This window comes from Coloeus monedula (genome assembly GCF_965178545.1).
Source record: "Coloeus monedula genome assembly, chromosome: 2".
Lineage (NCBI taxonomy): Eukaryota > Metazoa > Chordata > Aves > Passeriformes > Corvidae > Coloeus > Coloeus monedula.
Window position 1 is genome coordinate 67,898,450 of NC_138782.1, and position 72,089 is coordinate 67,970,538.

General features: G+C 40.0%; 1 protein-coding gene across 1 annotated transcript; it reads right to left on the reverse strand.

The window, feature by feature from the left end:
* Nucleotides 1-432: 432 nt before the first annotated feature.
* CLVS2 (clavesin 2) lies at nucleotides 433-47,817 on the reverse strand (the record flags this gene model as incomplete). The annotated part of the gene is made up of 5 exons (XM_082302451.1): nucleotides 433-520; nucleotides 5,212-5,432; nucleotides 7,940-8,050; nucleotides 38,693-38,867; nucleotides 47,429-47,817. The coding sequence occupies 5 exons, from the start codon at nucleotides 47,815-47,817 to the stop codon at nucleotides 433-435; spliced, it is 984 nt and encodes a 327-aa protein (XP_082158577.1).
* Between the last annotated feature and the right edge of the window lie 24,272 nt (nucleotides 47,818-72,089).

Genomic DNA, 72,089 nt, shown 5'->3' on the forward strand with positions numbered 1-72,089 from the left:
TTCTCTTTGTTCAGTACATGTTTCTGTGTATGTGTGTGTATGTGTGCATGTGAGAGCACACACGTTTTCTTCTCTTTTTTATGGTGCACTTCACTTCACTGACATGTTTAATAGTCACTCATTTCCATAGCACTTGTTTACCATAACTTACAAAGTAAAATTGGAGGATTATATTGTATTTACAAACAAGTTGGCACTTACAGAATAAATTATTGATTCCTTTTCTTTTTTTTTATTTCATTTTCTTTTTTTCTCCATTTCTTTTTCACCAAAGGGCATCCAGAATTCAGGCAGAATAGTAAAACCTGCTGCCATTATGCTACATTAACACGAGTAAATAGGATTCCAGCTGTTACACTCTTTCCCAACGATTTGCTTGTTGCTGAGAGGCAGTGCCTTCCACCTCAGTTCATGTCCAATGCTCAAAAACTGTTAGTCAAGTGAAAGCAAAGGCTGCATGTTTTCTTCCTCATTCTTATCCATGCGTTTCAGCACCCCAGGATCCACGACTGACTGAGACCTGCAGAGGGACAACATGTTTATCTGACATTTCTAGATCAAGACAAATGAGGGTAAACCTCAGCTTTCTTTTGTTTATTTTAATTTCTGTCAGGGCTTAAAAATAATGGTACAGCATTACCCAAGCATCTGATCATTGCAAATCATCAGGAAATACCCTCATGGAGGGATAACAGGGCTTTAAAGGGCTCAGTGCTGATTTGTAAATATAGGAGCAAAAGGTAGAATAATGTGGATCCTCTCTTCAGTGAAATCATGAAGCAGGGAGTATCCTCCGGACACAAGAGCAAACTAAGCTGTTCTCTGTAGTGACTTAAGCACTGACCGTCTCTCCAGAAGGTTATACAGCACTGGACAGGCAAAGAAGGTGCAATTCAGCCACCCAGCTGGCTAATCACACACTGCAATTAGCGGGATGTGTCAGCTGGAAGCACAAGTTGCTCCTTTTCTGAATAGCATCTTAATTCAACAGTGCGAGATCCTAAGCCAAACCAAGGGAACAGTGCCATGGTTAGCAGGATTTCTGGAGCAGCGAACAAATGTGTCAAACTCACTTTTCAGCTCAACTGAACAGGGCAAGGAAGGATGATGAGGGCAAATTCAGTGGTGATTGTAAAATTCCTCTGGATTCTCTGATTCAGCCCAGAAGCATAACATGGTACCAGTACCCTGCAACAGCCATATGTGACGGACAAAGAGGAAAACCCAGTCCTCAGCAAAATCAAAATACTCCGTAGAAAACAAAGCCTGAAGTGTTAATATGGGGTTCCCTATCAGCTATGGCTCAGCTGATCAAAAAGCAGCCAGTTCTGGGGTACAGCAAATGCAACCCCTGTTAGATGTTTCCTTTATTGAGATGAACCTCACGCAGGAAATGCCTATTTCTTTCTGTAAAGAAGATTTAAGATGACTAAAGAGCATGTATACATCTCTACAATGCAGGCATCTATTTTTGATCAGTGGAAGCACACTGTGCCTGCAGCATTGTTACAGATTTGCCCATTTAGAGGGCTACAGTGCAGAGAAAAACCTTTACAAATTCTAACCTTTCCTAAAATAAGCATATGGAGTCAATCCACCACTCTCATAAACTGGCATCATCCAGTGAAAACAATGAATGAGATTGATGGAAACTTTCTCAAAAAAATCTAAAGAAAACTTACAAAAACACAAGAAAAAACATCTGACTTAAAGCGTAGATGAAAACTTTAGATACAAGGATATTTTCTAATCATATTTATCACATTCTCATACTAATACTAAAATCAAGAAAATTAGCTTTAAAAATATGACCATCTCTCTTGTGATAAGCATAATTTAAACTTTTTTAATTAAGAGTGTACAATAATACTCATCCTGAACACTAGTCAGTTCCTCAGGCAGAAAACTAAACCGCTGAATTAAAAACGCTTTTTTAAAATCTTCACAAGGTACCATGCCAATGCAAAGCTGTTTGAAAATTTGCTGGTGGGAAGCTGCACTCATGGAAAATCCGGCTCATCATGATAAAAATTGCTGTGGAAGCAAATTAACTTCAAAGGTTTGCCAACTGGATGTAGTGCTAAAACTGAGCCTTTTCCCTCGGCTGCCAATGGCTGAGCAGACAGGGTTTCCAGTTCTCATCTGGGAAAAACTGAAGGGGAGCTGGAATGGCTGCAAACCTGGTCTCAAATTCCCAGGGCTTCCAAAATCCCCAATGCCCAGGCAGGTGTAAAAATTGAACTGCACAAATCCTGATCTATGGTTTGTAAGCTCAGATGCCAAAATGCCTTAAAGAAGAAGGAGAAATAGTTTGCACTCAGTTTTAAACAGAAATTTACTGTCATGCTTCATCCCCTTCAGCAGCAATTCACAAATGAAGGTATGTGAAAGGAAAAGCATTTGCTTAAATCTAAGCTCCTTCTCTTCTACCTACATCTCCCAAATAACTTTACAAACATTCTCAGAAAACACAGTGGGACAGAGTTATACTACAAAGACCCATTGCAGAGGTGAGGAACCAAACCACAGCTCCTCTGCAAAGCTTATCAACACAGACATCTGCCCTGCTGGGTTAGGTGAGAAGAGGATGCAGGTCTCCAGCTGGGTGCCTCAGGATGACAGCCACGGGTGAGCACAGCCACAGGCTAAACCTGACTGCTGAGACAGCTGCAATGATGCCAGATGACATAAACAAGCTCTCCTCAGAGGACTGTGCTACAGGTGGCATTAATTCCTCCTTATCTCCACCATCCTCTCTGCAATCAACCTTCCTTTCAAGGTGAGGTCATCCAATTAACCAAATTCAAGGAGATCTGGAGGAATGTCAGTGGTTCACATTGGGGGCAAAAAATGAGTAAGAAAGAAATGAAGTCTCAGTAGGATTGTGGTATTAAAAAGACATTCTTTCAGGACAGTAAACTAATTTTTAAATGGTAAGCCAAATAAAACAAGATAATTGTTGGAGGTCTGCTATCTGCTTGTGAAATTTGTTCTAAGCTAAGCACTTTTCATTGACTTAGTCATGGCTTTCTATGTATTAAAAATCTTCTGCACTAACGTATGATACTGACTGTGGGTTTAAACTGAGAGAAGCAACCCATCAATTTCTGAATCCAAGTTAAATTTAATTTTTAATGAAATAGAGTTTATTTGTTTTATCTTAACTTTTCTATTTGTGTTTTAACAGAGTCTGTGCACTGAACATGCTGGAGGTCTTGGGACTTTCTGCCAATCTTAGTACCAGCATATTAAGTCTACTTAGTACTCTTCATGTCCAGCAGATGCTCGGGGCATGCTAACTGAGAAAGAATGCATAGAAGGCAAAGAAATTTTAGTTTAATATTATACAGATATAAATTTCAACACGTTTCTTTTCTGCACCAGGTCTCCTACTGTGTCAGTTCACCCAGACTGAAAGAATGTCAATTTGAAGCTTACACTGAAGTGTAGTACTGTATGAAAGTTTTTAAGAAAAGTTAAATGAGAATAAAAATTATTTGACAAAGAATAAAGAACATGGTCAACTCATTGCTTTTCTACTTAGTAATATGCTTGCCCAGGACAATCTGGAAAAGTCTGCTCCGAAAGGACTTATCACAGGCCTTCTCATATTTTTTTTTGTTGCACCCTTGGATGAAGTTATTTATTCTCACGTCATCATTTTGCAGCAGAAAGATTTCTGCATTTCAGTTCCTTAATTCCATCCTTCTGTCTAAGACAGCTTCTCTATTGTCTCATAATTCTTGTATTACATGCAAATCATATATAAGTGTATTGCTCACCTTTCCCCTCCCCTGGCTCTTTTTCTCTGTCCCATTTTCTCCATTAATTGTATTAATTACATAATTCTGGTTTCATATATCTGGGCATTGGGGATTTTGGAGGCTCTGGGAACCTATGGCCAAAGCTCCCTCACTGGGAATTTGAGACCAGGTTTGCAGCCATTCCAGTACCATTCTATCATATAGTTTCAGAACCTTTTTTTAACTTTTTGTCCTAGAACATTCCTATACAGTTTCTTGCTATTTTCCACTTCCAATGCAGTGTAGGTTTTTTCAACACAAAATCCTTAAACTTTATTGCTTTTTTCTTTTTTTATTTCCTATAGCAATCTTGTGTTATCTCCTCTGTTTCCACAAAAATATCTCCCTATTACATGCCACTGTCCTTTCCAGTCTAGGCAATATTTTCCAGCCAAAATCATCTTCCTGGCTGAGAAATCTGAAATTATTTTATCCTGTTTGATCTGTTTCCAGAGTCTCTTTCCCTTTTGCATCACATTCTATCTCCTGAAACTGGGTTCCCAGCCTAGCACATCCTAACTTAATTTTAATGATTTTATATATTGGTTTCTGCCTTGTTTGTTCTTTTCTGATCCATTTCTAGGCCTCCCCCTTATGAGCTGCACTCTGACTTTTGCTGCCCTTTCTGCTGCCCTTTCTGCTACCTTTTATATCACAGTTGTAATCCTTACCATTTTCTCAGTTTAGACTACTGCCCTGTCAAGGTTGGATCAGATTCACCCCTCCCAAGTTAATGACTTCACTGCTTCCATAGTTACTGGAGAGGTAACTAAGCTCTTCCTATACTTTACTCTGAAAGGTAAAATGCAGCAAGCAATTACACTGTACCTTTTCAAAGAGAAGAGTATCAAATGCCAGGATGTTTACCAGGCTCGAGTATAGCAATTGGCACTGATTTTGGTCCTGGTTCTCCTCCTATTTTCTCAGGCATGCAGTCACTGTGACTGATGGTTCAAACACTGTAAATGCCCTGGCCCTTACAGGCTGGTGGATACCAGGCAGTGGGCTACGAGATGGAGGAAGAAAAGAGCTATCATCACCACCCAGAAAGAAAATTGGCCCCAATTTACCCTCTGCACGGAGGCTCATTCCAGCTAGCACTGTTTCTCTAATAAGTACTGTAGGCTGAGGTGGGATAGCAGCTTATTCCAAACACATTACTGTGTACACAACCTATATGGCACCACAGAAATAATCAGCTGCACTGCGTTCACAACTCACATGAGTAATGATCAAGGCCATGATCTCTCATCAACACTGATCTTTTTAAGAAAGGAAAAAAAAATAATGGTCCTCATATATAATAGACTGATAGAATTTATCTGACTACCTACAGCTTCATAAAAGAGGAGGAAGGCAAATGTTAACCTTGTGGCAATAGTAGAAGACAACAGTAACTTTAACTCACCTTTTCATGGATTTGGGAGAGAGGTCCTTTTCTATATCCTTTGCAGGAGTATTGTAGGAGTCCGCATTGCATTCACTGTCATCATCGTATTCATGGTCAAGCAGTGTTCTTGCCCATGTCCCCATGTCATAGGGGGGCAGCATTCCTCCAAACTCTGAAGGCAGGATCTCGGGGTGGATGAGCTGATGCAGGCTGTTGAGGTTGTTACCATGCAGGAATATCTATATGTATGCATGCAGGTAAAAACACAGGTGTATCACCAAAAATCATCAAAGCCCAAATGAGACCATCATCAGGAAAATTTTGTACAATTTAAATATTTTGGTTGTTTTGGGCTAACAGAGGTGCAGAGGAAGGCACACGTCACCTCTGCCTTAAGCATGGTCATACTACGTTCATAAATCTCCGAAGTGATTAAAGTATAAATAACTTAAAATGTTTGCAGGTAAAGGGACTTAAGGAGGGCAAGAACTGATTTCTGGTAGCTAGATGGACAGAATATTAGATAGACAGACAGCCTTGTTAATCTCTTGTTATTTGACCTCCCTAATTCTGTGAATTAAAGTAAGTGAATTAAATTAAGATTATAATTAATAAATAAAAAAAATATTCACCATATGCAACAAGGAATATATATTGACTGTCAGCATCCAGCCATGAGTTCTATAAATAAGATAAATTGTGCAGTGTAATGATAACAGTGCTGGAAATATTTTCTTCCTTAATCTAGTGATAGCAGTAACTGCCATTTATACTTGACAATACCTGAAGTAAGTAATAACAGTAAAATAATCCCTGTGACAACACTGAATAGTTGATGGGAATAGTTGATGGACTATTTGATATTTACCATCAATGTTTTGGTAGACTGACATTCATACACATTTACATATCTGTACATTAGTATGACGTATAGATGAATACTTGTATTTATGTTTATGTTTAACTTTATTGTTTCCCCTCAGAGATCCTTAACATTCCACTTCACCTTGCAGGGACCCCTCTGGGCAGCTATACCCTTAGCATGATTTATCAAGAGTTAAATTCAAAAGGCAGAAAGACAAAGACCAAATATATGCTTGTCTTTTATTGCTTTTATTAGACCATTTTCCCAGTCAGCTGTGGAGACAGAAAAGTTAATGTGACCATGAAAAACCAGTGATTTTCTTTCATCTCAGAAAGGAACTTGTCCTTTTGTGAAAGAACATTTATTAATGGTGAAAGTAATTTGCTTTATGGTGCCTTTATAGCTGAGTGTTTTACTTCTTAGCAGTTGTTTTTATATATGCCTAGTACTACATTTATCTGAATATAACTATCAGTTGCAAATCTACCTGACAAATTTAAAAAATACATAATAATTCAGGATAAAAAAACCCCAGATAAATAATAAGCCTAATGAAAAAAATCTAAAGAGAATTCTGTGGGGTTTAGGTTTTTTTTCCCCCAATTGTTTGTTCTGCAACCAATACTTTAAATCTGATTTAAATTTTATGTGCTGGCCATAACTTTCACATTTTGACACTAAGTTTAGAATTGTAAATCAGTATTTAACTACCTGACTACTTTTTATAGGTATTTGGTATTGACAAAAAACAGTTGTAAAAAGTCAGCATTTCTGAAAATTAATGCCATTGATTCAGGTGTCGAAATAAAAATTTAGATGGTTACTGATAAGCCTCCATGTTCAACTACCTTGTCACTCATTTTTAATGCTGTAACACTCCTATGAGCTGCACTTTACTCCCTCATTATGCATACCCAGCACTTGGGTTGAAAAGGCCTCAGACATATCTGGCACTACAATGTTCTTTGCAGAAGCTGCAGTCAACAGAGTGCAACTGAATCCTGCAAAATGGGGCTTCATTTGCATATTCATAACAGATATTGCATAAAAAGCTTTGTGATCTATAGTTCAAAATCTGTAAATACCAGAGGCCTCTCAAGCATAATCTGTCAGTGAAAAACAGCTACATGCCAAGGATCATTGTGGCCTTGCAGACTGTGCTAGAGGAGAGAAAATACAGAGCTGCTTAGAGAGCTGGTTCCACAAAAAAATGTAATCATGTTCTTTGTAGTGCCTTTGTACATGATGTTGATTGTGTTTTCCTGGATGACAAAGTTCCTGTTACAGAAATAATCATTCTATAAGCTATCACCACCAAGCTCTAATTTAATTGCACTGATGCAAGTGGTACAAATTCAGCAACATCTTGGAGGCTGCTCATGCTTATGCACAGATGCATGCACACAAATTCCCTTTTATTGGCTTTCATTCAAATTAGTATTTGCAAACTAATACTACTAGATGCCAGCTGGGTATTTTAGTTTGTGCTAATCTCAAGGAAATCACACTAGGAAAGGACTTTGTACTCACTAACTCTGTTTTTAAAATAAAGACATAAATCATTTTAACAGAAATTAAATAGAATGGAATTGAATACAACCTTAATAGAAACTGTAATGTGGCAATATTTTTTATATAACCCCCAGAAGCAAACATATGCTTACATTTTAAAATACATTTAAGCACACTGCTTGACTGTGTCCTTAAAGGATAATGTTGTATAAGTTTCTAAAACAGCTGAAGGTACCTTTTACCACACAGATATATTTAAACATTTTCCACCAATAGCAAGCTGATATCTCATGTTGATCTACTTTATTAGACTATGATGCATCTGCTGACGGCAACTGGCAGGAAATGGACAATTAAAAAGAAGAATACCCTTTTTCGTGTCTTCTCCTTTAGAAAGGGCCGGATGACTGTGTAGAGGGCATGGATATACCACGGCTGATTGACAAAATGTATTCCTCCAAACCGAGCTGGAAAGCTGTCCTGTGTGTCACAAAACAAATACATACAATTTGAGCTGACTCTTAACATATGCAGGACATGCACCAAATACCTTATTTTTTTCTCTGAACGCCTTTATCTTAATAATAAACCTTTAACAAGAAAAAAGATTATTCCAAACTGTGTTCTCTCAATTGGGTTCCAACCTTCCACACCAAGGAGTAACACAGCTTGGACAGAGTAAGTGTGGAGGAAGTGTGCTGAGATAGCTACGTTATTCAAATAAAGGCACGGCATTTCTAATCTCCAGAAATGCTTTAAACATTTATGATTTGCCCATAATCCATTTATGCAATGTATTTTTCTCTTTTCCACTTCTATGGATTTTATTCATTTTTAATAGTAAGGATCTCAACTCTTCCAGTGACATTGAAGAGCACTAAAAATGTCCCTTGTCTCCACCTTAAAAAGGAAGTGTAAATCTAAACTACTATTCAAAAATGTCTCCAATATTATCCATATTTCATAAAACTGAGACTGCATTTAACATTATGCATAAACTGTTATGCAATATCCATGACAGTAATTCTTGTCACATAGTCAGAGACCTTCTGGGAACTTAAATGTAAGGACAGCATATCTGTATTGAAGCAGTGGATTTTCTTTTTTACTTGCTGAAAATCACAAGGGGCAGATAACTCACTAGGAGAAGATTCTGATATGCATTTTCAATTTCTAAGTCGAGAGAATATGCCAGAGGGTTTGGCAGTTTGAGGAGGGCAGCCACTCTGTCCTGGAATACAATTGCCAAATTCCTTGTGTGTCCTCATTTTGTCTTTGCCTGGTTGATCATATGCACAAACAATGCAATAAGCCGTCTCCTACATTGCCCAGAGTTACACCACTGAGGAAGGAGGAAAGAAGTGTAAACAGGTACAGTATATGCATGCTCCCTTTTTTTAATGGCTTATGTCAGAACCTTCTCAGTGAATTTTCTCTTAATTATACACACTTATTAAATTATTGGCTTTCATTTGAAGCTTAATTCAACAGGTGACACAGCATAGGCAGCCACTCATATCAAAACCAGGTTCCTCACAGCAGCAGCAGCTCCCGTCTGACCATACAGGTAACAAACAAGGACATCCTTTCCAGCTATACCTCCTTCTCTTCCTCCTCTCTTTCTCCTCCTGTGTGGATGCAATAAAGGCAGCTTCAGGTCTGTGCCAGTGGGATCACAGGCTCAAAAGGAGGCAATCAAATGGTCTGACAGGGTGCATTGTGCAAATAGACCTATTTTGCCTCCTCTGGAGACAAGAGAGGAGGCCATAGAGAAACATACAGCAGCCTAGATGTAATCTGCAAAGCACCAATTGAAGCATAGGGTCATACAGCACACACCAACAAAATGCCCAAGAAAAAAATGATAAACTATTCAAGCCAAACAAGAACTGTCACAAAAGGAAGGCAGAAACTGCAGGAAGGAAATCTTTCATTAAATGTTTCCACATAGAGATATACTTTGCAAAAGTGAAACTGCATGCATATTCACAGAACCTCTTTAGTTCTGCAAATGTGTTCAGACCTGTGGGAATAATGAAGTACAAATCGCTTACTCCTCTCCAAGGATCCATTCACATCCTGTCAAGTATGCCTAACCCACAGGCTCTTTACAGCAAGGTACCTCTGACCTTCAAATTGTAACAACTTGCTGGATTTTCCATCAAGGAGGCAGTACCTTGACAATAGTTTACAGGAAGGATGACTACAACACACACTGCTCACATCTGGCTGGCCAGAGCACAACAGTCAATGCAATCAATGGTCTGTTTTGCAGCTTTTCTCCAGAAACTTTTGATTAACAGCAGCTTTGCAATAAAACAATCCTATTGAAAGATTGCTGCAGAAGCCTCATTTTGCTAAAGGCCCAACTCCTGTAAGCATTAACTAAATATTGAACAGGATGGTTGATAATTCGACGCATAATACACCCTGTTCAGTACTGTAAATCCCCAAACACCATTTCGAGGACACAACTATGAGTAAATTATGTTTGTATCACAGTGAACCAAAAAATCCATTAGGAAGGATAAATCACTGGATGACACCCTAACCTTTAGTTACAGAAGATACAATTTGTCTACAGAAGGTTGTGTTTATTTGGATTATTGTGGCTAGCTCTCCAGCAAAGGAATCCAGGGCTCCATGCTGCATACCATGCACAAAAGAGCACGCACTTAGAGCTCCAGAAATCTCAGCGGAGCTGAGAGTCACACAGGAACTGAGTACAATTTGTGAATAAGAATATCTCAATAGGCATGAATAGAATATCTCAAACTGACGTACAAACACAGATTCAGAGCAGAGTGCCATAGGCATTTGTATTCTAATGTGGCCTCAGAATGCTCTGTGTCTTTTTAAAGATATAAAATTTCCAGCAGACAAAAGGATTATCCTTAAAAAGTACCATTCTGACAAGTATACTCTCTTCTCCTGCATCTTGGAAACCATTTACATGGAGGATCATGAATATATTGGGAACAATCCTCAAATGGAAGATGCCACTTGATCTTAAAAGCCAGTTTGCCTCAGTGTTTTTCAGAAATTCTGAATACATTTTCTGGAACTAAAGAAGTTGGGTATTTCTCAGTTTCTGGAACTGAACTGCAGTGCCCAGATTCAGAAGCACTTCCTAAGGTGTAATTAGGACTCCTCAAAATTTGTGCCAAAAAAAAAAAAAAAGGTGATTTGGTCAGAATGATCCTGCATTCTACACAGTACTTAGACTAGTATTCAAAAGCTGCTGAAAGTAGATCCAAAAGCAAATCCCTAAAGCACCTGCTGAAGAAAATAAAAAAGCAGAATAAGCAACTACATCTGCTGGAGAGACAGGTGTCAGAAGGTTGTCTTGCTCTTCTCAGATGTATCTGACTTCCACGTGGGGATTTGCCAGACAGATGGTCATCCTACACAAACAGCAGGTAGGAATTTCTTTCAAATCACTGATTCTTCTGGGGTTTTATGCAGATTAGGTTACAAGCACAGTGGCAGTCACAACTGCCTCTGCAGATGTACTGTACTTCAACAGACGAGCCTGTAACCCATGAATCACATGAATTCTAAGTAAATGGAATCTCTTGCCAGAAAACAGTAAGAGATGGAGATCAGCTGTAAAGTGAGCTGTGCTTCTGACTGGAAAAGTAATAAATCTGATGGGGTATTACCAAACCACAAAAAAGAACTAATTATGTATACAGTGGGTGGATTTTTCATCCCATTCACTGTAACCTCTGTTTCAGCAGTGGAACACAACTTTTGCATGTTTCTGATGAGCACAGTTTGGGACACGGCCATGTCATAGACAAAGGGAAGCAGGTAGTTACTATCAGAGCCCACAGTTCCTGTGACATGAGGCTTGCAAGTGACAACAGTAGGCTGCCAAGGAAGAGGCATGCCCCCATGCTGCTGTCTGGAGGACTGGGGGACTACCAGTGCATGGCCAGCACCGCAGAACGATCCCAAGCAAACTCCCTCACTTAGTTTCCATCTCCTGTGATATATGGTTCTGTGGACTCACAGCACAGCAATTTTACCTCTCTGCCAAACATAATTTATACAAAAAACATAATTTATACAAACTATCTTTACAAGCTTTCTCTCCAAGGACCCAGCTGCTGTTGCCTGCTACCACCCTTGGCACATACTACGAAGCCAGGTTTCTACTTGCCAGACATAAAATTCCACCCAGTGCTGGGCTCAGCCATCACCTAAGCCAGCTCTCAGGGTTTCACAGAGGGTGCCCTGCTCCACTTTGGCCAGCAGGAGCTCTTACAGCACAGGTAGTAACAAGAAAAACTGTATATGACATTTTCAACAGTACCTAAGAAAGAAAAGTGCCAAATTCCTACTGAAAACCACTGTGAGTCTTCTTAGAGGTGTCAGGACTGTCATCATAGAAATAATAAAAATGACCCACCTTTTCATCTTTACCAAATGAAAAAATCAAAGAACTTCTTAAAGCCCATAGCATTTTCTTCTTCTTGAGTACCGTGTCTACATTTAAACCTCTGAAGATTACTTTTAATGAAGTAGCCCTCCTAGCTGAGCTCAGTACTGTCATCAAATTTGTTTGCACAGCTTTTAGAAGTGTAGTCTTAGAAACTGCTAAGACCACTGTGTGCCCAAAGGTGCCTTGGCAGCCCATTCTCATCAGAGCCTTACAAGTATGCTGCTCATCTCCTGCAAACAGACTGTCTGGACACACCTTGCCACACACTAACACCAAGAGAGTTCTTGGGCACATGTTGCTCTGGGGTTATTTTTGAGGGTTTGCTGTCCTTATGTGCAGTGAAACTGTTTTTGCAGACAGTCTAGAGCTTCAAAGGACAGTCTGGACAAACATAATGAATACACTCACACACTTCACTTAAGGCTGCCCTTGAGTGCTCTGATGAATTCAGGCTGTAGCATCTGCAGACAACAAGAGGTTACAAAGTCAAAACTGCAACAGCTGTATCTTCCTAACAAAAACTGCAAGTTCAAAGAAAGCATACAAAACTATTAATTTCTTAAATGTGACTTAAGACTTGTTCCTGAAGATAATACATTATTTCTCCTTTAGCTTTTCCAAAAAAGTCAAGCACTTTAGGGAGAAAAAAAAAAATATTATGATGAACAAAAATAGTATCTTTATAATGGAAAGCTCCACTAGAAAGAAACTGAAACATTCTGTCTGCTACAAAATGCAGCATGACTAAACAACTAAGCTTAATTTTTATCATTTTTAAGACAGTCTTCTTTAAAGAGAAGACTATAGAAAATCATGGAAAGAGAAGGCTCTGACTAGAAGGAATAGTTCACTTCCTTAGTACTCCAAGAGCTGAACTACCAGAGGAACCAAGAATCACTGCCATCCACATCAGGAAAGGACAGCCATCTTGCTACCAAACTGTTAACTTTCACTGAAGGTAGGAAAGAACAAGGCATTCCTAATACCAAACTTCCTGCCAGCATCCATCCGTGACACGAGTAATTGCAACGCCTCAAAACAAACTTGTGTGTCAAAACTGATCACCCATGCTCAAGACATGACTGGAACCAGTGGTGAGGATTGGATGATTAAAAGACTGGAAAGTGAATCTGTAGCATCTAAAAGAATTTGGGTTGTTTTTTTTACGAAAACAGATGCTAAACACACTAGGGAGAATAAATAACAGGTGAGGAAAGAACCTTTCAAAACAAAGGACAATGTCGACACCCAAACAAAGAAGAGAAACCAGACCAGGAGCACAACTAGATTGGAAGCTGGTAGACAGCTTTGAATCACCAAACATGCAGCAAGACTGGCAGGGAATAAGCACCCTAACTCATTATGAGAAAATTAGTAAATTCTGAAGAAACTAAGCTTCAGGTTGTCCAACAACAGGAGACTTTAAGGTTCAGATCCAAAAAAAGAAATCTCAGGTGGTGAAATTTTGCTTGATCCCTGGAACAGCTGCACAAGTGATTTCCGTCTGTAAGACTAAAGAAGAGAACTGTTGTTGTCTCCTAGTCTCAGCTTTTCATTTTTATTAGACAATGTTGAACCATTTCTAAGACAAACAAAAAGTGCCCAAATAAATTTTTGTTACTGTGTTCAACCAAAAGCACAGTACCTAAAGGCAAATTAACATCATTCAGTGACATTCCCACAAAATAAGATTTAATTATCTAGAACTGGATGTTGTCATTTTGCTAAGAAGCTTCCAGTGAAGCAATTTGACTTTTGGCAGTCCTTTTCATTTCTATTGGTCATTTTATCTTACAGCTCATATAGAAATATGTTAAGTTGAATGAAATGAGAAGAGAGATGGTATCCATCCAGTGACAATATTGCTTTTTTAATTGAAGTATCTGTTTTAATTTCAAATAGTCTTCCATCTTTCATTTCAATATGCTACTCATAAAAATTCTATATTGTTTAAATTAATTAGGTGGGATTTAAAAGTCATTTGACCATATGTGTCTGCATGTTTATATATAAATATAATAAAATTTAAAACCTACATAGATTTTGTGCTTTCACTATTTGGATAAAAGGATTATATCACTCTCAATTTTTAATTAGGTGGGCTTGATAAAGAAAGTATTTTGTCTAAAACCTCAATTTTAATTTGAAATTACTTTATGTCTTTGAAAATTAATTTCAATAGGTTTTGACCAGATTTTTTTTTTTTTTTAAGTTTTAATTAGAAATTGTGGAATTCTTTTAGCAATTCTTCATTTTGACAGGGACTTGGGGTTTTGGACATTGGTTCTTGGCCCATTGGTTTAGTTTAAACCTTGAAAATAAAGGCTTTAATTTTAAAGAAGAAATAAAAAACACTGTTTTCCAAGGACAATACTGTTTTCAACTATCAACACTGATTCTTTTCTAACTCTTAATTTGGAATGTAAGATATTAAAAAGGGGGAAAAGAACCCAAAACTTTTTGCAGCCTGATGCTATTTTCCAAATCAGCAAAGCCAGAAAAACAGTAAGAACAATGGTAGAAGTAGATTCTTCTATTCTGTTTTCTACCCTGTGATGAAAATCATTCTTTACAATATGCAATTATCAGATGGTGATTTCTTCTATGGAAATTCCCATAGGGAAAAAAAAAAAGTCTGTTTTCCAGGCAGCTTGTGAATGTCTTATTAGATTAAGATTACAGACAAAAAGAAAAAAACACTATACTGCTAACTGCTGTGCATAAATACAGTAACAATGCTTTCATAATACTGGTGGAATAAAAATAATGTGGAAAATTACTGTTCAAAAATGATTCCATACTCCAATTCCTGAAGGTAGATGTCTTTGGCCAGGGACTGCCTAGCAAGAGCTGAAATGCCACACCAGCACCTCAGCTGGTACCACCCTCATCCTGAAGTCATCCTCTTTTAGTCAGTGAGACTGTCCAAACAGCCCTTGGTCTCTGCCAAACTGTTGACCACAGGATTACTGTCAGGATGCTTTTCGTCACGCAGAAAGCTTCCCATGGGCCTGAGGTAGTTTCAAGGAGCATCAGTAGCTATCAGATACCACCCCCTTCCTTGTACCTGACGACTTCCAAATGTGAGTAGGCTAAACAGCACGTGGGAAGGAAGGGGAATTTTCAGATAATGTTAAGACAAGGATTGAAAGAAACGAGGCAAGGCAGAAACCATAGAAAGAAGGTAAAAGTGAGGAGCAGAAGAGATTAAATTAAAAAGTAATTCAGGGAGAGGCATCAAGAAATTACTATGTTGCACAAGAGAAAAACATACTCATCTTGTTCCCTCTCTAGCCCCTTTTCAAAATTTTCACAGGAAGGTAGAGAAAGAGAAATACAAAGTATTCCTGTGTGGAAGACCCCTGTTTTACAGTCACATGCCAAGACTCATTTTGCAGACCTAAACTCAAATAAAGTAAATAAATACCAAATCTTATGCCTTCCATACAATTTCGTATATCATCCCAGCTGACAATCTCCTAGAACCAGACCCAGCCTAAGGATTTTCAGTTCAGGATTGGCTTCTGCCAAAATCTGCAAGAAACTACTCTGAGCCTGTCCAGGCAATAGGGTGCACAGGTCTGCAGATGGATAAGGTGAACAAAGACCCTGCACAGAGGCAAAAATGCATGTTTTCAAATAGCATTGCATAGCTATGCAGTGCCAGTAAGTTACTGAGCTGAAAGATACCATTTCTCCTACCATAATATTCACTTTTTCTCCCCTGAAATTGGAGAACTTCTAAACTGGTGCCTACAATTTTATTATCCAAAGCTCCTCCAAAAACGCAACTCTCAGTTTCAGACAAGATGAATTAAAATTGGATTAGCCCTTTGTAAGTTTCAATTTACAACAATACAATAAACTGAAAGCCATAGTGTTTCAAGAGTTATTTCATGAGCCATATGTTTCCTCATACTATGAGGAATCAATCTCCATCACTGCAGTAAGCACTAAGAGTCGTAATCATTTGAGCTGTCCAATTTTAATCTGTCACTCCATGCAAATGACAGTCCTGAGAATTGAACTGAACTGTAAAATTGGAGGGATAGTGATTTAAGAAAAATCAGCTGAGGGCAGACACTGAGATCTAGAGTGCAGCACAATTAAGCTTTAAATTACTGTGGAAATTGAATAACTGACTTGAGATCCATTAATAAGTATTATATTTTATTAAGAGTAGAGGTATCATGAACTATGCAGTATACATAGTTTCAAGAAGTCAGTTCCCCACAGGACAAATCTATTTCCAGTTCCAAATAGTGTTCAAATGTCTTTCTCATAGTACAGAATGAAGATTTATTTCAGACTTTCAGCTTTAAAGAAAGCCTCAGTCTGAACTGCTCGGCTACACTTTATCTTTACAAAGGTACTTGAAAAGATATGATTGCCTACATGCTAACTCCACTTCAACTTCCCTCTTCTTCTGCACTCCTGAACGACTGCTGGTGGTACACACATGCAAAATGTGCCTGGAAGTCCAGGGAACTTGAATATTGTTTGAGGGAGAACTGTCATTCAAGTTATTACACTAGAGGACCACAAATCACTGTAGTTGAATTCTAACTTCAGACATCAGCCCCCTGTCTTTGTGAAGCCACATAAGCATGGGTGTCTCTGTGCTGGCTTCTATGGAGGAAAACTTCCAGTAAAAACAGAGATTAGCAACAGCTGGGAAAATAAATAGTTACATGTTTTATCATACATATCTAGGACAAGGCTAATGTGCTTGCTGTGCTATCAGGATATGCCAGTAATGAAAAAATGTGATGGTAGGATCTCTCCTAAAATCACACCTTGGAAACTCTTGAAAATTCATATGCAAGGAGTTGGGAGATCAAAATCAGAAATGCAGATGTCTTCTTGCTAAGATAAAAGTGGAACCCATGTGAATGTCTTCTCAGCAAAAGAAAACTACAGTAGCCTCAGTTCACATCACATGGATACCCACAGAGAAAAGAACTCAACTCTGAAACTGTCTGGAATGTGGGCTTCCCAGTACAAAGCAGACAAAGACACACTGGACACAGTCCAGCAAAGGGCCAGGAAGATGACTCAGGGATTGGAGCATCTCTCATAAGGACAGAGACTGAGAGAGCTGGGAATATCCAGCATGGAGGAGAGAAAACTCAGAGGAATATCAGCAATGTACATGAAGACCTGAAGGGAGGGTGTAAGACGCTGGAGCCATGCTCTTTTCAGTGACAGGACCAGAGGCCATGGGAACGAACTGAAACACAGAAGGGTCCACCTGAACATAAGGAAACAATGTAAGAGCACACAGTTCTAAACAAGTCAGACACTGATGAAAAATATAAAATCACTGAGGTTAAATAGTCTTTTTACCTAGTGTTTTTCAAATCACTTACCAAAGTTGTGCTATATTTGAAATTCATCACCAGCAAAAGTAACCAGTGTGATGATAGACTTCTCAAAGTCAATTAAAAACTGAATTGCAGATAAATGCTAATATTTACCCTATGTAAAGTACTCAAGCTTCTTGGCTTGCCTGAGGTCACTCATCTTCACAAGTGACTGTCGAAAATGTGCTCGGCTTACTCCACCTAAATGAAGGCTTACCTTACCTGCAAACCCTGACATTTCATGCATCACTCTCTCTGAACCAGGACTGCAAAACACAGCCACTGCCAAGCAGTCTGCACAACATTGAACAAGTTCAGTTTCCAAAGGCTGGGAATGAGCTGTCTCCCCAGTTCTGGCACCCACCAGTGAGTCCAGCTTTTCAGAAATGTCACAGGGCAACACAGAGAGCTCACAGACCAGGGAAAGCAACAGTCAAATTAACTCCATTCATTAATGAAACCTCTGGGAAAGAAGTTCAATTTCCATTTTGAAACTGACAATTTGCTGTTCTGCTCTTAGCTCTACCAACATAATAAAGGATGGTTGCATCTGAATGTTTGTCTTTTTGTAAATATAGCATTATTTACAAAGATATTGTTTTTGCATATGTAACATCTTCAGATGTTTGTAACTAGAGATTGCAAAATGTTTATTGCTCTGCTGCTAAAACCTTATTCAAATTGTAGCATCTTAACTCCAATGCAATATACTACAACAGTGTGGCCTATTTTTTACAGGAAGCATAAGAATATGTGCAAAAAGACCCTCCTTTCCTCTCCTTCCATTCTACTTTTCTGATTTGGCCACATTCCGATTTGCAATCCTCCTCTACAGCGTGGCTTAAATTTTCTGCTTTCCTCTACTACTGTCACTCTGGTGCTAGTGCTTCATGCTAATCAGGGAATTAAATCCCCAGAACAGGGATGATGGCTTATGGTAAGCATGAGTGGACTTAATGGAAAGCAGAGACACCCTGCTGGCTGACTCTTACTTCCCATCCATTAGTACCACACGAGCCATGCTATCCAGCACACCCATGCTACTAGTCCCACAACCACGGAGCCCTCACCCACTTGTCATTCATGCCACAGCTGTAAAGGCCCCTGCTGTGACCACCATGTGTACCTCAGAAGGAGGCTGGAAATACAAAACTCCTCATTTCAGTGAGAGTATCAATGAACATTAAACCTTAAACAAGCTTCTACCTCCTCTTAACTGAACAATCAAAGAGTCATTCCTTGACAACACAGGACAAGCTGAAATAAAATCACAGCCAATGCTAATATGAGCAGACATGGCCTCTTCCAACCTATCCATTCACAAACGGATGCTGTTGTTGAGACCATGTCACAAAGCTCTTGCACCTGTACAAAAAAATAGTTTATGCAAGCAAAATCTTCTGTTAGGTATTAACAGGTGTGGGGTCACATCAAGAGGCAGATACAGACTCAGAATGTACCACATTTTCTAGACGTAAGATATTTTCAATTGCCAACAAACAGAACTGCATTGAAATCTAAAAGGTACATGGCAAACAGAGTGCATGTGTGTCTGTGTCTGTGTATAAAAATCCTTATGCCTCAAACATCAAAATAATCTCTTAAAAATTATTAAAATGGATAATTTGTCCATTTCCAGTAGTCTATTCACTTTAAATTAACGTAGATTTAAGAGCTCAGGCTAACAGCATAGGACAAAAAAGGCATTTCCTATCTAGGAACCAGAATCAGTTCTTTGTGCCCTACTGGTAGATCAATTATGTATTAGAGCTGCAGCTGCTTGACTTTTAATCCACATTAGTGCACAGACCTTGAGCAAATTTGGTGTTACCATATTATAAAGGAAAAGCACTAGAATAAGTTATACATAAACAAAAAGGAAAACAGATCAAGCAAGAGACCAATTAATCAGTCAGATGCTGGCAATAAGGGGATGGGCTGCCTACTGCCAGCACATAGGGAAATAAGAAACACACAGATAAATCATCTAAATTTCCTTAAATGTAATTAAATCCAACCTGGAATAACCATAAGATCATTTTTAACATGTTTCTTTGTTAACCTAATTTTTGGCAATTCAGACAAAGAAATTTGCAGATGTGTATATATGTGTACAGTACAGTACTACAGACCTACAATACCTGTTCTCATCCTGAATAAACAACACTTCCAGCCACATTCTAGATATCAGACACCAGCAGTATGCTTAGCCATTTAAAGATCCTGGCTGTGTATTTACTGAAATAGATCATTTAAAGCAGTACTCCAGTCAGCTCTGCTCATTTTGGAGCCTGGCTGATAAATCTTCACACGTAGCCGAAGCATTAAAAGTCTTCCATTTTCTGAGCCCAAATTCCTGCATCATCGTATCCACTACAGTCTTTCAGCACTAAAATTAAAAGCAGAATGAATATTTAAGTGTTCTGTGACAAGAATGCAGCAGCTAAGTCTGTCAGCATACGAAAAAGCAAAGGCTACCTTAGAATTTGAGTTCAATGGATGGAGGGAGGGAAGGAAGGTAGATGTAAAAAAAAAAAAGCAGGGGGGTAATTATCACAGAATGCTTGCTAGCTATTGCTACTGCCCTAGGAGCTGTACTTTGAGTGCTCTAAGCTTCCATTTCCTTACAAAGACAATGTTATTTGGTTGAAATATTTTTTTCCTACAGTGCACAACAGTCTCTCCTGGAGACAGGAACAGATACAGCCTGGAGGTAAACGGGGATGTGAGGTGTCTGAATGCTCCACTCAACACTGGCAGCTTTCCCAAAATTAAATACTTCTGTTTTGACCCATTTGATACTTTTCAAATAAAAAAATCTCTAGAAGGGAGACATTTCACATAAACATTTTCTTTTTGTCTTTATGGAAAATTTGTGATTCTTCTTAGCAGGGATGTAGAGTCATAGGTTATAATGTTTCTGTTTAATTTTGTAAAAGAACTATATAGTTCCTTTGTTTTTGTGGATAAGAATGCAGCCTCTTGGAGCTATTCTAACAGATTTCATTCTGTTACTTGCTACGATCATACACAACACAAGCTCATATCAGGATAAGAAACTGAATTTCATGCAGATCTGATATGGAGAGTTATGTGGTGATATAAATCACAGACAAGCACAATCCTGTGTGTCCCAAGACACCCTCAGTATTGAAACAGATTGCTTTGTTATTTTAAGCTGTTACACTGCTGCAAATTTCATCACCCAGTCCTGTGACTGTGACAGATCTCACCTGCAAAGTGAGACCATGCAGAGTAACCTCCAGGTGGAACCCAAAGTGATGTCCAGTGGTTGTTGGCACTTCAGTAATTGGTTCCTCTCCTCTGGCTCAACTCTGCCCCAAAGTTCCAGCACAACTGAACAGTTGGTGTGCTCACAGAAGCTGCCAAGTTTCAGCAGGAAAAAAGCAACAAAGGGTCTTGACCACTTCTGGTCGTATAAAGTCCCATGGTGCCATTATGGATGGAGAAGCATTAACCTCAATGACTTGGTGAAATAACAACTTGAGGAATCTCATTCTGCCTATCTAAACCCTCTCTATACTTTCAGCTGACTCCAGCATTTTTACAGCAACATTCAACTGCCTCAAAGTGTCGTCAGGAACTGGAAAACACCAGACGTGACAACTTATCCGATGCAAGATGTGACCGTGTCATCACTACAAATATTGTAAGAGTTAATAGCAAGTGGGTCTGAGGAGCTCAACTAACTCTGTGACATTCCAGTCCTGCTACACCAGCCTGCAGGGGTGAGTGCAAAGCTCTCCAAAGCAATGCTCTTCACATACAGCTCACCCACTTGAACTCACTGTGGGCCTGCACTAATCTGATTCTATCGGGTGTACTCCATTTCTGACTGCAGAGACAGGCCTTTCCCTAACAAAATGTGCCATAAGAAATACCAAGATACACAAAATAACATTCTGCAAAATCCCAAGCAGCATCTACACTGCACAATTAACAGCATCCAGAAACATTCATGGAGGAGAAACTCAATTATCTATACGGTGAAAGGGTAAGTCATAGCCACCGTCCCTCTCCCAAACAATTTGGAAGGTAAACAGAAATCAAGCACCACTTCCAAAATGACCTTTGAATGCAGCAATCTGCTTAGGCTAACAAAAATAATAATAGTCAGGACATAGCCACTGCAGCAGAAGGGAGCAGCCCTGGGCACGTCTGTTTTATTAGTACACAGTTACACTCTCTTAGAGATGTTCTCCACTGACAGCTGCCCAGTATAAACCAGCAAGAAACTCAGGAAAACATGAAGCAATTTTAAATTATTGCACCTCATACAAAACAAATATATTCACTTTCAAATGTCAGCCATGGATTTTTAAAATTCTATTCATTACACAGATTAAACCTTTTAAATACCATTAATTAAACAGAGTGGCTACTCAAGCACTATGAGGGCTATTGTGTAAATACATGTTCAGGAGTCCTGAGAGATGTTTGTGCCCACTACAGTGACCTCTACTGAAAAGTTTTTTTTAAAAAAATTAGTATCACACAAATGGTTCTGTTCATACCACCTCCATTGAAATTTTTATTGTCCTTATTCTGTATAGTCTGAAATGGTGACTAGAAATGGCTGCTAGATATAAGTAATTCTCCATGCAAAATATGCATCATTCCTTCTTTCTTAGCCATCAGGTCATCAGCATCCCAGTTCCTTTTCAACAGCACTGAGCAATGTACTGCCATTTCTATTTAAGGTAAGTTATAATTAATTAATTAATTAAGTTCAGTCCGTATTCGCATTAACTCAGCAGGCAACTCAAAGGTTTCAACCAAGAACCATGGGATCAGTAACAACATTCAGTACATGGGGTAAGTGAGGGAAGAGAGCACAGATCTGAGTATCAGTCACAAGTGAAGGACACACCAGAGCTCACTGATCAGCAGATCTGGGGAGAGCATGCACGGGTTTTGGAGAACCAAAGCTACAGTAACATAACTGCCTCTGAGGAGCTGCACTCTGCATCAGGTGAGAATCAAGTCCAGTCTGAGTAAACAACTAATAAAGCCAAAGTAAATAAAATCCACATGCAGGGTTGTAAATGTTGATGATAACAACTATTTCTGATAGTCTTAAAGAGTAACTCATCTGGGCTATGTCATTCTCCTTTTTCAAAACAACGTACCTGTCTGAAAACAGTTCTCCACTAATGAGTATCTACTGAACGCTTTTTCTGTGTAAGAGGCTTCATAAGCATATAATAAAAACAACTTAGTCCTTATTATCAGCAGGGTGAACAGCACGACCCCAGTGGGAACAGGAGCTGGGCTAACAGACAAGCTGAATTCATAGTAAATAAAAAAATGTCATCAAGACTTTTGCATGGTTTCGCATTTCACAGAGAAAAAAAATTTATTTACAAGCATTTTATGCTTTTGAAATAAAACTCTCCTTCATTGTGTTGGTTTTCTCTGACACTAACATAAATACAGATGTAGATGTGTTTGCAAAAAAATTAATTATCTTTTCTACAACACTATTGTTAAACAAGTGCTGACAGATTAATATAACTCAGCATCAGTGCAAAGACCTTACTATGTGTATTCCAATAGAGCACAAAGTTTCTAAAACAGAAGTACTGTTGCATGATCAGCAGGTTGTATATAGTTTTGTATAGTCCACACAAGCTATGATTCTTCCCTGATCCATACCGATCAAACTGGCATGTGCTTTTCAGCACTACACAAAGCAATAACAAGTACAGATGCTATTTTCTATCAAAGCATGTGCACAAGTATGTGCATCACCTACAATTGCTGCAGATGAAAAGCATTCCCAGCAACGATCATACTGCATTGCCCTGGACATGGCTCCCAGCCAGGTAGGGAAGATATTTTCCCTTCAAATGAGAGATCTGAAATAATGCCTGAAGCAAGAATCAAACCAGAAGTCAAAATTTTGAAATTCAAGCAAGTAACTCTCTGTCCAACCTGGCAGGCCTAGCTTTGTTTAAATCCACATCAAATTGACACCAACTCTGATGATCTCCATGGACAGGCGACCGCTGCCAACTCTCCAAAGCTGCAGGGTTTTGGAAGCGTAGGAGGCTGCACCAGAGCTTGCAGGAGCATGAAGATGGGCACAGAGAAAAAAGAGAAAACATAAAGACACAGAAAGACACCAGCATCATGGATGGGAAAGTTTGGACCTCCTGCACTGAACATCTTGTCTAGCTCAAGAGGAAATAGGGTTTGGTGAAAGTCACCTGTACACTCACTGCAGGTAACCACCGAGCCTTTTCTGCAAGCATGGAGAGCAGCATTCATTACATTAAATGTGTTAACTGGAAATCTGATTGTTAAAACTAATTAAAGATATTTAAAAGCTGGGTTTGACTCACTGTTATGTAACACTAAGGGAAATTAGATCTATTTTAGGACTCCAAAAATGAGGGCAAAGGGAATGGCACACGCAAACATGAGCCTCTATCCCCAAGCCCCACTTCCCAGCCTGGACATCTCTCAGCCTCAACAAACTCACCTGTTACCTGGGAAACAGCGTGGAAATTTGACTTCCTATTTTCACCCCTCCTGCTCCTTCTCGTTAACATATAAATGCATTATAGTATATTTCATTCTAAAATAACTTGCTGTTCATCCCATTTCTATTTTACAGCCAATGCTCAAGAAACAGGATGCCCCCACTTGCAGCATTATCCGTCCTCTCTGCCTTCTCCCCAGTCTCCCTAGTCTATGCCAACTGTTCTCCCCAGGTTTCAATGCTGTGGGTCACCTTTCACTATCCCACAGACTTCAGTGCTTATTCCTTGCTCACTTCACACTGAACATCATCCCTAGAGAACTCTGTTTTCATAGGAGCATTTCAGTGTCATTCCTGTGCCAATATGCACATAACCTCAACTTGTGTCTTCCACTGCCAAGCCTCACCTGTCATTACTACTTGTCTGAAAGTTGACTAACAGCACTAAGCTCAAATTCATTCAGTTTTTATTTTCTGTAGTGGTGCAGCGATCCTCACGAAGCACTCAGCCAGCAAACTCACAGCCCTGGGTTTATCTGTAAAAGCCTGTTCTCCTCCAACACCACAGCTTCTTCTGCAAGACCAACACTTAACCACATCTTTCCACATACAATGCTGTGGGAAACCTGACCCAGTTATCTTTAATACCCTACTGCCACATTTTGTGCTGCCTGAAAGTTATTCTAAGGGCTGGGGTTTTTTTTTAATCAATATGGGTTTGATGAGCCCAGGGCTGTGAATTTCAGTCCATGTTGAAAGGATCAAACCCAAGACAGAAAAGACAGGAACACATCACCCACCTAATAAAAGCAAAAGGGAAACCAGGCTGACACTATTTCGCTGACCAGAATTGTGATCTATGTGAACCTGACTGAATTCCCTTCTACGTTTTTATCGTGTGTTGAAAAGAAAATCAAGGTTCTGAACACGGCAGGGTGAGAGAAGCTAGCAACACCTGGCCCAATATGATGCACTAATAGCAAAAACATTCATTTTGAAACCATCTGCTTTGAAGCAAAACATGTCTCCTGCAATACAGTATGTGAGTCAAAGCAGATTATGCCCGGGGTTCACTGCAGAACATGGAACAAAACAAGTTATCCCAAACCAACCCTGCCATCAGACCACAACTGATGCAAGGTCGGGAATGGCAAACAAAAAGCAGAACAGCATGCCAGGGCTCCACTCGCTCCATCCGGCCTTACCTCAGGAGAGGGACAGATGGTGCCAGTGACTCAGAAGAACGCCAAAAGGCTCTCATCTCACAGCAGTAACCTACATCCCCGCCCTGTGACAGTCTGTCATCCAAGCAAATGGCATTTTTCAAGGACATAAGTGTGAACTTGGTGCTGGTAGGAAAACATGACAGAGTGCTCTCGCAGACAACCTCTCTTTTTGTGACCTGGGCAAAGATAATTCTGTTCTGCAGTTTCATCTGTGTGGTCCTCTCTGTGAGAAGGCAGGGCCTTGGTTAATAATGCCTGGCAACGTAAATTACAGCTTAGTGTACTTCTTCTGACTAGTTTTAAATTGTCAAAACCTTTCCAGGAATAAAAAGCATCAGGGAAAGTATAAAAGATTTGTGAGCAAGACTTCATAACCTTAAAGGAAATCAATCCCAATTTTAAAATCTGTAAAAAAAACCACAAAAAACCAGATCCTCCAGATTCTGCTTTTCTATTTTCTGGTTTATTTTCAATTACTGTATTTGCAAAATAGAACAAAACAGTTGTAGGACTGTTCCCTGCCTCTCTAATTTTTTTTTTCTGTTTTCAAAGTGCAAAATTATGGCTTCCCATTTCTACTTTAGGAAAAAAATTGCTATTGGACTCCTTTACCCCAAAAGCAGGCAACTGAGAGAACAAACGCAGGGAAGCACTGACACAACATCTGGGCCCATACAGGAGGCAGGACTGATTTAGGACAAACAGAGAGGGGACAGATAGACCAAGACCTTGGCAGACAAAGACCTGGGCAGAAACAAACTCCTGTGCCAGTAACAGCTCCTGTGATGGCATTCTTAGAGACACAATGTTGTAATGACATAAGCACATTAAGCTTCATGGGGAAGAATAATTTTCTCCTATTAGACAAAATAACACAGAATGAGACAGTTATATATTGGCCCAAACTGCCACTCTGGGGAGCCGTTCCACAGCAAAAGCTTTATACTGCACCTTTATGTCCCTTACAACACAGGTACTTCTACTCTTCCCATCTCAGCTCAGTACACGTAACACTTGGGGGCTTGTCAGTAACAACTCAGTTTCTATTTGCCCTCCCAACTCAGAGGTGTTTCTCAAAAGACCCATCCTGATTTACATGGGCCCCAAAGTACTCTGCCCTCTGTCCCATTCCTTTTTCCCCATGAGTCAGTCTGAGTGTGAGTTCACACATCACCTCTGTGCTGCTAGCTCACACGGAGATCTCTCCAGTGCCCCTCTGTACAGCAACTTAAACTTGCAGATTGTTGCTCTAAGAAATGTCCAGCTAAAGCCCAGTGTAGCAAGAAAGAGATTCTAAACTTGCCAGCCTTACCTCCATTCTCAAACCTTGCACATGACAGAGCTGAGTCATTCATCATATTCAGGCCCTGTCATATTCCATTTCAGCTGCTCGCAAGCCCCACACATCTCACCCGTGTTTACATTCTGCAAATTCTCCTTGCATGGTGTTGCTTAGACAATAGAGGTGGCTGAGAGTGTGCTCACCAATGCAGCAAATTCTCTTTTTTTCCCAAAAACACAGAAGCGTGCCTTTCCTGTTTTTCAGGGAAGACATCAGTGCTGCAGATGCATGTTTTTTCATCTCAGTCCTCATGTCTGCTTTCCTAGCCTGTGATTTAATGAAAGATTAAAGACTAGCTTATGAACGTTCACCACGGCAACTGCTGATGTCATTGGGAACTGGATTCCCAGTCGGGGCTTAAAGAAAGATGAAGACCATATTGATAATTGACAATATTTCTGACATTATTCATCTAGCTAATTAAGCCACAACTCCACGCCACTACATAAGCTCAAAACTGAATGAACAGAAGATGTAGTACCATTAATATACTTAGCTATTGGTGTTAAAAAAATTTAGCCCACAGATATTAACTGTTCATGGAAGGTGTAGATTATTTACTCCTTTCTTATGAAGCAGCAGAAAAACAGAATTATTCATGCATCTACTTCATGATGCCATGCCTTTAATTATCCTACTGAAAAAAAAGTATGTGCATTTTTCCTCAGAAAGTGAATCTAAGTGTTGCATCCCACATGCTGCAAAATGAAACAAGATTTTTATTCATTTAATTGCAAGCACATTCAAGCATTGAAGCAAAGGAGACACATTGACAGCCTGGACAGCTTTGCCTGTAATCATTGCCATGTTTGCCATCAATCAGAGAAGAACTAAAACTTTTGTCTATGTAAAAACACAAGAGCAAAAAGCACATTCAAAGTAACCAAAGAGTACATCTGTTTCCCCTCTGACTCCTTCTGAAACAAGTCACTGCTGAAATGCCTTCATGGTAGTTTGTTGCTTGCTTCATCCTCCTACAGCAGCCCAAAAGCAATGTACTGATGGTCAGTCAGCCCATAGCATGGAAATACACCCAGTAAAGGAGAATATCTGCCACAAAACCATAATTTTCAGAGATGGCAAGTAGGGGGATGCTCAGGATTTAGCAGATTTCATGAGGAAAACATGAAATTAGAGGAGGAAGCTAAGGTCCATTACACAGATTTAAGAAACACTAGCAATGAGTACAAACAGTTATGCTTTACATATCTGCTGTGGTCACAAGTATTTTGATGACAGGAAGGAGAATGGAGGTAGACAGACCATCTTCTCCCTGCATTTAAGTGAAAGCCATGAGACCTGGAACTGTGCCCGAGTGCTGGACACACAGCCAAGAGGCTCTGCAGTTCTGCTACACAGTGTGGCTGCCATCCTCATTACAAAAAAAAGGGTAAGGTTGTCAAGGGGGAGATCTTAAAAGAAGACATTTACAGTCCACATATGAAACTAAATTCACCAAGAAGATTTAATGGGACAAGAGGATGAAGAAAAAAATACATAGTAAGGCTCACCTTCCATGAAAGATGCTGCTTTGACTTAATTCCTACATTTTAAAGCAAGAACACACATGGTCCAAGATGTTCCCCTGGATCTTCAAATAAATTCATTCTTAACTGGCTTTCACGCAGCTGCCTTTAAAGGCTTGTGTGCTACTTTCATTTGATACTGCATTGATTTTCTCTGAAGTTTCCTCCTACCATGGCTACCCTGATCAATTAGTGTGCTATAAATAGAGCAGTCAGATTCCTTTCACTGGTCTCATTAAATTGCACTCCTGCTGAATTTCTGTGGAGAGCAGAATTGGATCATACTGATAGCAATACTATGAAGATGTCCTAGGGTTTTTCAGAGAAAATCAATTGCTCAATATTCCTAACAAAATGCCTTGAAAAGCGTGACCCAATGGATCCCAGCTAATGCCCAAAACATATGTCAAACCTTGCTTGCAATTCTGCATCTCTAAACCCCTGAAAGATAAAGGATGAGAAAATAAGTGGTTAAGAGGCTCAGACAGCTTCTCACTGATACATAATCCCTCATCAATCACAACTATTTAACTGCATCCCCTCATAATGGAAACATGTTGCTGGAGGTATGCAGTTAACCCCTATAATTCTTCTGGAAAGTGAATTAAGAATTTGAGGAAGAACACAGTCTCAAGGCACACTTGGTGCCTGTCAAAGTCACCATGTAATGTGACTCACTGACTAAAACTGGAGGGGAATGATAATATCTGGTGTTATTATATAGGTTAGTTATTGCAGATGTGTGACAGCTATGATTTCAAAAATGTTAATCGTTATTTTCTAATGGTACATCAGTATAGCTTTAAAAATTTTTATTTTAGAGATGACATTTTACTCAATGAGATTGATAACAGCCATAAAATAGGAAATGGAATTGTTTACTTTGAAACATTTCAAAATCTACACTGAAGGGCAGCTTATATGTCTGTCTTCACCCTGCCCTTTCATAACTTATGCTTTCATAACTATCCCATCTTCTCCTAAAATCCTTAGTGTTCTCTTTTCTCCTCTGTTAAGCACTATCCTTCAAAATCTTTTTCATCTTCCTCTCAAAATGAATCTACATTTTCACCATATACTCTTCCACAGGTTGAAAATTGCTACTGCAAAGCCCGGGTTTATAACTGCACTTGAACTACTGAATGTATCCAGTGTTTCTACATGGACTCACTATGTCTGGAGCATAATCCATGGGGTTTCTGCATAAAGACCGGAAAGATCCATTGCAGATTTCAGAGGACTGACTGTACCTTGCAAAGACTTTCTGAGGAAAATGCTGGAGGACTACCAGTACTTGATGATTTGCACTGGCTTCTTTATACTTTGCACGGTGGCCGTCAGCCAGAAGACGCAGCGCTCTAAATTATACTTGCAGTCAAATAGTTTAGCAAGAGATGAAGGCACATCCCAACAAACTCAGAAGCTTTTCTAGGTAGTAAGGCACGTTCAGTGCAGTGTCAGGTAAGAATTAATGAAAACCACAGTTGAAACACACCTTTAGGGAGGCCCTCCCCTGAATCACAGTAGAATCACTTTCTCCTTCCAGAAAATGTTTTCAGTGGTGGAAGTCGCCAAGGGTTGACGACCAGTTCTTATCAGAAAGGAAGCCCTACCCCAAAAGATTCTAACAGTTATAACGATTCTTGAGAACCAACTAAAAAGATCAGGAAAATAACATACACATTTGAAAACACAACCTTTAATCACCAATTAAATATTGCATTTTCCAATGACACTGTGTGATTTTAGGGTCAGTCCTACAAAATAAGGGAGAGGAATACATATTTCATAGTCCAAACCTAAACTGTGAGGGGCAACATAAAATGCAACCCAAAAGAACAAGCAAGCACCTCGGCATAGCCGAGCTGGGGGAGATGCAGACACGAGGCTGGAGTGAAATTCTTTTTTTTTTTGATTGAATGTAAATTTATTTTCCTCAGAAAGGGTGGTATGTTCAGCCACCTCAGATTTCAGTTCATATCCATGTTTGGATACTCATTATGTGTAAACAAAATGTTACTACTCAATCCTTTTCATTACAGAAAACTCTGGAAAAGATTGCAAGCACTCTTGTCATATTCCACATAATAAGAGATGTTTTTCAAGAACTTATTCTGAGCTTTGCAAAATATGCAGCAAAAGACTGCAGAAATGCTTTTTGGGAGAGGGAGCTTTTTTTTAAAGTATATTATCCACACTGGAGTATGAGAGTTTAGAAACAATTAATACTTAAGTTTTTTCTTCAGAAATATAATTTTCTTCATTTGTTATATATCTAAACTTTCAGCTCCTGACCTACTTTAAATCACCAGCAAAGTATCACTTATTTAAACAGTTATGCCTATTAAAATGTACAAAAATTGAATTGTCTTAATTGTTTCATGATTAGGAAACCTGAGATGAAAGAAACCATCACCAGCCATATAATTTCACATTTTTATGGTGCTTCCCCCAGAGAAGTTTCCCACAGTTGTTTTTAAACATTAGCAAATTATGACAGCAGTGTTCTTCCTGCACAGCAATCACTCACAACCAAAGTTAAAATTTTGCTTATAACCAAAGGCAAATTGGATTCACAAAAATAATTGTCATAGGAGGTGAACACTTGCTAAGGAATATAAACCAAAATCACAAAAAAACCTACACTGTATTGTTTTGTGGATGGAGCCCTGTAAGACTTTGCTGGCAGAGGCACTACATGCAGGGGCAGTAGGTGCAGAAGAAAGTAGCATAAAGAAAAATGTGCACAGCCTAATGATATCACAGATGATTTATTAGCATCATGGAAAATAAAGGTTAGACTGGTTTCAGAAAATAATTACAAACAATCCAGTGTATACTTTTGAGGTAAACCTGAAAGATGCATATATAAAATAACACAAGGAAATTGAACACTATAAAAAATACCCACCTAGATTTAGGCTCTCCAAATAAAGAGGATCACACTGATTTTCACATCTCACCATCTCCAGTGCTAAACAAGGCCGGAGGAACATCTCCAGGTCCTGATTCCAAATCACTGCTGCTGCAGATAGATACTGCATCAAAGCAATTCCTTTCTATGAGTTACTGAGTGTCACATACTAATTCCTGCTCTTGGACCCAACAGCACACAGTGAAACAGCAAAGGGTTTTATAAGAGTTGACATTTTGAAATAGAAAAATTAGGACTAATGCCGAGAGGAAATCTGAAAAGCAAGAAGTCGTAGGGAGGTTTCCAAAGAATGTGCCAGACCTGCTTTTAAATTAAACTGTGAGAAGCACTAGAAAATATAATGCAAGGGATAATCTTGCCTTAGCAGGAAGGTGAACTATGATCTTAAAACATGTCTTCTGTCTCTAACATTACAATTTACAACAAATTAGTTTTATTTCTGAGTGACCTTACAAGGAAGGCTACTATTTATTCCCCTTATGGCCATAAGATCCTGAAAAAAAGAGAAATATTTAGACCTTGACTGAGAAAAATCACTTCCAAAAATAAATAGATATTTTGAAGCTGAGGAATGGTTATAACTATATAGTTGTTGAACTGTGGTCTGCCAGAGACAATAGAAAGTCATTCACAGTGGCAAGAATTAATTACCTATAATAAAAAATAAATTGCCTATACTGAGTTTGTGCTACAAACCCCTTCATGTTTGTGTCACCTTAGCATTGTATTAGTTTTTCAGCCTCATCAGAACAATTTAGTCACTACCTTTCGTTAATGCAGATAGATTCAGTTTTCTGATAAAGAAAAGCAGAAAAGTGGCTAGCATTTAGCAAAAGCTCAAGAAAGAAGCAGGCCGCCTGTACAAAGAGTCTCTTCTATTTTCTTTCTCTCAAGATCCAATAATTTTATTTGGGTGTTTTTCTCTGTTGACAGAATTGATGGAAAAATGTCAACTATGAGCATTTTCATTGGTTTCTATACTAACCACATCTACTTTGTTGAGTAGAAGAAAACACCAGATTCGAAAAAGAAAATTCTTCTTTTTCTAGATCATGCCATGTCATTCCACCAACATCCTAAGAAGCTCCCAATGTCTCCTGCCTGGCCCTGTGAGCACCTGGTCATGTGTACCAAGTAGACCAGCTCCAGTGTGAGGAACTAAAAGGAGAGTTTCCTTAACAGCCTGGTGTCTAGAGGACTCACTTGGTATGTGAACAGATCAGGACACACGCTCCAGTGCTGTTTTCATGACTGGTGTGAAGAGCAAGGGGAGCACTGGTTAAAAGGAGATTTGGAGATGGGAAGCTAAGATGATTAGAAGCCAGATGTGGAGAGCATCTGGCCAGAGAGACCACAAAAGGCTGAGATCTCCTAAGGGAGTCTAAGATTAACTTAATGTGCCATGCAGTCATCTATGGTGACTGAGGTTTTGGAGGATGCCATCAGAACACAGCAACAAAAAAACCCACATCAGTGAAGACTAGTACAAAGTAAGACAATGTCAGCAGGAGTGGGCTGAGGAGCTGGGGAAGCAGTAGGACTGTGGCAAAGCCTGGTCAAAGCAAAAAGGGCAGAAGGAACAAGTAAAAGAGTCTGTGCCAGTTAGATCAAAGTGTCTGAACAAAAGCCAACTCCCCACAACTAATCACGCCTTGCTTACAGCAAATATCTGCAAACCACTGGCAAAGTGCCCTCTGTCTTTCTTGTTCAGGTTCACATGGGAGGATGACAACCTACTGCAGGCAGATACTCTGCTAGTTCCAGTAGCAGTTGTTTGCAGGGTGGATATTTAACTCCATTAAGCTTCCTTGCAGTTTTCAGTAAGATGCCACAGAGCAGAGTTTCTGGGGGGGAAAGGGGAGTTTAGCTAGCTGCTTCTTCTCATTTGTTTCAGAGGTGGCAGCCCATGTGGCATTATGTGCATTCAAAGAGAATCTAATGAGAAGCTCTTAATTTAGCCATGCTAGAATTCAGACTCCTGGCTTGGGGGCTCAAGGCTGAAGTCTTGAATCCTCCTGATGAAAAATAAATGGCAGCTGGACTCCAAATACATAAAAAGTGACTGAAAATCAAGACCATAGCCTGTCACAGTAGGCACCCCAAATTAGAAAACACTTAACAGTAATCTTTCAGTGGAATTACTCTCAGCTGGGGATAGAAAAATAAAAAGAAAAAAGATCATGGTATCCCCTTGTCTTAAAAGTGTGTTTGCGAGAATACATAAATCAACATTCCGAAGGCATTCAGTAATTTTTTTTATGAGCATCACAGAAGAATCTAGCAAGAAAATTAATTACTCTGTCTTCAGATAACAGGGTAACAGCTGGGACCACACTGAATAATGGCTGTGTCTATACAGACATGCCTGTTTGTAGCTGAACTCGAGCTGTGGTCATAAAGTCTCTTCTCACCCAGCAGGTTCAGCCCATCCAGACAGCAGGTGAGGAGCTAGAAATAACAATCACTTCCAGTCCACCCTATTTACACAGTAAATTGCTAGTAAGACTTTTTATGGCCTTTTTTACAAGTAAGGAAGACCAAGTGTATGCGAACTCTTGAAAATAACAAGCTCTTAGGAAAAATATCCCATTTAACTGCTTTTGCTACAGAACATGAGTTGAACTGGTATGAAATTAAGCTGTTTACAAGCACATCCCTCTGTTCTCTGAGAAGTCATGGGCTCAGGGGACTCTAGCATTTACAAACAACTTAATTCTTTGATTAAAAAAAACCAAAACCTGAATGAAATTATTTACTAAATTTCCTGAAAACAGAAGATACTCCCATTAAAAGCTTGAGTCTGCTAATTTTTAATATTCTCTCAAGCAATACGCAAAGTGTCAGGACCCTGTTCTCAAAAACTGGTGGAAAATTTAAGCGCTGAATGAGAGGGGTTTATGCTTTTAAGTCCGGATGCAAAAACATTTAAAGCTCTATTTTGTGGTTTGCAGCTCACTGATGCTCACTGCCAGTGCTAACTGTTCCTTCAGCTCATTATTAACAATCTTATGCACTGCACAGAGCCTGTGACCACGTAATTATATGAAGTCAAAATACTGTTTTTAGAGGCATCCTTAGCTCTGGAAGTTGCTGTCTCAGGAATTCTTGGCACCGCAACATGCTGTTTGCATAGATGTAGTCCAGAACCAGGCAGCAAAATTTAAGCACTCTCTGTGCTTGTTGAACCAACTGTGATGTTCAGCAAGACTCCCTGCAAGATACCGATAGAGTTCACACTTAGAGAAAATGCAAGTAGGAAGTCCTGTCACTTCCATCACCAGACTGTACATGGTCTGTGTCTGGTACTTCCACCTTGCAGTGCTGCAGCACATCTGGTTGGGGATATTGTTCTTACAACTCACAAGAGCAGCTGTGTGAAAGACGTTTTTGAAAGTAATAGTAGCTGCAAGGATGCTGCCTTCATTTACTTTCTGGTTTGCTTTCATTTTTACAGGAGTGAGTGTGTTTTAGTGTATGAAGCCTTCCTCTGTTACAAAAAAAAAAAAGGACACGGTTAAAAGCCCTGCCTTGTCCCCCACAACACTATCACTGTTTCTTCCAGTAAACACCCTCATCCCAGAAGCAAGAGTCTTCTGTCTTCTGCAACAATGCTGACTGTCCACATATGTTCAGCTCCCCATTTAAATGTGTATCATCTCTTTTTCAGCAGATTTTTAACTAGAGGAGAAGCATTCACATTCAGCCACCAATAACAACACATTTTTGCAAAGCATTTGAATGTACAGCCTGCTTGAGTAAAAACACAAAAAAAAATCTGTCACACATGCAACTACTATTATGCACTAAATAGAAATCAATATTTAAGAAGGAATTAGTGGTCCAGGTTTTAGAATACTAAATATCCGCTGATCAGTTAAAGTGTCTCATGCATACCTACAGTGTTCCATTTTGCAAAACTCAGTTATAATTACCCCCAAAAATTATTAACTGTCAGAGTTTCAATATAATTTTTCAAATTGGATTTTCAGTCTTTGAAACTGTTTTCACCTGCGTTATGAAAACAACGCTGTCTCGATAATTAAAAAAAGTCCGTATAGGGGCTAGTGTAAAAAAGGACTATCACAAAGAAAATAATTATAACCAGAACCTCCTCCCCCTTTCTGTGTTCTCAGCTAGGTGTTTTGGTAGAAGGAGTCAGGGGAGTGCCAGGAGCAGTAAAATGAAAGGAAGGTTTTTAAAAGCAGGAAGAAGGGGTGGAATATACACTTAATTATGCCATACCTAAAGTCCATATTCATATCCTGTCCTTAACAGAGGCCAAAAGTGAGAGCCTAGAGCAGCCACAATTTAGACAGCATATGTGATTATTCCACTCAGCATCCACCTCATCTCCAACTTTGTACAGCCTAAGGAAGGTTTTTATGTACTTACTAATACTCAGTTCATCTCTCCATTTTCCCTAAACACAACTAAACTTTAAGCATCCAGAATTTCCCATAGCACAGAGTTCCACAAGTTACCCAGACATTGTACAACGGTTAAAAAGAGCCAGGTCTCCTCCTACTATCACCTGATGATGCCCATTTCTTAAAATGGAAATAACAAATAACATCTGCAGCTTGTCCACTCTCTCCAGCCACCCATGATCTTGTTTCTATCCTGGTCTAACCTCACCAGGGACCCTGCTTTAAGAAGGGGGTTGGATTTGCCAAGCTCCTGAGGTCCTTTCCAAACTGAATTATCCAATGATTCTATGGTTTTATAGATTCCTGTACCTTCCCTCTACAGTTTTTCTTCCTCCATCCAGATGAATTCCAGCCAACTTAATTGTTCCTTATATTGAAACCATCTGATAAATTTTGGGTTTTTTGCTCAGAGTTTATCACTGTCTATGGAAAGTTAGGACTGGTTTTCTTCAGAGCTCTCAAAAGTTCTCTCTTCTATGAGAAAAACAGCTGAAGCACACAGATTGCAACCCATTACTGGTGAAAGAAACAAAATTCTGTAAAGTTTTTGGAACAGACTTAATCGGGGCACTCAGGTATTGAAGCACACAACACTGTAACACTCCCTGCTCTCAGGAACACAGCTGCTGAGTAACATTAGCTTCTTCACGAGCCAAAAAGCAGTGTCTGGCTACAGAAATCAATGAACGGGGAAAAGTGGGCACCTAAAGACTGGAATTCACAAACATCCACTCATTGAATACACTAGGGAGAGTCAACACAAAGTGCTAAAGTCAAGGCATGTGTTTCAGCTCTCAAAAAGTTTTCCTTCTGACCTTGTTCTATATTAGGGAAGGTGTAGGAGCTCAAAGTGCAAATCCTCCTCACTGATGAGGAGCAACATTGAGTGCTGTAGCCATAAGCATCTGCAAGGAAGACTGTTGCTCCTTTTTTCAAAAAGCACACAGCCAGTGTATGAGCTAGGACTGGAGCACCAAGGGTCCCAGCCAAGTGCCGACACCTCCACATGAAGTTTTTCCCTCTTGTCTAGCAAAACCATTTGATCTAAAATTCAGCACTGACCTACACTGCATCAGTCGTTTGGTAGAGCACTGCTGCGATGGGTATGCTAGAATTTCACATCAGATTACAGATAATCAGTCCTCTAACATTAAAAATGCCATGACCAAAAGTCTCTTTTCCTGGAAACAACTACCTAGGAACTTTTTCAAATTTATCCAAGTAAGTTTGGGGTATGATTCTTTTCACACTCCCATTTAACACATATGCAGACAAAGTATATACCAGAACTCATCTTCTTCTATACAGTAGAAAACTATGTATTTACTTGCCTTGATTTCAAAAGCAATTTCCTAAACAGCAAGCCATTGTAAAAAGCCAAAAATGCAATAGCTTGTAAAGTCTTTGGTACGTACCATATTGAGTATTCTGCTCACCATGGAAACTAAGCAAATATAATGCAAAATCAGTAGATTTCATTCAGGAGGCAAAGGGATTTGGCTAACATCAAATTCAGTGGTCACTAATCCCACTGACACTGTCCCCTTCCACCTAAGCAACACAAATATTTAAATTCTCCAAATGGTAAAGTTCAGAATCTTGAGCCCTGTTAAATCTTATAAGCCAAAGTAAATTTCATTTCTCTGATTAAACAGAATGTGCTTACAAAGATCATAAATAAATAGTGTGTGTGAGTTGTTCTTGTTCTTTTTCATACTACCTGATTAAGCACTTTTTACTTTGACATCATTCAGAATGATGGTTTTGCTATACATTTTCCTCCAAAATAAAGGGCAGAAATGCCTCTTCCTTCTCTCTTTTGCAGCATTTCATGCCCACTTTTGCATCTCTGCAGTAAACAGCACTGAAGGCAGCGAGCACAAAACGATGCCATAGGTGTTGGCCACCATCAGACTCTGAATATTTGAAACTACAAAGCTGGCGGCATGGGTAAGTTAAGTAAGCCAAAGGATTTCTCCTCAATTCAGTCATGAACTAATCAATGGCAGGAGAATACAGAATTTCAGAGCCCACCTGAAGTTTGGTAGGCCACCCTTCACATTTTCAGATGCAACTATCCACTGCAGCTCTCCTCAAAATAACCATCTCTGAACAATGCCCAAGAAGAAACACCACCATTTGAAAACAAAGACTACTAAAGCATTTATTCATCTTCTAAAACAGAAAACAATGGCTAACTTTGAAAAAAGCACAAAAAAAAACCCCCAACTTTGAAAGCAATAAAAGGAAATGCAGCACTACTAGAGCACAGGTTTCACTGCTGCCTTCTAATGCAGCTCGAAAGAAAATAGAATCATACTGTTGCATAAGGAAACACAACAAAATGAGATTTGAGATCTTTATCTCACGTCACTACCCTTCTGTGTGCTACAGCAGGCTGAATATTAGTTGAGCCATTTCATCAATTCAATCAAAACTCCATACTGCTGCTATATAAGTTTTTTCAAAAATCACACAATCACAGTGAAGAAAGTTCAAAGGTAAGGCTGTTATTTTGCTTTATGAGTAATAAAAATGTATAAATGATAGAAACCTCACAGAATAGGAATACATGTCCTTCTAAAAGCAAAGCACACTGCCACAGTAGTGAATTACAGATATTCTTAACATGACAACTCAGACTTGTGCAGAAAACAACTACCTTAATAATTTGAGTTTTTCATTTTAACAAGAATAAAATACCATAGGAAACAGATGCAAATTATGCAGTATCCTTTCCACGAATGTGCCTATGCCATATAAAGTGAATTTACAATGAGCTGAAAGAAATTTAAATCACTGTATACTCAGTCCCAGAAGCTGCTGCTCAGATTAATCTTGACCCAGAAAAAGAGCCAAGCATATGCTGAACTTTGAGTAAATAAATAGTCCCAGCTAACTGTCTAATCACAGGGCCCCACACTTTATTACAAATGATGTAGAGACCGTCTCCAAAGGAATCAACGAAGAAAAACAAGCTGGCATGGCAGCAGCAACCCCTATTTCATTAGCCCTGTGCATAATTACAACATAAACTGATTACTTCTAACTTTCTGTTGCAGAAGCCACCATCTGAATTTACAGAAAGCCAGTCACTTTGGAATAAAGACAAAAAAGTTACCTCATATTTATAGCAAGGAAGGAGCCTACACATCAGGAGTTACTGCAGTTAGCTGACTGAGTTCACACTTTTGTCACAGTAGCTTGCCTGTACACCCACACCTTAAAGTGTTAATAGCCTTGCTATTCAGAAGTTGTTGGAATTTTGTTTTGTTTAGGTCTTTTTTATCGACCTAGATTTGTAATGAACTGCAAAACGAAAAAGGAAAAGAAAGAAAACAATAATGTTACCTGAAGGCCCTCTATGGCTAATCTAAGCATGCTTGGTGTGAGCTTGGAGGCCTGCTTGAAGGTGAAGTTGCTCCAGTCTATAATCAAAACAAATCCATTCACTTGCAGCTCGGGGTCTTCTATCATGGCTTCTAAAGAAAGAAGTATGGCACGCAAAATATCCACCAGTGTGTACCTGAGAATGGGAAGAGGAGATTTGGTTAGGGAAGGAGCAACAGCCACAGAGGTGGAGAAGTTCTGAGCATTCTCTCTTTGTCAGAAGTTTAAATCAAAGAGTGCGAGTGTGTCCTCAGAAGTCATGGGTACATAAAGCTGGGAAATCCTCAAAAGCTCAATTAGTTGAACTCATCTTCTGGAGCAGGATTATGTACCTATAGACCATCAGCCAGGCAGAAAAAACTACAAGAATGTAACACATCAAAAGCAAATTTGAACTTTTGTATAGTATCCTAAGCTGCTTTAGTATCTTTACATGTAATTACACGTCTATGTAAGAGCTTCTACACAAATTATATTTTTCTAAAATCATAATGATACCAAAAACCAAGACTAATACCAGAAGCGTAGATCCAAAGTTCCCTTCTATATTTTCCTAAGGGAATGAAACAATAGGACCTACAAAATTATCAACTAAAAAGGAGAATTTCCACATGCTCTCCTTATCCCCCCCCCCCATGTAATTTTTTCTCTTAAATCCACAATTATAGAAGGCTGATTAGTCAAGGATCTTAAAAGCAGAAAGTGACACACACTAGGGCTTTGAGGTGTTTCTGTCTAGTGAAGGTGCCCCTGCTCATGGCAGGGGGTTAGATCCAGATGATCTTTGAGGTCCCTTCCAACCCAAACCATTCTACAATTTTAGGATTTTATTAAGTTACCAAAACAGACATAAATTTGCCAGTCCACATCATGGTATCAAATGAGGCACTAGAAAGTTAAACCTGAAAAATATCAGATATACAAATATTCCAGAAATGGAAGAGTTAAATATTTGATGTACAGATATTTTTAAGCAAGACCCTTTAAATATCTCCCATGATGGCATCAAACAGAAGTTTTCAAAATTGTGAGTCCCTAGAGAATTCTTCACCATTCTGCATATGTAGCACAGAGCATGTGTGCCTACTTAGAAATTACATTAAATTATACTGAATTTTACTTGCTTTAATACAATGAGTAGACTGTTCTGTTGTGGACATAACTGTATTTTGAAAATATCTGCAAAAGGAAATAACATAAATGAAATTAATCTGTTGTGGCTGACTCCTTGAATCTTTCCATCTTTGTTTTTTTAGCCAACTAAAATTCAGTGAACTTCCCAGTTATGCATTCACAGAAAAGGGATTAAAAAAGGACTCTCCTAATGTCAGAACAAGAGAAAGTGTGTTTCCCCCAGAAAACACTAGGGGAAGCATTATTTTACAAAATTCTTCTCTTCATTTTGGAGATCCTTTTTTTTTAAATTTTTTTTTTATTGACTGGGATAATTTTTTTCATATTCACGCCTCTCCTTTGAACTTTTCTGAGATTTAACTCTTTTCTAATGCTTTACTTTTCTGAGATCTAAGGTTTACAGGAAGTTTGGAATGCCTTGGTCCAAGGACAATTTTAACCACAGTTCATACAAGGAACAGACATTAAAAATGTTCAGATTCTAAAATTAGCCTCAACCCTATTTGACATTTAGCTTGCCCCATTCAAAAGATCTCATTCTCCAGAAGGGCTCCACAAAGCAGAACCCTATATTCCGTCCCGGAAGAAGGGTCCCAGGTCCCTGATGTACATCTCTAATATCCTCCCTAAGGAGTTTAAGGAGACGTCACATGCCTTGGATTAACCGCTTCCTAGTGGCACAAGGCTGCTGGAAATCTGATGCATCAGACATCAAGATTCTTGGTTATGAGGCCAGTCTCTAAGACCAACCATAAAATGCTTTTTTAATGTATACCTAAGTGTTAAATACAAGATGTATACATGTAAACACAAATAAACCTAATTATGTGTTGAATTCATTTAAGTCAACGGGAAAACTGTCAGGCATCAATGGGAACAGGGTTTCAGCCACCACAGAGAGTAAATAACAGTCACAGGGCTGGGTCTCCATAAATCCATAGCACATTCACCATCACCAGAACTCCTATTGCAGTTTGCTTAGTGTAAGAAATACGGTCCACAACAACAATGGCAATATTTATGTTTACTCACTAAAAAAAAGAGAGAAGTCCTGCACAAAACAGGTCTGGCTAAAAGCGAGCAAGAACTCTTTCTGCCAGAGGGAGGTATCTGAAGTACTCTTAAAGTCTAAAAAGCCACATCAGAAGTATAAAAGGACATGTCACTACCAATCAAGCCTCCCACCTCAAATACCCTTCAGGGCAATTAGTTGAAGATAGGAGCTATTCTTCATTCTGTACTGGATCTCTTCTCTTGGTTTCGATACCTTACTTAACTACAGTACTGAGCATCAGACAGACAGACAAATCCATTAGTGAGTATTTAAAGCAGCTTTTGCTCTGAACACGGGCTGAGACAAGCCAGAAATGTAAACCTGTGGTGTGGTAAATGAAATCTTAGGTGGTGCAAAAAGCCGAGTATTGAAAGTATCAGCTGAACAGCCCAAGCAAACAAAACATGATTGAAGAAACTGCATGGAAGCTTTCACACAGCACAGAGTTATTTGCGTAAAGACTCATCTTTAATCCACTCCAGCCCTGTGTTGTCCGACATTTCACCTCACTGCTACTACTGTTTGTGTCACCAGGATGCACAGGCTCTGCCATAAAATACACTCCACCCTTGGCTGGACTTTAGGGAAATCAAAATCCTATGTAAAACGAGGTTGTGAAAAATTACTCAGGATTTTGTTGCTGAAACTTTTATTCCACACTGAAATTACTTTCCATATAGATACAGAAATATGACGAGTCAAACGTGAGAAAAACAGGATAAGCTAGTGAATGTGAAATAAATTGGGTCCACAACAGGTTTGACTGCCTTTCTACTTTGAAGGAAAAGAAAAAAAGAAAATATTAGCCTTTAATTTGAAGAAACTATGGTGTAAAGTCTGAGGGGAAGATGGCATTGTTCTATTCTTACCAATCTGTGCTAAGCAAAAACGTGTACTTAGGGAACAGCAAGCCACTCATTTTGCCCTGGCACCAGTTTTTTAATGACTGCCCCAGTGCTGTCAGGTATGTAGGGTGTGCTGGGCCCAATTGGCTGCAGTGCATGCTCTGTAGCAGCCTGAAGTCAGGCTGTGAATAAATAAATCCTAATTTATTTATGGCTAAATCCAGTTGCGTTCACTTGCTTAAACAGACTCTTATGGGACATATTGTAGCTAGCAATGTATTACTAATTGCTAGGATAATCAAGAACTTACAGTTAATTTAAATGTATTTAATGCCTTCTATTTTTGGAACCATGCTTAATTCAATGGAAAACTTGGACAAGTTTTTTAGTCCAGTTATTAATCTGAGTAACAAATGCTGGAAATACATTATCACATATATAATGCACTCTTAATGTTCCTTTTTTATGTGAGCCCTAGCTTGAGACTGACTGAAACGGACTGGTATGCAAGACACACTCTGCTACCTCTTGAAAATTTTCATTCAGGCTGACTTTAAAGCAATACAGCCTGGGAAGGTGTGACAAGTTAGTAGCCACACTGACAGTGATTCTTTCAAATGCTTTTTCAATCCCATTTTTCAAATGTGATGGCTACCATTTCTAACCCAACAGTGCCAGAGCTTTCCATGGAAATACCTCACTGGGACATTTATTTGTCAAGAACAGAAGACCACAAACAATTTACTGAGCATCCCACCCTCTCTTAATTTAACAGTGGCAGCAACTTCCCCTTTACAGAAAAGTTATTTGAGATTTTTCCTGTGGCACATGAACAGATTCAACGTATTTCCAAGGATTTCTGGGGAAAACGGTCTGGCAAACATTGCTATCAACTCTTGGTGATACTTCACTAGGATCTTTCACCTTTACCTCACAGTTAAGTGGTCTATGCATCCTCTTGTATGCATCCACTGTGATCTCCACCAGGCCAACATAAAGAGAAGAGACAGGGAGAATGCAGGGTACAGATGTCTCATGTCAAATTCAGCTGTGTCAGCGGTTTTCAATACTTTATGTTCTTGATGATGAGTGGCATCAACCATATCATCTGTTTAACCAGATTCTGGTTCCAGTCAATTCACTTTTGGACTGAATAACAGATAATCTGATTTAGCACAGTTGCCCTACTATCTCTATGGCTATTTGTCATCTCCTCCCTACAAGAAAGAAATTTTGAGTTATTTTAAGAATTAAAACTGAATGGCATGAATCTGCCTCCCAGGATGTGAACTAGAAAAATGCTAAGTCCCCTTTGCTTGGATTTGAGCCATATGTCTCTTGAAGGTCCTAAAGATACAAAGAATACACAGTCTGTATTTTAAACTCACCACCATTTGGACAAGAAGAGGCTTCTGTCAAATGAGCTCTTGTGCCACTGTGGTTTAAAAGAGAAAGCTGGTCAAGTCTCTGAGCCATCATCCCATTTCTAAACTACTGTTCTGGCTCACTGTTTTTAGAATTTCAGTGAAACAAGAGCCCTCAAGATACACAAAGGAGCACTTAGAAATGATGCCTCATATCTCCTTGGTTTGTCAGTCTGGGTACAGATTTGAATGCTGAAAAGATGGGGGATTGAAAGTTCTCTTATGGCTATTCTGCTTAAGCAGCAGCAGCATGCCCTGGGGATACCTTATTCTAAAACCAAAAAGTACCACCAGTGTTACAAAAAATGCACAGAAAAAGTTGAAACAGTTTCAAATATTTTGCCAGATTTACTTTTCGATTCAGATTTAATACCATTCATTATGCCATATATTAGCCCAGAGTCTAACAGTCACAGCCACAGATGAAGATTCAGCTGATCTAAATTTTATATTAGCATTGATGAAAAAGCTCCCTGGCCAAAACACCTACAGTCTAAATACAGGTGACGATAGTCAGATAGGGATAGCTGGGGGAAAACTAGGAAACAATAAGACAGCATCGGTCAGCAGGTGCAGTTGTAGAAATAATGACAGTGCTTACACAGTTAACAGTGTTAACTGTTAATAGTTATCGCTTGGAAGATATAATTTCTAAACAAAAATTGACTCTGCTAAACAGGGATTTTTAATGTTAATACGTTATTATTGTTAGCATTGCTATTTATTTTGTCATACTGCCTCCATCAGAGCTTCAAAAATACCTTGCCATCTTGCCTGTTGTTTATTGTGAGTTGAGGAGCAGACCAGCCTCCTCATAGTAACAGAAGTTAAATTTTCATTTAACAGGAGGAAAAGCAAAGTTTCTAGCACTTGTGCACATGAAAGCATAGTTTTGAAAGCAAACCCGTGCACTCTGTCTTTGCCCCACTGTAAACCATCTGATGCAACAGCAGAGCCAGCAGTAAATGAGTGCAGAGGATTTCCACATTCACTGAGGATGGTGTGAGCTGACTGGGTCACTGTGACACCGCCAGGAACTAGGTATCATTGCACTCTTCTAATGCACTTTCTAAGGAAAAACCTGAGATAACTAATATCGGAAAGGTTTCAAACACACAGCAACAAAAAGGACTGATATTCCTGGGGAATGTGTGTCCAGGTGCCAGGAACCATACAGAAGACCATGCCTTACAACAGATCCCTTGCAGCTGAGAGCTGAAGTTAATTACACGAGTCATTGAATAAAACTTCACCAGCTGGACACATTAAGGAAAAGGGAGTCTTCAAACACACGTAGACACCTACAAGCCAATAGGGAAGGCTGATCACTCCCTGAGTGCTATCCAGCTTCCTGGCAGGAATGCCACTGATCTTCATTTTCCCAATAGTACAGACAGGTGGAGAGTTAGGCTGGGTCACACTGAAAAGTTGCTGGGCGACTTAGTACATTACCTTTCACCTTTCCTTTTTTTGTTTGTTTGTTTTCTGATACATGTCTAATTGGGTTGTTCAAATGGCAGGACATCTGGTACAGTTTTTAGGCCCTGCTTTAATTTAATGATTTTACATCTAGTACACAGGCTTGTTTTATCATAGGGATTTTTTGCCTCCCACACCTTTCTTTCTAATTGGAACTATGTAAATCATAGGCTGGCAGTGCTATATAAATCATCTATAGTATGTCTGCTATTCATTTAAATAACAAATTGGAACTTTTTATTTCTAATTTTTACATCCTAGCCATAGTAAGTTGCACATACATGATAAATGTGGAGGCTTGCTGTGCTCTATCAACTTAGTTTATGAAGCATACAAAGAGGGCATAACAAGACAGGCTTCAATAAGTAATCCTCCCACTGTTGCTGCAAGAGGAACACTGGTTACGTACTGCAAGATCTCAAGTCATTTAAGGCATAAGCTTGAGACATATTGCACAGCAGCCCTGGCATAAGTTCCACAATGCTCCCCAGGATAAGCCACCGAGCATCAGATAATGGAAGGCACTAAATTAATTAGAAAACAAAGTGACCTAGCTCCATTCCCAGATGTGTCACTTGTCATGTGCCTTGGAGCAAGCCACTCCCCACAGCTGGGCTTCAGCTCCCTCTGCTTTGTCTGAGGGGTCTATGTGAAAACAAATCCAGTGGGCATGCAGTGCTCAAAAACAGTAGGCACCCAATTGCAAACATGTCCAGTAAGTACTACCGTGTGCCCCAGCCACTTTGCTGTCATAGCATAAGTACTATTAATCATACCAACAGGAGTTCATGAAAAAAATCACAGTAAATTTATTGCTGTGTCAGCTGAGCTCATGTACTTTAAATATCAGCACATCCGACATCAAGAAGAAAATAAACCTATTCTTTCCACATGACAATTATTGTTTTAAATGCTACTTTATCTCTGCACTTGAATTCTTGGTATTCTTTTGACTAGGATCAAGTCAAGTGATGATATGACAAGTGTCACACGAAGCTTTAGGATTTTTTCATTAATAAGAAACAGCAGTATACGGTAGGTCACATTACCTTTAGCAAGGGGACTTCATCATAGACATACAATTTAATAAAAGTCCTAAACATCTGTTTCTTTGCTAATTCTTCCTTCAGGGATTTTAAGAGTTTGTGGAGTTGTTTTTAAAATTAAAAGTTGACTTGATCCTTATGTAGGAAACACGGACGGTCCTTATGTAGGAAAGGAAACCCACTCAGCGAGTCCTTAGCCTCATCACCACTGCTCCTCGCTCAGCTTTTTTACTCCATCTGCTAGAAAACCAAAGCAGAAAAAGGACGCTGGCCCCAGCTCTGCATATATTCATCCACCCTTTCTAGTTGTTTTCCTGGCTGTGGGCAGTTTTGATTTGTGCCAGACAACTTTCCCCTAGTCCCTAGACTTGATTCATGGGCTAGCAAGGGACAGGAAACTTCTCCCACAGACAGTGCGAGTGGCTGCCATGTCGGGAGGAGAGGAAAGCCAAGGTGGGCCAGCATCCCTCTGGGCAGAGACCTGTCCGTAGCTGTAACACCAACCAGTGCAGGGAGCTGTGGGAATGCTCCCTGTGATGGCAATCCACACAGCCTGCAAGAGGACAGCTAAACAAACACCTAAAGGGCAAACTTAAACATGCCTTTCCCCCAAATTTTGTCCCTTCTGTCCACTCTGTTTGAGTCCTCCCCAAAGTTTCAAAGTAGCTGAGCTGAGGATATCTGCACTGAGCACTCAGCACTGTGTTAACTGCAAAAAAGATGGCAACTGGCAAGATTCTAAGTGTTCTCATTAAAAAGTGCTTCAGACCCTAAACCTGTACTCAGGTTAGGAGCCAAAGAAAATAATACAGTGTTCACAGAAGCAGTTTTTAGAGAGTTTAAATGTACTGAAATCATGCCATTTTTGTGGATATAATTTTAGACTGCAGGAGAAAATTAGCGTGACACCTCACAAGGTATTTAGAATAAACAAATAGTGTCACATAATATCAAGCCAATTGCTAAAAACGGCCTTGATGGGAGACAGATCTTGGGTCACCCTACTAAGTCATCTTCAGACTACAGTAGTCCCAAAAAAAGATCAGAAACTCTTCTAGGGACTAGGCTTCAATTTGCTATCAAAGGTTTGTGTGCTTGGATCTTATTATGCAGAGAGTTGACATTTGGAGCAGCATGAATGAGAAAAGAAGTGGTTACAGCAACTGCCATCCTGGCATTTCCAGGTGGCTCAGGAAGAGCTTTCTTTATCTGAGGACAAGGATTCAGAGTCTCAGCTTCCTGCACAGGCAAACTTTTCATCTCAAAAACCATGATGGGTACTCCTGTTCTACACACAGCATCTCCCACTTTCTCCCATGGCACTTGAGCAGCTCTGTGTGTGCTGAAGCAGAAAGACCAGCCGGGAGTGCAACCAGCCTTTGTCTGGAGGATAAGCACATCATCTACGTGCCAGCCCACTTCGGCTGAGGGGAGGCAGAAGGGTGTCAACCTCCTAGCAGACAGCTGAGAAGAGCTCCAGCAGTGTCTACTTGCCTCCCAAAATTCACACCCCAAAGGATGAGCTGGCTGAAAGCGCTCTAAGCTACAAAATACATTTCTTCTTTCTTCTCTCCCTCTGCCTTCCAGGCTGCTGCCCAGCCCCCTGTGGGCAGCGCCGGGTGTGTCCCTGCTGCCCACCCTCTCTCCCTCTGCTCTGGCACGGCTTTCCCACGCATTGCCCGGGGGGAGAGCGGGTTGAGGTGGCCTGCTTTTACCTGCTCTGGTCCCAGTTGGCAGCAAAAAGGACGAGGATCTTCCTGCCGTAGTGGTCCAGGTTGGCCAGCCCGCCAGGGAAACCATCCTTCAGCGCTTGCTTGATGCCCGGGTCTGTGGCCTTGAAGCTCTTAAACATGTCCAGGTTCTGCTGGCGATATTCAAAGTATTGGGCCAGGAGGCGAAACGCCTCGAAGTGCTGAAACTTCCTGGCCCGCAGAAACCGCAGGATGAAGGCATCGTCGGTGCGGAGGAAGCCGATGTCCGGCCGGGTGATGACCATATCCCGCACCTCCTGGATGTCCTGGTGCAAGGTGTCGGGGTTCTCGTTCAGCTCCAGCCGGGCTTTCTCCAGAGTCTCCGGGGAGAGACCTGCCTGCAAATGAGTCATGGCGCTGCCCTCCTCCTCCTCCCCGGCTCTGCTGCCTGCGCTCCTCAGCCTCCCGGCCGCTTGCCCCCCGGAGGCGGGGTGCCCCGGCACGGCCGGCCGCCGCTCCCCCGCCCCGCCGGGCCTCGCCCCGCCGCTCCCCGGCCCCGCCGCCGCGGCCAGTCCGTCCGCCGAGATGCGAGCGGCTCCCAGGCAGCCGGGTCCCGGGGGGGGCTGGCAGCGAGACTGCCCCCGGGCTGCTGGCGGAGGCGCGTTATCTCTCTGACATAGCGCCCTCCCCGCCGCGGGGTCCGACGCGCCGCATCATCCCCGCAGCCGGTCCGCGGAGGCGCCGAAACCCGCCGGGGACGGGGCTGCGGGCTGCCGGCTGCTGCTCAGCGCCCGCCCCCGCCGGTGCCGCTGCGGATCTCGGGCAGGGCGGCAGCGAGGAGCCCGGTCGCTAGGCAGGGCGAGCGGCGCCCGGGGATGCTCCCCTGGCCCGGGGCTGGCAGGGGAGATGCCCTCCCCGGAGCAGCACCATTTACGTAAGATCAGCGCTCGCCCCGCTTCAGAAGCGTCTCCCTGGATTTGGGGGAGGGTTAAGGGGAAAAAAAAAAAAAAAAGCAAAAAAAAAAGCACCACCACCACCGAACTAAAAAAAGCCAGCGAGGAGGAGGAAAGCCGATCCGCAGGTACTTCGCCGGTACTGCTGCCGAAGCGCCTCCCGCTCGCCGGCGCGGAGCCCGGAAAACCGAACGGAGCCTCGGCCTGGAGGATGCTCGTCCCCCCCTCCCGCGCCCTCCTCCGCTCCACGCCCCGGCTCGCAGACGGCACCGCCGGCGCGGGGCTGCCTGCTGCGCGGCCCCGCCTTGCGCGCGCACTCACACACGCGCGCACTCACACACGCGCGCTCACGCGCGGGCGCGCACCCGGCCGCGCTCTGCCGTGCCCCGCGCAGAGCAGCGCAGCGCAGCCCGCGGGTGCGGGGCTCCCGGCGAAGGAGGGGGCGTTTGCAGAGCCGCGCCGCTGGGGCCACCAAGAAGATGGTGGTGGCCCGGTGTGCGGGGCGGTGGCCGGGGGGCTACGGGGTCGGTGGGGCCACGCGTAAGCCCCCAGGGAGCATCCCGCGGGAGTCGGACCAAGCGTCCGGTGTCGGGGTCGTGCCAGTAACGAGATGTTGTTCATCAATTGCTTTCCGAGCAATCCTCTCTTGTGACCGAATTTCCTAACATGAAGGAAGCATTGTGAGCTTAAAAATCTGGGAGTAAAATAAAGCAACCCTCTTTTGTGACCTCGTGTTGGAGGCAGCATGTCTCTAGTTACATTATATTGCAAAGGGCAAAAATATCTTGCTTCTGTGTACTGAATATTTCAGTGACGAAAGATGCCTTTTTTCACGCAGGAAAGTTTGATGCTGCAGTCTCTTTCGGGGAAGAGTTTCCACTGGAAAGCATTTGACCTTTGTAGGGCTGGACCTTCCCAGTGCAAATACATCTGTGAAAACCAAGCTCACACAAAAGACAGAGCAAACATGGGAAAGCCTGTAACGTGTGCCTCCTCCTCCTCCTTCCTATGGGAAAGGCAGCTCTTTGGTACTGCATTGGGCTCCTTTCCCAAGGAGCCAGAGCACACAGGCTGAATTACTGAAAAGGCACAAGGTCACTGATCCATATAGTATGAGTATATATGAGCATATATGGGGTATGCACCAGCACAAAGCATAGGATGGATTCTCAGACAAATAGTGGGGCTCATAGAAACATTTCAGTGATACCCTGCATGTTCTGCAGGCCATCAGCAGGTGCTTGGCAGCAGGAAGGAGCCCTTTGCAATGAGCAAGGTCTAAGCAGCCAGCAGTGTTTGGGTAGCAAAATCGTCATTCTTTTGGAGGCTGAAAGGAGTTTTTTGGAGTTTACTGGATTTTATATGGGATTGCAGCTCTTCATCAGATCCCTTCTTTGTGCCAGGTAAGGGTCAGGTTTTACCTCTTTCTTCATAGCTGCTGGATCTCAAAATGTCTGCAAACGTGGGTGGCTAGAAAGGAGGAGAGAAACCCCGGTCCTTCCTACGCTGGGACCAGACTTCCAATGTCCTAGCTTAAGGAGAATCTTTTGGAAGGACCAGTCTAATAATGCCCAGTCGTTGTGCCCCAGCTCTGTTCCATCTGAATTTCATGGTGTGATTTGAGATGTCTCACAAGAAAGAAAGATACGCTATCTATCTAAGGGCTGAATCACTCTCTAGAAATGCTTATTTCTCTTTGTCTGATAAAATGACTTTAAATTATGTAGATGTGATTCATCTGGGTTGATACCTTTTTCTTAGAGTTGTTATTGCTCCAGAAATAGTTTGTGCACTTTTTTATTATTGTCTGTTTTTCTGAAATCTTCATTTCCCTTTGCTCTTACTCTCTCCCTCTACATTACCTCCTCAGGGAGCCTTTCAGAATAGCAGTTTCCATCACCCCTGTGGAACAAACTGCCAGACTTTTCCTGCCATCATTTTCCATTTCTGATGCTTCTGCTCTGCCTTTTCCATTGTAACTAAGCTAATGAAAGAGTAGGTCATGTGACAAGTGCCTTAAATTCACTTGGTGCAAGGTGAGCTGCAGGCATCCAGTGTCTGGCAAAATCAAGTCCCTAACATATCCTATCTGTGACCTTGTAGTAGTGCATTCACACTGGCTGAATGCCACCCACCAAAATCACTTCTCCCTCCCCTCCGCAGCTGGACAGGGGAAAGAAAATATAGCAAAAGGTTCATGAGTTGAGATAAGGACCAGGAGAGATCACTCATCAACTACTGCCAAAAAACAGGCTCGAATTAGAGATATTCATTGAATTTATTGCTAACAAAATCAGAGCAGGATAATAAGTAAAATAGGACCTTAAAACCACCTTCCCTGTACCCTTCCCTCCTTCCCAGCTCTACCTTCTCTCCCAGTGGCGCAAGGAAACAGGGAATGGGGATTGTGGTCAGTTCATCACATGTTTCTGCCACTGCTCAGGGAGAGGAGCCCTTCCCTTGCTCCAGCGTAGGGTCTCCTCCCACAGGAGACAGTTCTCCACAAACTTCTCCAATGTGAGTCCATACCACAGGCACAGTCCTCCACAAACTGCTCTAATGTAGGTCACACTTCCATGGGATGCAGTCCTTCGAGGGCAGCCTGCTCCAGCATGGGTTCACAAATCCTACCAGGAAACCTGCTCCAATGTGGGCCCCTCTCTCCACTGATCTGCAGGTCCCTGCCAGGAACCTGCTCCAGCACAGGCCTCCCTTGGGGTCACAGCCTCCCCTCAGGCATCCCCCTGCTCCAACATGGGTCTCCTCCAGGGGCTGCAGGTGGATCTCTGCATCCCTGTGGAACTCCATGGGCTGCAGGGGCATGAGCACCGCAGGCTGCAGAGAAATCCCAGCTCTGGTGCCTGGAGCACCTCCTGCCCCTCCTTCTGCACTGACCTTGGTTTGCAGGGCTGTTCCTCTCACATATTCTCACCCTGCTCTTCTCTGGCCACAATTACCACTGCGCAGTAACTTTTTTTTCTCTTGTTAAATCTGTTATCTCAGAAGTGTTACCATCGTTTCTAATTGGCCCAGCCTTGGCCAGTGGCACATCCGTCTTTGGAGCCACCAGGGATTGGCTCTGCCAGACATGGAGGAAGCTTCTGGCAGCTTCTTGCAGAAGCCACCCCTGTAGCTCCCCAGCCACCAAAACCTGGCCATACAAACCTGATACAGACCTCTGGTAATACAATCCTTAATCTGCTTTAGTTTCCTTTTGCAAATGGAAACATAATACATATATTAGATTTTCTTCTTTATTTCAGTGTACAAATGCACTGAACAGAGAAAAGAAGTGAGCTGGCCAAAATGAAAATGTTAACAATTTTGACAGAAAAGGCTATTTCTAAAGATTATTAATTAAAAAAAATTACATGGAATTTTTCTGGAAACTTTCATTATTGTTCCATTTTTTGGTTTTCCCTATTTTGACCATATTTAATCCATTCTTCTTACCCTTTTTGAAATTAAAAAAAAAAAAAGTCCAGAAAAGCACAGAGAAAAGTATGGAAGAAGAGGGTAAAAAAAATCTGGAAGTTAAACAAATTAAATTCATCAAAAACTTTCCATTTTCTGTACTCTTTATTTTTAAAGAAAGGTTCAGTCTTCATAAAAATGGACTTAATAATTTAACAATTTCTAAATTGTACTTTGCCATATTAAAATGAGATTCATTGGATTTGAGCAGCATTTCAAGAAAATAATTTTGGTGATGAATTGTTGATAAATAGATCAAAACACCCTCTTGGAGGGCAGTGTGGAGGTGGAAGAATGTGCTTTAGCCACCTCTTTCCTGAACTGAGTAGATTTAGGAGGTGGACACTATGAAAAGCACCATAGCAAGGCAGCCTGAAGGCAGAGTAGGTGAAAGAACAAGATGCTGGTCATGTTCTATCTGAGCCACAGACAATAATAAATTTTTTTTCAATATTTTGAGACCTTGCATGTAAACACACAAAAGATCTGGTTTAAATATAAGTAACTCAGTCAGTAGAAGCAATAAAAAACTCTGTCATCTGTAACCAGATTTATCAAACCAATTAAATAGTATAATGAAAAAATATGTGCTTTCCAATATGTTACCCCACCTAAGTCATGAGGGGAAAATGGAGCCACTAATGCATTTAGATGCAACCTACTGATGGCAGAGTATAATTTATTTATTGTGCACATGCACTTTTCCCTCTATAAAACAGTAGGGGTGTCTGACTAAATCCATTATGTAAATCTCAGCATCTTTTCACTTGCACTTAGAAACTATTATTTTTCTTTGAGAGTTTTATAGTCACTTATGCCTGAACTTGATACAATTAAAATCCAAGTGTTCTGCAATTCTACAAGCACTGCAGTTAGGCACCTGATTAGAAATAAAACTTAAACACAAATAAGGCATAAAGGTGTTCGTGTAGGTGTTTGATAACAGAGATCTTAAGTCATGTTCAGAATTAAATTGTTTAAAATCATCAACAGATCAGTGTATTCAGGAACAAAAATAGAATGCAAGAATAAAACTTTAAAAAAAATACTGTTGGTGGATGAGAAAATAACTGTATGAAGACCAGTGTTGGTACCATGCTTCCTCTGAACTGGTTGAAGACCCTAGAGAGCTCTTGCTGTTGTCTTTGACTTAGAGTTACATTGTCCTCAGAATCCTTCTCTGGGCATTCCTTCAGGACAGTTGTTCACTTAGGATCAAATTTCCAGGACAGTTTGTCTTATGTAGCTGTGATATAGCTAAAGAGCTGAGAAATATGTTTGAAAGTACATATAACCAGGAATATATATGCTCACATCCATTCCTCTTCAGCAGCTTTTTTGTAAATACATATTGTGTCCTTGACGTTTTTGAAAAGTGCTAAATACAACTTTGTCAAAAGTACCTAAACAACACCTAAATCAAAGCCAGCTAAATTCAAAGTCAGATCCCATTTTCAGAATCAATTTAGAAACTTCATTCAAACATTTTAAGAGCATAAGAACAACTATTGGTGGTCAGAACAAGCATCTTTGTCAGTTCATAATGTACCTCCAGAGTGGCTTAATGTGGAAGCCTCAGGAACAGTATCAGCTACTGTTAGGCTCCTTGATTCCTGAAGTATTTTCTTCTGTGTGAGTTAATCTTTGAAGTCTGCTGTGAATTAACAAGTTCCTGTATTACAACTGGGACTTAGCAACTGATTATAAAATCATAGAATGACTTGGGTCAGAAGGGTTCTTAAAGATCCCCTAGTTCCAGCTCTCCTGCCATGGGCAGGGATGCCACCCACCAGATCAGGTTGGTCAAACCCCTATCCAAACTTCCAGGGATGAACATTTCCAGGGACGGGGCAGCTTCTCTGAGCAACCTGTTCCAGTGTCTCATCACTCTCACAGGAGAGCATTTCTTCCATTTAATCTAAACCTGCCCTCTTTCAGTGTAATGCCATCTATCACTTGTGAAAAGTGATCCTTAACCCTTGTCCAAAGTCCCTCTCCAGCTCTTGCAGACCCCCTTTAGGTACTGGAAGGCCTATAAGGTCTCCCCAGAAACTTAATGATCTTTCTCATGATCTTTTCTCACAACAAATAACTAATAAAACCTCCCAGTTTAAATCTCAGTGGAAGCCACATGAGGTTGAGGATTAGCTCAGACCTCATTCTGTACCTAGGTTAGTTACAGGAATGCAGCTATGTGTCTGAGCACGATGGGGATCTTTACTTATGCATATTTGTAGAAAACGTCAGGATGCTTGACCTAGAAAGACCCATTATTCCTGAAACAAAGGAACTTCTAGAACTGAGCTCTGTTGGAAATCTGTCTGCAAATCCAGATGCCAACTGGCTGAAAAATTGGCTTCTGAGAACAAACTGGGCATCTGTCTTTTATTCATCATCATACGTCTCTAACAACATAAGGATAAATAGCTTTACAGGAGACAAGGCATAGCATCAGACCCTAATCAGAGGAATATTTCAGTACGACAAGCCTACTCACAGAATCATAAAAAAGAAATAAAACTGGAAGGTATTTTAAGAGATTGCCTAGTTTACCTGTCCCCCATCCTGATGGATGTTTGTCTGAATGGTATTTAAAACCTCCAGCAGCAGATTCTCCACAGCTTTTCTAGACAGTCTGTCCCAGAGCTTCACTATCCATTCAGTACATTTTTCCCAACGTCAGGCCTATCTATCACTTGCTTCAATTTAGCCCCCCCTTTTATTTTTTAATCTTATCGACCGTAGACTGACAGAATAATTTATTTCTGTATTTGGAGACTGGTGTAAAGGCTAAGGTAAAATCTCTCTTCTCCTTTTTTTAGCTGCATAGCCTCTGTTCTGGCATTTAAAACACTTCAGAATGTACAGTGTGAGGGGATGGGTGTCAGCAGGGCATTAGCATCCTGGGAACAGCATTTGGATGGACTTTCCTTTCCTATCTACATGAGGTCTTTACGTTCAATCCTGTTGGGACAGACAGTCTTCCAGAGGTGAAACTGTTAGTAGCAATAATTAATCTGGATTTAGAAAATCCAGCATCTCACAAACAGATGATACACAAAAGTAAAAGTTTCAGCCAGCAACACCTCCAACACAAATATCTTAACTGCTAGATTAATTTGGAGAAACAACAACAACAAAAAAAAAACAACAAAAGAACCAAACCAAACTTAGGCAACTGCAGTATTTTATCAAGCAAGTTCAAACATTAATTTAGTGTTAGTAAAAAAGGTATCTGGAAATGTAATGAACTTCATTGTTATATTAATACCACATTAACTGTGAACAAAGTACTCAGACATATTTCACTGCTATAGAAATTTGCATCACAGAGATATACAGGGAATAAAAGATAATAAATTGACAATACTTCCAGTAAGCTTAGTCAAATGATGAGTTAGGACACTAAAAATTCCATAGTTTTGGTACATAATTAATACAGAATGCTGAAGAATGCTAAGGTTGGAATAAATGTTCATTTTATTAAAAATGTATGAATACAGTCCTGGAACAAAATTATTCATTAAATCATTTTTAATGCAGATATGAGAACGACATACAAGTCTGAAAAGCTTTCAGTGATGAGCTGTGCCTTGGGTTTCTTGAAGTCAATATTCGGACTTGCATACCAAAGTAGAAGGTGATCAGGTTTGTCCTTGAACACATCCCAGCACATGCATCAGATGGATGAAAACCACAATTTTGGATGTGATGTAGAACGACAAGTCTCAGTTCTTTCATGGTACTGCCATTACCTATGCCAGAATAACTGCAAATTCATGGCATTGGAAACCAGGTAATGTTTGGTTTGGCTGCACAAGGTACGTGTGTTTGTGATTTCCATATGCCTCATGCAGTTTACAGCTCAGGAAGCTGAGTATCTTCCGAGCTAGTATCAGCTATTTTCTTCAAATCCTGATGGGAGAGATGCTGTAGGATGGATTCAGTGCTGTGAAGGTACTCAGGAAACTCCTTTGCCAAATCTGGGGACACGTTTTCATCTTTTTAAGTGTGCTTATGAGAAACTTCAGTATCTCCAGCTTTAAAATCTCTCATTGGAATTTCTTTTAGAGTAAGTTGCTGCTTTAATCTGACTGGAAATACTGCCTTGCTTTGTCTCATAAAGAATGGTCTTCTGTTGCTGAAAATCCAGCCTTTGAAAAGTTGTCAGTGGCTTATTAGTCTCCTGGCTTATTTTTCTGTCTCTGTGTGTGTCTTCCTAACTATTTTTCTTGTTTAGAGCTCATTTTCTACCAAACAAGTAAGCACTTCCTATTAAATCCCAGCTTGAAGCTCTCATTTCCTGATATTTCTTTATGATATTTTTTAGCGCCTACTTTGTCCACATGGTCAGGTAACTCTGTAGGTCCTCACTGGAAGTCTATTGTAGTTGCTGTGTGACATGGATCCCTGCTGGCACACACAGCATCACAGTTTATCTCTAGAGGTGGCCCTTTGTACCAAGTCATATTTCTTGATAAGACACAGAGGAATTCTTTTCTCTGTAGCATAGCATCTCCTGAAGCATACTTTTCCCATGATATGTAGTTTCATAAACAGTTTCAAAGGTACTTTTTCTACAGTATTATTCTTAGTGCTCTCTCAGCAAGCTCAATTCAAGTCATACCCGCTGCAATAATGCTACACGTGACTCTGCCAGCTGCGAGCTGGATGCAATGTCTGACATTAATCCTACAATATCACCACACCATTTCTAGCACTGTGTGATCCCCAACATCTAGATGCAATAACAAATCTGTCATCGTTGACTTGGTTACAGCCACTGATCAGATTACTTGGTACAACCTGCAGGTGAGCTCTTCGTGAACATTCATGTCACCTTTCACACACAGCAGCCTTAAACCACCTCCTCTCTGTACAAGTTGATTATTTTCATCTACTACAACAATGTAGTATGGATAGAAACATCCATTCTGATCTTAAAGGTCATAATTTATATCCTTTTGAATGACTGAGTTTGTGAATTTGGCTTGATTCTGTCAGTTACTTTGAAATATCAGAAACTGCTTGAAAGCAAAGCAATTGAATAAAGCTGAAGTCAGCCTGTTCTCCTGTGGCAGCATTTTCAGCTTCTTCGGCAAAAAGTACTTGCACTCCATCACAGCACAAATACTTCAGTCACAAGGTAAGGTAACAACCATAGGCTCTCTTTAGTGATATAATTTCTTTAGGATTTTCCAGTTTCCTCCTTTCTTTGAAAACTTGACACATCATCCATATATTGTGACTTTCTATTTTGTTTTTGGAAAATATCATGAAGGACGAAGAAGCTTGCTGCCTTTTAAATTTGTCTCAAGCCTTTTTTTTTCAGTTAAAGAATTCAGGCTGTTCAAGAGCTTCATCTATTTACTAAGTCAAAAACCAGATTGCACCCAAAAAGCTATCGAGTAGCAAAATTGCCTTATGCTGTAACTTGTTTCAAAATAAATGGAGCCATTGAAGGTCTTTAAACCAGAATGGGAAGAAAGGTGGCCTTATTTTCTAAACTTGTACACACAGAGAGCTTGTTGTCACAGCATTTTACAGACAGCAATGATAGCAAGCAACAAAAGTTCAGTTTTCTTCGAAAACAATGATGGAAACAGCTCAATGCTAAAAAATGTAGACACATTAGGTTTTGGAAATGAAGTTCATTCTGCTACCGATGCAGATGATTTGATTTTAGTACCTTAAAAATGTCACTTAGGATTCAATTCTGTTGCCAAAGCACAAGCATTTAAAGTCTTTTGAGATGCCTTCAGTAATGGCACTTGGTCTTCAGCCCAGCCCTATGCAGGTGCCATCTGTATCTTAGGGAATCTCACTTGGTGCTGGACACCTGCCTTTTGAAAAGCAAATTTAGCCCTATTAAATAGCAACAATGTAGGCTTGCATGTTTACCTTCAGTCCAGCTCGAGCATTTAGCTATCTTTTGGCTGTCAGACTGTTTGTGGAATGGTAGGAGGTGAAAAGGACACCAACACCTGATCTATTAATTAGAGAGACAAGCAACTACTTTTAGTTTTGCCTAAGTCTTAGGTCCCTTTATCACTGAGAAATTCAAAGAAGGAAACGTACAAAGTAAGATGGCTGTCAAGCACTTTTCATAAATTCCTGAGATCTTTCCAGGCACTGTTTGATTCACACTAGAGGCTAAACAACAGAAGATTCATAGGTTGCATAGCTCACCTTTCTTCTCTGCATTGACTTTGCACAGAAGACAGGAGCAAAGTAGAGCTGGGGCTGCACTGAGGCACACAGACATATTTGAAGCAACAAAGGAAACCCTTTTTGTTGAACTCAGACGACCCAGGGAGAAATCCCAACATCTTCTAGAGTTGTTCTCCATGACTGAAGGACCACTGGGTAAAAGAGATGCGCTTTCAAACAGCTGAGATTATCAGAGGACTGAGCATGTTCTGGGCTAAGAGAAGAAATTGTGAACTCATTTCTCTGTCACCAGTTGGAAGTGTAGGAAAATGAATGGAATCAAGAAGTGACACCATGGTGTGGCCAGTTCTTAGCAGTTTTTGCCCTCACCAAGCCTTTTTTGCACTAGCAATAGTGGAGGTGAGGTACCTTGCTATTTTCTCTTTCAGTCTCACCAAGTTTACCAAAGAGCCTAGAGAGGACCTGACCACTAACCCAATAGGTCCTGTAAATAAAAATAAAATATGATTTGCATTTTGCCAGTCTCTTGTATACCCATAAACTGCCCCCAAGCCCTTTTCCACCTCTGTTCCACCTTTTGAACACAGGTGTTCTTTTCTGACCTTTAGCTCTCAGCTTGTTTCAGTGGATTATCTTAGTGAGGTGGTAGCAGCAAATTTGCAACAAATTTACTTGTTTTCACACATCAGTGCTATGAAAATATCCTGCAGACATGAAGTCTTGATCCACAAAGTCAGAGGGACTTTTAATACTGCCTTTGGGAAGTAAGGGAATTCACTCCGTTCTTAAACTTCTCTAGGAATACTTCTTGAAGCACAGCTTAGATTAACACAGCAGTCCCCCTGGCCTTAAAAATATATGGTTCTCTAAGCATAATGTTCATGAAAGTAAGGTTAACTGCCTTACTGTTGATAGTGTAATAAAAAGGATTAATTACATACCACAGTGCTGACTAAGAAACCTACTGCTAAGGAATTGGCAAAATTCAGAGAAACGTAGAACCTGAATCATCAGATGAAATAAGTGTCTTCTCACAGTCTGACTATTTTGTCAGAAGTTCATTGAAAATGCATCTGAATGTATAGAAAATGCTACTGATGAAGCAGCAGGTGTACTTCCACAGGTTCTTTGCCTTCAAGAGAATGGGCATTGTATAATATAAAAAGGCACTTTGCTTATTGGACAAAAGGCATTTGATATTCTAGCACCATAGAAGTGTTAAGTAAATCTCTGAATATCTCAAGTCAGAATGCCATCAGGTTTTAAACTATCAGGACCACACAAAATGAGTTCAGGATATGCCCATGTCTGTTTTAAGAGAACTTTGCAAAATTAATTCTGAAAGGACATTTCAGGACATATGCTGCTGGCATAAGCAGCATCTCTGCATTTCCTCATACAGTTTCATAGTCTGTGGCATAGAGGTAAATTTCAGTTTAGCACAAAAGCATTCAGCTTCTTAGCTGCCACAAATGTTAATGAGAATCTTTTGGCTAAACCTCTTCCCACAAATTGGAAAGTTTACATTTAAAGGTCAGAAGGTTTCCATGGCATCTGAAGAAAATGAAATATATTCCCAGGACACTCTTTATTCTGCCACAGAAATCAAGTTGTTGAGACTCAAAAATCCTCCCAGTTACATTTATTATGGTTTATAAAGAACAGAAAACTACACTGGTTGTTAAAATATCAAGAATCCAGCCAGATTCTCCTGCACTTTACTCCAGAAATAACCACAAAAGCAAACTGAGACTATATCAAAATGAGTGATTCAGAAGAATTTCTAAGCTTGCAAGTTTGGGTGAGGTACATGGGTGCTTTTGAACAAGTTTCTACCTGCCAAGTTTGTTTCTACCAGGAAGCAATGGCAAAAAAAAAAAGGAAAAAAAACAGAAAAAATGTCAAGAAACTTATGTACATTCTAATGCTGTTACATACATAGAAGCCAAAAAAATTAAGATAATGTGGACAGCCCCTTAGTAGGTTTGAGATTTTTGGGTGGGATTTTATGAAAAACATTGTTTTAACCTCCAAAACAGTCTGAGGTCGACTGTTGTGGAGAAAAGAGTGACACACAAGTCTCTCTGCTCTCAGGGGCTGAATGTGCCCTATAATTTGAATATGGTCATTTATCTGGTTCTGAAGGACTTTTGGCAATGGGCTTCAGAAGAGTTGTGAAAGGCATGCAGTAGTTTCCTCTTCAGAGAAACAATTATTTTACAACAGGTAGCTCTCATTTGGTGCCATTCAATTCACAGCCCTCCTAAGATGCACTGACTGGTCCAAAAGGATTGGAACAAGAAATGCAATAGCATCTTTCCTATGACTTTTTCACAACATTATCCCATGGAATCTGTTCAGGCACAGATTTAAAGCTGTTTTCTTCAGATAGCTGCAGCAGCAAATTCATTCTGTCTTTCACAACTTTATGAAAAAGAGTTACAAAAATGTAATTCTCCTAAAGGTGCCCTACCATCATCTGTATTGTACAGCCACACGCTGTATTAAAAATGCTAACATTTCCTGAAGAAGCAAGAAAGAAAAGTAGATAATTGGATTTTCTTCTGCCTGTCAGGAACATACCACTCAACACCAGGCACTGAATGGAAGAGATACCACTGTTTAGTAAGTCATGGTAATTGAACAGCTGACCTAAAAGGTCATTTGACTGTGAACAATAGGTATCTGTTAAGGGTTTTTCACTGTGCTGATTATATTATCAAAGCCTTGCTTAGAAAAAGTCACAAATGCTTAAGGGGAGCAAGCACTTTCTTCTGTTATCTGTATTTTCATCGGTGTACCTACACTAACCTTAGAAGAATTATCTGTGACTTAAAGTAACCAGAGATAAGAATCAAGACAAAGATTGCTTAAGTTAATATGTGTCCCATCTATTTCATGGGGCTATTTCAAACTAAATGTAATAAAACTGGATATGTTCTGTTTGGGCATAAATACAGAACACAGACAAACCAGAACACGTTCTTGATGAAAATTGATACAAGAGAAGATGGGCTGCATTACCTGAATGTCTAAGGTAATAAATGGTGGACAGTGCTGAAAATACTCCTTCATTAGGCAGACAAATCACAAGTGTAAGAAATCTTGTTCTACCCACTGGCATTCTTATACAGATCCTTTCATTAAAGGTTGGATACCAAAAAAAATTTCCTCAATAAAAGGCAGAGTCCATTCTCCAACAACCTTGTACTCATGACGAGGAACTTGAAAAAGAAACATTTTTTTTTTTTCTGTTCTTTGCAGTCTGTTGATGTAAAATAAGGAAAATTTTATGTTTCTTTGCAATAGTTCAAATAGTTTCTACTGTGCCTTTTATCAAAGACTGTTGATTTTGAAATGTGCTGCTTTCATGTTTCATATTCTTTTTTATTATTTCCTATATTTTTATCCCATACTCCTTTCTTTTTTGTATCCCTAACTCTCACCCCCTTCATCCCTCTTCTTTATTGCCAGTTAGACTGGTGGCTTGCACAGGAAAAGAAGGAATGAAGGTGATGGAAAATTAAAAGAATGAGAAAAGGAAAATTGAGAAGAAAGAAAAAGATAACGCGTGAGTCAATATTATAGTGTAATTAAAGTTAGGGGAAAAAAGATCTTTTTAAATAAAATGCCTGATATTCAGAAAGATTTGTCAGCTACATTTTCTGAGGTTGTTTAGACCCAGTTTCTTAGCTCTGTGTGTCACTACAATAAGCATCATAACTATCAACTCGGAAAGGCAGTAAGTTCTGGGTGAGGAAAACAGGGCAGACCTGTCACTGGCCCTATGGGCCCCATTCCTTCTTGGCAGCACATCCCATGCCGAACCCACTACACCATGTAAGAGGACTCCCAGCTTATGACAATTGCCATAATGATGATGGCTGTACTGAAGTCAGCAGCCACAAGGAAGTGTTCCAGAGCCCCTGAGCATCATCCTGAGTGGACAGCACCATTTGCATTCAGACTTCTCAAAAGCCAAGCGCTTTTCAAAGTGATCCTCTCCTTTTCAAAGTGATCAGTTAGTGTCAAAATTTTTGCATGGAATCTTAGCCATTGCACTATTTCCCCCCTTGTTCAGTTCCTTCCACAAATGCTATATAATAATAAATATTAAACTGCCAAATAACATTAGGCACATTAGCATTATTCCCACTGAAAATATGTGCCTGCTCTTGGTTACTTAGAAAAGCTCCCATTTAAGAATGCTGTGGCCACTCAAGCCAGCTGCTTCTAACTTCCAGGGTGTGCTAGCTCTTTTTACCCAGCAGGGACTATGATTTCCCCAATTTTACTCTGAATTTTTATCTTCAGTACTGCAAGTTATTTGTATGACAAGTTTGGTCAAGTGAATTTGATTTGCCATTGAAGTGTTGAAAATAAACTTACAGATGTTTGGAAAATTACACTTGACCTTTCAAACCTGTGGAACATCATGCTTCCTACTACAACTCATTGTCATGTAAGCTCCAGCTACTGATGATGAGTAAGCAGAGATAACATCAACTAATTTAACACAATGCTCACAAAAACACCGTTGCTTATTTATTGACATTTACTTTTATTTCAGTTGGTTTTTTCTCTGTGACATATCTGCATAGACAGCTGACATGTCCACATCAGCATTTGTGACAAATGGCAGTGAAGGTAAGTTGCCGTGATAGGAATGTCAAACGGTGTGGACACAGATGCAGAATGTCAGCTTTCCAGCTCTGAAGGGGAGAGTCTCCGTTTTAAAATAAAACCAACTCAGAATGACAAAAATTCAAAGGCATATGTTAGCTAAATGCTGCAGTTTGATTTAGTTTCTATCAAAGTCAGTGGTTTATCTTTGGATCGTTACCCTTTTTCAGAGTGTGCTGCTCTGTAGTTCCTTTGAGCATTACTGCTTGGACTTAATTGGCAATATAACTGAATGATCAGGGTTTGTGATGCCAGCAAACATTTTCTTCAGAAGAACAACATAAAGCACTTGGATCAGTAACAGTAGAAATTACATCATCAGTAAGTGCAAAAAAAAAATCTTATTGTTATATAAGAGCACATATATGAGCTTTCATGCTCTACTGATCTTGTGTTTCTAATACAAAACTTCAGAATGTCCCTTGTTGCCTCTTTTTTACATCCTAGTGGAATGATAAGTTTTGTATCAATACTTTGAAAATTCATATTACTAAACTCTCATGATGGAAACCAAAGCCAACCTTCAGCACACTGCAGTCAGTATGAAGAGTCTAATTGATTTCAGTGAACACTTGATTGTATCCTAAACACACATATCTCTCCAGTGTAGCTATGAAAACACTTGAAAATCAATTAAACTTGTCAAGACAAGGAGCTAACTGGTCACTTTCCCATGATTTCTCTTTTCAGTTTATGTAGTAGGAGGAGGCCATGGGATAGACTTGACACTTGGCATTTTCTTTTCCTTCTCCATGTCTTTGCAGAATTATGCCTGACACCCTCAGGCTGTCACTTAGGTGTCTGTGGAGGGCAAAGCAGAAGAAATGCATGCAGGAAAAATGAAAGGTGATTCCGGCAGACAACAGACTCCTGTTAGTCTGTCAAAAGAATTTGTGCTTTAAGTATTTTTGCCACCATTCTTGTCAGCTTCTGGTTGGCATCTTGGGAGTTTACAGAAGTCCTTGTCAGAATAATACAAGCAGAATTATAGAAAGAGAAATGAAGGAGACAATGCAAAAGGAGAGATTTAAGTTTAATTGCAAAACTGCACTTTTCCATTTCAATGTTTTTTCTCCTAGCTGGTCTCAAGTTGACACTTGATTCTTGTAGGTGTCCTTTACCACAGCTAGATTACAGAAGTAGAGGGAAAACTGAGGGAGGAGAATTTCTTGGGCATGATGAGGAGTTAGGCTCTTTTTCTGTGCAGAGAAATTAACTCTCCTTGGAAAATCCTGCCCAAAAGGATATAGACTAGTTAAGTGGTTTGGCTTTTTTTTTTTTTTTTTTGGGGGGGGGAGGGTGGTTGTTGTTTTTTTTTTTTTTTTTTTTAGTACTTCCAGACTTTTAGATTATCTATCTGGTTCATGTCATATAATGTGCTTGAAATCTTTCTCTTTTAGTATTGGGGCAGTACCCAGGAGGCAAAGTGTAGGTTGTCCCAAGCTCCAGAACATTTGGAAGGGAGCAACTGTAACATTCTTCATTTGTATAGGATTCTTGGGATTTTTCTCAGTACACACTATTTTAAAGGCAGCACATCTTGCAAGGGCAAGGGGCTGACACAGTCCATAATCAAGATTTTTAACTCTCAAGGTAAATGAGAGACAATAAGGTCTCGTGTAATAAGAGGAGGATGAATGCCTAGTGTAGAAGTGATGGCAGCAATGCTTCCCAGTGTTTTTCTCCTAAGCTAGTTAGTGAAGCTTTAAATTGGGTTTACTTCAATCTTTTTCAGACAATGTTTGGAATACATTCTATGATTTTGATCAATCCAGGACATGTCTATCCATTATGTGGATATGTAACATCATATATAACATTTTGTATGCCCAAAGTGGCATTCTAGACTGCAGTGTAGCACAAGAACTTTGAGAAAATAAGTCCTATGCCAAGAGATATAGCTGGGGTTGTTATCAGGACACATTAGCATTTCATCTGGAATCAAAACCTTCTGGTGGTAGAGGCTCCGCTGTTGCTTACTTCTTGTCAATACTGATCAGTTTGCAAACATCAGGATAGTGACATATCTGAAATACCACTGTAGGACAAGAAGGATTTAAATTGTACTTACTAGAAATGAACCAGTGAACAATGTCTCTGTCTACATTCCCATTTCGAATGCCTGTGACTTGTTAGGAAGAAAGGTGTACACAGGCCATTAGTGGCCTCTTCCTTTGGAAAGGGCACGAAAGATTTCATCATATTACAGTGTAAGTAACTTTACATTAAAACACTTATCATTTCTAGGAAGGAACTTCCATTTGGGAGACTTTTACTGTATTTGCTAGAACAGGGGTCTGGCAGACATGAGAGGGCTGCTACCAAGATGTCTTATGATCTGTAAACAGAAATGGAGCAGTATATTTCACCTATGCATTATGGAAATACATGGTAGTAGGGTCAGGAAGGATAAAGTGGAATGGGTAAGTGTATTAAACAGATCTGAAAAAGACAACGTTAAACGTTTTTTTCAAGAGGGGTTGAGCTTTCTTTTTGCAGTGGATAGCATGTTACAGTGGTGGAGCCAACAGAGGCACTCAATGAGACAAAGCATAATTCCCCAAAATGTCTTCAGTAAGATGAATAAACACACTTATATGACTAGTGGCAACTAATCAAGAAATTTTTATAGATCGGTCCAGGAAGCCATCACATGGCATCGAACAATTAGTTCAAGTTTATTAATTCTGCTCAGATCTCCATGAAATTAGATGCCTCATCATCCTGTCATTTAAGTATTTGCCTCTAGCTGAGACCACGACCCTGAATTTTTTTTCTCAAACTAGGCCAATTTGACACAGCTTTTTTGACCATTTCCTTTATCAAAAATGTACACATGCACCTAACTAGTGTCTTATTAACCCACTTCTAAAATTTGTGGGGAAAATACGAAGTTATTTTTCCTCCTTTCGGTATTTTTCTTTCTTTTTTTTATCAGTCTAGTCTACAAGTGTGAATATGAAGATGGATGTGATCTGTAAGCCATGCCAGGCAACAGGCTGAAAATCTGAGTGAGAATGGGCTAAACATGCACACTATTGCAATAAGAGTTATTAAGGCGCAAGCAAAGCGTGTCTCTGATACAGCTGAAAGTGCCAGAATCAAAGTTATCTCACTCCTGAGGTTAAACAAGGCAGAACTGCTCTTGATGGTAGAGGACCAAGTTAGGGAACATTTGAACAAACCGAACATGCGCAAGTCCATTCTCCCACAAACACTGAGGGAGGTGGCAGATGTCACCAAGAGGCCAGTATGAAAGCCATAGCAGTTGGGAGAGGCTTCCTGAGAACTGGAAGAAAGAAAATGTCACTTCTGTCTTCAAGTGGAGCAAGAAGGAGAATTATGGGAACTAAAGGTTTTTCAGCATCACCTCTCACCCGGGGAAGGTGCTGGAGCAACTGATCCTGAAACCACTTCCAAAAATATTGAGGACAAGGAGGTGACTGGGCAGAGTCAGCAGGTATTTATAAAGGAGTCCTGAGCATTGTGGTCTGTCCAGCCCTGTTCTGAGCCAAGGGGCTGGGGCAGATGATATCCAAAGGTCCCTTCCAATCTCAGTTATTCTGTGATCCTGTGATCATTGCCGTAGGATAATATTAATTCCCAAAAGTTCTACTTCCTAAGGAGAATCCTAAAATTTACTGTTCTAGTCTTGGCTTGAAAATTGAAGGGATAATCCTCAGGGGTTATTTCACCTGAGTAAACTTGAGTTAAATTTTTCAAAGAAAGTATATCTCATAGCTCTGTCAAAAGAGATGTAGTCAAATATATTCCTTTAACAACTTCAATAACGAACCTCCACAAAACCAAATATGAACAGGGAAGAAAATCAGATGGTAATCAGCAGTTCCACAAAATTCAAGGAAATAAAGACATCCTCTAACCCAGTCTAAAATCTCATTATATTAGGAAATCTCAGAAGATACTCAAATGTCATTAAGAGTGAGACAGCTTGCTGAAGTCTACAGATCACGTTTTCTCAGGCACGATTTTTATTCTTCTTCATGTGATTTTAGGTAGGAAGTGTAATTTCTACCTATGATTATTCTCACATTGCCCAGAGACACTATTTTAGTGAGCACAATATTGGAGACATTCTTTACATACTACTGAGAGAGCAGACTTTCATTAGTTCAATCTTATTTCCCTCTAGGTTACCCTTGGACTGCATCCATCTCTCCACCCAGTGAGATTTAATATTCCAGCTTTTGCAACAATATCTAGAATTACACAATGATGACCCCACAGTCTTACAGTAACCTGGTTCATTCCATTCTATCTTCTCCTCTGAATTGATATTTGTCTCTGGAGGAAATGAAAGTTGAACATTACTTCCTGAAGGCAAGTGGTTTTTTATACATTTTTAAACTGATCACAATGGTTATTTTATTACTTAAACATTCAAAGAATGTAATAACTATCCCCCTCTGAGAGTCATAGCTACTGATGCCCATGCTTCTCTCCCCATTCTTCCTGCTATCAAGGAAATGATACAGGCAGGTACTCCAGGCACTTCAAAGTCAGTGGAATGTGGATTCATGCATAAACTGGATGCTTATAAAAAGTCACATCTGAGACAGCTCACAACACTGGAGATAATAGCCAACCTGGAAGTTGAGGAGTCCAGGAATACATCGTTTTCTATGGAGCATTGATGCTCCCAGTTCAGATGTAACTTCTATACCATTCCCCTTTTCAAATCTGTAGCATGACTATGGCAATACTGAAGTCATCAGAGATGCCCTTTGAAGTAGCAAAGGATTGATACTCTATCACTGGATTGAGCTATTGATCTATAAAATATTTCACCAATTGTATGATGTGAGGTGATAGGGTTGGGAACAAATCTAGGTTCTTTGCAACACTGCTGTGAAGAGATCCAGATACACAGGTGGCCCAGGACCAACCAGAGCCCCTGGCTGTGCTCAGGACAGACCCTACCCCTGTGGCCTTTGAGAACTGGAAAACCCCAGCCAAAATGCCAGTAGCTTGTTGGAGTCCAGCCACAGCCTGTTCACTCCCCACATATCCATTCCACAGGAGACTGCCTGCTTATACCTTTACCCTTTAGAAGGCATAAACCCCACAAAAGTTTAATCAGGCTTTGCACAGACTCCCCTGGTCTTTAGTTTTTATTGTTTCTATGTTCATTTGCCTTACCAGTTGCTGGTGATCATTCCCAGCCATGATGCCATCCATCAAGCAGAAGTATAGCACACTTTCTGCTCTCCCACTGCCTGATCCAGGTATGCATCACTTGTCTCTTTACCATGTCTGCCAGCACATGACAATGGAAAGTAAATGTGGTTTCCCAAGGTTGCCCACATTGGGCTGCCTGCAACAAGGGACTGATTATCTGGAACTGTGTCCTATCATAGCGAATGGCAAAACCCACCTTCAGTACAACACAGTCAGCCTAAGGGAGGATCACACCTTTTTAAAAATGAAACAGATGAGCTTTTTTGAGAGAAAAAAAAATGGAAATACTATTGCTGTAATGCTTTGTATCCTTTGTATTGCTTGTAAAATGTCTGAAGGCTTCCAGAGATCTTGCAATTATTAGAGTAGATGACAGGATATATTTATGTGTTGCTTAGAAAGAGGAATGTTTTCTTTACTTTTATAAACAAATCTTCTGTATTTTTTGACACCTAGAAGCATAATTTGCCTTTACTCCAGACATCACAATATTTTTTACTTCCTGCTAAGCCTTTATCTGCATGAAAACACACTACCTAATACAACTAAGAAGATAAATAAAGTTAAGAATCAATATTATTATTTTATTCCCTATAATTTTAATTTTAAAAACTGACAAAGTGCAAGGATAGTTTTAAAATATTTTATAAGCAATAATATAACCAAAATCCCAGAATCATAGAATCATTTAGGTCAAAAAAGATCTTTAAGATCTTCAAGTCCAACCATTAACCCAGTCCTACAAAGGCAACCGCTACACCATGTCCCCAAGCATCACATCTATGCATGTTTTAAATACCCCTAGGGCTGGGACTCAACCACTGTTGTAGCAGCCTGTTCCAATGCTTGACAATCCTTTCTGTGAAGAAATCTTTCCTAATACCCAATCTAAACTTTCCCTAGCACAACTTGAAGCTATTTCCACTCATCCCAACTTTTCTTGCTGGGGAGAAGAGGCCAACCCCCACCTCGCTACAACCCCTTTTCAGATAGTTGTAGAAGAGTGAATGGTACAAATGCGTGGTACAAAAAGTTACTATGATAGAAAACACAGCAAAATGTGTTCTGCTGTATAGACAGTTTTCCCTGGGGTTCAGCTTACTTAATTTTAGCCAATCAGAAATTTAAATCTTGCCTAGAATAGCAGTCTAATCACAGGGGGGAAAGGGGCACCTCCAGGCAACTCACCCACTCTGTCCTGAGATGGATGTCTAAGGTATGTAGGATAGATCAGCTTTTGGAGAAGGTTCTCTCTTGCTGCCTTTCCTGCTGATAAGAAGGAGACCAGCAATGAGCTTAGGTGAGATATTGACCTTTCAGATCACTAGCATTAGGTGAAATTAACCCCCGCTAGATAAAGTCGCATCTTTCCCAGAATTTTCATGTTGTTCATGTGATGGTCATTGTGCATGTAAGTACAATGTGAAGGCCAAATGCTAACACCTTTTTACATGGGATTCCTCCCAGAGATTGACTGGGATTTCCACCAAAACCATTGGAAAAGAGGCCACTGACTCTGAAAGCACACTCACTGTAGTTCTATTCATTACTCAGCACCCCTAAGAGCAGCAGCCTCAGGTTCAGAATCTTCCCACTGTGCATCCATCCCAGCTCACTTTGTGTCCTTGGTCTTCCACGATAACCAAAACAGCTGTCAGGATCTTTCAACTCAGGTTATAAACACTGCATGCAGCTTCAATAGCAGCCAGACAATTATATTCAAAATCCAAATCCTTATTGATCCTTTTAGATATTTCCAGCACTAATGAGTTTTGTTTGTAGCAAGTGCTTCTTTGAAAAGAAACTTCAGGGAAAAATATGGTGCATTTACATACAGACAAGTAAGTTCCCTTTGCTTGAGAAAAACTGCTTCTCTGTATCTCAGGAAAAGGGAGCTGAATGTGCTGCTTTTATGGTAGAAAAACTAATTACTGTTCCCTGAGCCAAAGTGGATCTGTCTGGCCTTGCTTGCAGTAAAGCTGGACACTGAAAACAGTGCTCAGTCTTTTTAAGTGCTTGTCTTTAAGCATGAGAAGGTCCTGGAAAGAACAAACAAATATCTTCTTAGAGACGTGGGCCTTTTGTCCCAGCGAGTGCTTTTTAGTTCTGTAAGTTATTAAACGAGACCCTGAGAGCTCAAGGGTGATTTGGCTTGGCCAGCCTGTGGGTCAATATGCCAGCAGCATGTTCTCCTTTGAATTCCCCAGATTCCACAGAAAATTTTACACATCCAACAACTTGGCTTTAAAAGCAATGCTTTTAGGTACTTCCCCTTGGCTCTTTCAGTCTCATCCAATACATTCACCAGCACTTGCTCTTACTGCAATTTTGTGGTTTGTTCATAAAGAAAGCTGCTTTGCTCTGACTCTGATTTTTGTTTGCAATTGTCAGTCAGGCTGATGTTTTGAGCCTTGCAAAGACATTCAGCATTTCAATGCAAAGGTCAATGGAAAAAGCTGGCAGTGGCTTAAATATTCTTGTAGGCTTTGGTAGTCACCACTTACAAAAGAGAGACTGAAAAAGAGCAATAAAGATGCTTTGAATATAGATCTGGAAAAAATATTTTTTAAAAATCCTAATGTAATCTAAGAATTGTATTATTCCAAGAAAGAGGGCAGCACAAGATACTTGTCAGTAAATTTAAGTTAATGGAGGCTGTAACTGTGGGTTTAGCAAAAACAGTTTTTGATATTGTCAGTGCAAATGAGAGATGACAAATAGGCTACACTTTTAGAGGACTGGCTGCAAAAATGAGTAATGTAAGCCTGATGCACAAGAAAAGAAGTAGAACAGCACATGACTTTGTCTAGAGCAAAAATTAAATACACAAATACTGTGGTGATACAGCGGATAACTGATTTCTTTGACCTCATTTATTGGCTGATATTCTATCAAACAGAAAAGAATTAGCAAGAACATTAAAAAAATCATAAGAGTTATGGATATGGCATAAACAAATGCATCCCAATATCACTTGTATTTCAGCATTTCTTGTAGTTCCAGGAACATGAAAGACATTAATTAGAAGGCAGCTTTGCTGTTCTTCCTTCTGAAGCATTGTATAAAAGAACAAGTGTTTTAAAATGGAAGTTACAAAGTAATATTTAGCTTTTTTATTTCTTTATCATGAAGTTCATGAATCCTGAAAAAAAGGGACACCACAAAAAGTATACTGCAAAAGTAAAGCGATTGCATTGAGTATTCAAACTCTCTTATTCACTGTGCTGTATATGAACCAAGAGAGCTTGGAATTGTTCCCAGAGAGCAAAACAGAAAAATAGCTCATACATCTTTTCCTTCATGTAAAAAAAGGTTTCATGTTCATCAGTGTCTTAATTCACCATTCCAAATCAAAGTCATAATACTGAAGACATTCAGGTCTGTAGAGATAAATTTCCTTCTAAAATAAAGAAAAAATCTGGAAATGGTGTTACATTTGTCTTTTTCCTCACTAGACTAGATAGTGAAAGAAAGCACAAATATTTAGAGCATATAAAATTACAGTGGCTCTCTCTGAATCCAATGACATACTATGAAAAAAACCATGACCTCCACTTGTAATTTGATTACAGGAAAACAGAGACATAGAGAAAGCAGTTTGTCATAAGCGGCAGTTGATACCCTGCAACTAAATGCTGGGTAGGTTGATTTTTTTTAGGTTATAAATGTCTCTTTTGCACTGGGGGGGGGGGAGTTCATTAAAAATGCATGCCAAAATGTTTGGATAAAATCCATATTTATAATGTATTTCATGAATGGGAAGGTGTAATTCTATTAGTTTTTACAAAATTACCCAGAGTTACTTGTCAGCAGTTTTGAAAATATTACACACAATGTCCGCCATAGTACTATCAATGTAAGTGCATTATTTTGACTGTGTGTTTATATTCATGTCATGATTTTGTTAAAAATCATAATTTATAATTAGGATTTCATATGAAAAGTGCTTTTCATGAACAATTTTACATATTAGTACACTAGGCAGTGTTTTGTTTTTACTTAGGGAAATCTTTTTTCATCCAGCTATGGCTCTCCACCTCACAATCATAACAATAGGAGATATTCTTTTACATACATAAGGATCAAAATACAGATATTTGAGAGTTTTTTCTGCAAAGCCTCTGAAGATTATAAAGTGAAATGAGCACCATGACATATTCAAGTTACATTCTCTTTTTTACATTTCCTAAAGAACAGTGAGTGCC